Source organism: Bos indicus, chromosome 1 (assembly GCF_029378745.1).
Source record: "Bos indicus isolate NIAB-ARS_2022 breed Sahiwal x Tharparkar chromosome 1, NIAB-ARS_B.indTharparkar_mat_pri_1.0, whole genome shotgun sequence".
Taxonomy (NCBI): Eukaryota; Metazoa; Chordata; class Mammalia; order Artiodactyla; family Bovidae; genus Bos; species Bos indicus.
The window spans coordinates 128,625,321-128,697,409 of record NC_091760.1 but is presented as its reverse complement, the minus strand read 5'-3'; the positions used below and the strand labels follow the sequence as shown (position 1 = coordinate 128,697,409).

The following is a 72,089-nucleotide window of genomic DNA, read 5'->3' as shown; positions in this document are numbered from 1 at the left end:
TCAAGAAAGGCCGGGACCTGGGACTCTGTTGCAGTGCTTGCACCTGGACAAATGTCTCCTTGGGCAACAAAATACAAAGAAACTACAGGGGACTAAAAATAACTGCATACATGTGCAGTTGGAGTGAATTCTGGACAAGATACAAAAATCCCCCCCCCCCCCAAAAAAACCCAGCTACCACTTATGAAGAGCCAGGAGCAAAAATAGGGTACTGTGCATGTCCATTGCACTCAACACCACCAAAGGGGTGGGCAAACCAGCTATGCCACCCTCCAACCTGACCCCCTGGACACACCCCTACCCTAACCCTACATAAGGAACCAACTAACACCCTATTAAGGGAGCAACCAAAGGAATATGTTATTTGTTCTCACTCCTTCCTGTAGCTGCGGGAGTCCCAATAAAGCCCTGCCTGAATATCTTGTCTGGCATCTTATCAATTTCTGGAGACTGGGGAGGACCAAGAGTCCTGATAGGTATCACTCACACCTGGAGCAGGGAGCAGTCAGATACAGGACCTCAGAGTGCCTCCCACCTCAAAGGGGTGTGGGAATGCGGGGTGAAAGAGGGAGCATGAATTTATGGAAGAAACTCATTCAGAGCCACAGGTCCATGGCAGGAAGAAGCTGGCTTCCTCCTGACAAAGGTCAGGTAAGTATTCCTGGCAATTGAAAATACCTTGCAGAGCTGGAAGGCTTTGCACTCCAAGAGAAGGGAGTCCTCACAAGACCTGCAAATGAAGGAAGAACCTGTACATAAGCCGGAACAGCTTTAGAAAACTGTAAACTGAGCAAAGTTTGGCTCTCACTCACTGAAGCCTGTGTCCCCCTCTCAGCACCTTCCTCCCAGAGGTCCAAGATTCCAGTGTGGATTCAATCACAAGAGATGGGTTAGGACTCTGGCACAAAGGAGCTGGGGATTTATGTGAATGAAGAAACAACAGGAATAGAAAACCAAAGGAAAACAGAGATGATGAGACAGAGGCCAGCCTTCAGTTCAGCTCCAGAGGTGAAACATCTAAAGCGTTGCTAGACTCCCGTCTCTAAACAAGGAACAGAATTCCACCACTAGAGTTGCATTCTTCTAACCTCTGACTTTAATCTCATTAAAATCCACATCTCCTTGGAGAGAAAATAACTCAGACTTTAAACTGTTGTCAATCATTTGCTTTTCTTTGTGAAAGCTTTGTTACTAGAGAAGGAAGTGTGGTAACTAGGAACATAAATACATGAAGAGGATGAGGAAATGGAACATTGTTGAGAGGAAAATGGCATTTAGGCAAGGCACAATAAAGTGGGCAGAGCATAGACTTCTGAGTCAGAGGATCTGGATTCAAATCTTGATTCTATCACTAACTGTTCAGTTCAGTTCAGTTCAGTCACTCAGTTGTGTCTGACTCTTTGTGGCCCCATGAATCGCAGCACGCCAGGCCTCCCTGTCCATCACCAACTCCTGGAGTTCACTCAAACTCATGTCCATTGAGTCGGTGATGCCATCCAGCTATCTCATCCTCTGTTGTCCCCTTCTCCTCCTGCCCCCAATCCCTCCCAGTATCAGGGTCTTTTCCAATGAGTCAACACTTTGCATGAGGTAGCCAAAGTATTGGAGTTTCAGCTTTGGCATGAGTCCTTCCAATGAACACCCAGGACTGATCTCCTTTAGAATGGACTGGTTGGATCTCCTTGCAGTCCAAGGGACTCTCAAGAGTCTTCTCCAACACTATAGTTCAAAAGCATCAATTCTTTGGCTCTCAGCTTTCTTCTCAGTCCAACTCTCACATCCATACATGACCAGTGGAAAAACCATAGCCTTAACTAGATGGACCTTTGTTGGCAAAGTAATGTCTTTGCTTTTTAATATGCCATCTAGGTTGGTCATAACTTTCCTTCCAAAGAGTAAGCATCTTTTAATTTCATGGCTGCAATCACCATCTGCAGTGATTTTGGAGCCCAAAAAAATAAAGTACGAACAAAGCTAGTGGAGGTGATGAAATTCCGGTTGAGCTATTTCAAATCCTGAAAGATGATCCTGTGGGAGTGCTGCACTCAATATGCCAGCAAACTTGGAAAACTAAGCAGTGGCCACAGGACTGGAAAAGGTCAGTTTTCATTCCAATCCCAAAGAAAGGCAATGCCAAAGAATGCTCAAACTACCGCATAATTGCACTCATCTCACATGCTAGCAAAGTAATGCTCAAAATTCTCCAAGCCAGGCTTCAGCAATATGTGAACTGTGAACTTCCAGATGTTCAAGCTGGTTTTAGAAAAGGCAGAGGAACCAGAGATCTAATTGCTAACATCCGCTGGATCATCGAAAAAGCAAGAGAGTTCCAGAAAAACATCTATTTCTGCTTTATTGACTATGCTAAAGCCTTTGACTGTGTGGATCACAATCAACTGTGGAAAATTCTGAAAGATATGGGAATACCAGACCACCTGACCTGCCTCTTGAGAAACCTATATGCAGGTCAGGAAGCAACAGTTAGAACTGGACATGGAAGAACAAACTGGTTCCAAATAGGAAAAGGAGTACATCAAGGCTGTATGTTGTCACCCTGCTTATTTAACTTCTATGCAGAGTACATCATGAGAAATGCTGGGCTGGAAGAAGCACAAGCTGGAATCAAGATTGCTGGGAGAAATATCAATCACCTCAGATATGCAGATGACACCACCCTTATGGCAGAAAGTGAAGAGGAACTAAAAAGTCTCTTGATGAAAGTGAAAGAGGAGAGTGAAAAAGTGGGCTTAAAGCTCAACATTCAGAAAACAAAGATCATGGCATCTGGTCCCATCACTTCATGGGAAATAGATGGGGAAAGAGTGGAAACAGTGTCACTAACTGTTACCTTGGGCTAATTATTTCATTCCTTTGAAATTCAACTACCTTCTTTGTGACACGAGTATATAAATACCTATCTCCTTGCCTTTGATCATTACACCCTCTCTGTCTTAAAAGCCCACTCATTCCTTGCCATTTGCCTGGCTATCTTCTATGGAGGCTGTATGTCACCTGTGTCACCTCCTCAGAAAGACTGGATTGGGGAGGAGCCCTGTGTCCTACAGCACCCACCCACACAGAACAGAGGCTGCATCAGAGGCAACTCTTGCTATTCGCTAGTGTGACTTCTCCCTCTGAATGTCTCCCAGGATCTGTGTCTTATTCACCAGTGCATGGTAAACTTGAGAAGATCAGGGAAGGGGACCTGAAGAGCCCTCACCTAGGAGAGATGGGGACATTGGGCTTTAATGGGCCAGGGGAAAAGCCGGGCCCTTTGTGGGATATTGTCCTTCCACCACACAGAGAAGCAATGTAGGCAAGACAGAGGGAGACAAATGGGCAGCTACACCACTTCTGTTCCCAAACCAGCTTCCTGCTGCTGCTGCTGCTAAGTCGCTTCAGTCGTATCCGACTCTGTGCGACCCCATAGACAGCAGCCCACCAGGCTCCCCGTCCCTGGGATTCTCCAGGCAAGAACACTGGAGTGGGTTGCCATTTCCTTCTCCAATGCATGAAAGTGAAAAGTGAAAGTGAAGTCACTCAGTCATATCCGACTCTGCGACCCCATGGACTGCAGCCTACCAGGCCCCTCTGTCCATGGGATTTTCCAGGCAAGAGTACTGGAGTGGGTTCCATTGCCTTCTCCAACCAGCTTCCTAACCTGGAGCAAAAGCCTAAATGGAGTCAAGGCAGGAACTGTGACTGTGCTGTTAAAGTTAAATTCAAGGTCAAAAGCATTGTGTGAGGGCAGAAGCAGTCACTTCATAATGATGAAGGCTGCAATCCACAGTACAGATAATACTGTCATGAACCAGTGGGAATCAAATAACAAAGCATCAACATTTGTAAAGTAAAACTACAGGAAATACAAAGAGAAACTGACAAAAATATAAAACTAATAGATTGTTATATACCTCTTTAGATCTGTGATAGATCAAGCAGATGCAAATGAGGATATAAACTACATGAGCTGTATGATTAAATTTATGTTTTTTTCAGGAAGCTATGGTACATTTATAAAAATTACCATCTTTTAGACATAAATTCCAAGAAGCTATTATAATGCAAACTACATTCTAAGAATGTAATACAATAAAACAATAATAAGTAGCAAACAGAAAGAAAGAAATGCCAAATACTTGGAAATTAAGGGGGAAACATCTCTCTTAATTAACCAAAGATAATAGATAAATTACAATTGTCAAGTATCTTTAAAATAAAATAATAGCATCACAAATTAGAACTGGGAGACATTCAAACTGTACCAAAAAGGAAATTCATAACTTTAAACACATCTTACAACAATAAACAAGAAAGAATATAAATTAAATTAGCATGAAACATAAAACGTTTGAAAAGAAAGGAAAAAGAAGTTCAAAGAAAAACAATTAATTAATGATCAACAAAGAATAGAACTAAAGATTTTTAAGATCAGGTCCTTTAGAGGAAAAAAATGAACACAGCTGTGGCTACCCACTCCAGTATTCTTACCTGGAGGATTCCATGGACAGAGGAGCTTGGCAGGCTACGGTCCATGGGGTCACAAAGAGTCAGACACAACTGAGTGACTTTCACTTTCACAATACATTATTGCTTAGCCTAATCAGGAATGAAAAAAGTGCAAAAATATAAAAATTAGAAATGAATAAAGAAGAAAACACAAATGCAGAGAAAAATTCAAAGGTATATTTTGCCCAGTACTGAATTAATAACTTTGAAAATGGGAATGGAAAATATGATTTTTCAAAGAAAATATAAATTACCAAAACTTCGGAATTAAGGAGAAAATCATGGTAGAAACTAAGAAATATATCAAAAAGTCACCCTGTCAAGATTTCACATCTGCCCAGAATACTATAGCCAGGTGATTTTACTAATGAATATTTGAGGGGTAAATAATTCTCATATTTTTTTCAAAATTGTTCTAAAGTAGGTCCAAAGTAAGGGAACAAATTCTCTACCACTAGGTGACAGAAGTCACAGGTTCACATTTTAAGAAGACCATATAAGATGAGAGATATTGTCGTGTCCATAACCGTAAAATATGTCTCACTTTCATACCATAGTTCTGGTATCCTTTGCAGAACCTGAGCTGTCCTTCAAAGCTCTAAAAGATAGACTTTTGACTGTGTGAGAACACCGTGAACAAAAGCATACCTGACACTGTCCTGCTGTATTTACTGACCTACATCCTTCTAGTCAAGGACTTTCCAGGTGGCTCGGTGGTAAGGAATCCATCTGCGAATGCAAGAGATGCAAGTTCAGTCCCTGAATGGGCAAGACCCTTTGGAGAAGGAAATGGCTACACACTCCAGTATTCTTGCTTGGAGAATTCCATGGACAGGGGAGCCGAGCGGGCTACAGTCCATGGGGTCTCAAAAAGTCGGACACAACTGAGCAACTAAGCAACAGCAACAATCCTTCTAGTTGAAGCTGAAGCCAGCTGTGCCTTTTGAAATCAGGTGAGTACAATTGTCAATTTGAGCCTAAGACCATGAAGAAAGGCTTTGTCCTTCACAAGGGTTTTTAAGTTCTTGTTTTACTCTTGAAGAAATCCAAATTGGAAGCTGTGGACATACATACTCAAAAAAGGAACATACTTGAAGAAAATGCAATGGCCTCACTGAAAAACTTGGTGAATTCGTGTGCAAGTACAGGGAGGCCTGGCGTGCTGCGATTCATGGGGTTGCAAAGAGTCGGACACGACTGAGCGACTGATCTGATCTGATATATTTTATAGTAAAATTTAAATTTAAAGTTACAGGAATTCTGCTTCTGTAACAAAAGTGGCTACTATCAGATAAACTGTCCCATGGATATCAATTATAAACTCTGAACAAACTTGAGGAAAATCTAATCTACATGAAAGCATTAAAAAGCAATCAAAACAGGCAGATGCTGGAGGAGGTTGTTAAAAGAGGACAGCACTGGATAACGGTTTGTGCATATTTTCACCTTCAGGCTTTCCCCAGTCCATACAAAGCCAGGCTGGAAATCTAGCAAACATCCACAGCCCTGCAGCCTTACCGACTCCAGAAGGTGGAGTTCAAGGCTTCCAGGGTGCCTGGAAAGTAAGAAGGCCACAGAGATAAAGCCTACAATCTACACGTAAAGCCTACTCAAATCCTCAGTTGACCCATGAATTACACACACGTGGGAGAAAATACCTGGAGCCTTGGCAGGACTTCCCTTATGGCTCAGCTGGTAAAGACCTGGGTTTGATCCCTGGGTTGGCAAGATCCCCTGAAGAAGGGAAAGGCTACCCACTCCAGTATTCTGGCCTGGAGAATTCCATGGACTGTATAGTCCATGGGATTGCAAAGAGTTGAACACAATTGAGCAACTTTTACTTCACTTAATGGTCAAAAGGCAGAAAGAACTGAATGCATATTTCAGCTGTTGCCAATCATAGAATAGATAGTTTGGAATTTGAGTTCAAATAAGAAAACTGCTTCCTTAAATTAAAAACCACCAATCTTTGGAGGAAAATAAGAAAATCTACAGTTTCAGTAATGTCTCATCCTAATGTTCGGTATACAGTCTTTTTAATATTTATTTATTTATTTGAATGTATCACTGCAGTTCATGGTCTTGAATCCAGGGATTGAATCCACGTCCCCTGCAATGGAAGGTGGATTCCTAACCACTAGACCATCAGGGAAGTTCCTACAATTATATCTTACTAGACAATATGAGAAAACAGAAAAATATGAGCCATAGCTAAGAAAAAATTATCAATCAATATCAACTGACGAGATGATATTGGAATTACCAGATAAGGATTTTAAAGTTGCTATTATATTTTCAAACTCTTAAAGGTAAATATAAAAATGGATGGGCAGGACAGGATCCTCTGCAGAGAAATGTAAAAGAACCAAATAGAAAATTAAAAACTTAAACAGTATAATCTCTGACATAAAAATTTTCTGGATAGGCTTAACAGAAAATTGAGAATAGCAGAAGAGTCACTGAACTTGAAAGAGATCAATATCAGTTTTCCAAAGTGAAGATCAGAGAGAACAAGAATTTTTTTTAACAAAAGGGTTACAGTGTCCTATTCCTATGGGACAATAACAAGCAACTACAGTCCCAGAAGGAGAAGAGATGGACAACAGGGGAAGAAAGGAACGTCTGAAAATACGATGGATGAAATTTTTTCAAATTTTTTTAATGTCAACTTATAAATTCATGAGGGCTTCCCAGGTGCCACTAGTGGTAAAGAACCCACCTGCCAACACAGGAGACATAAGAGACGAGGGTTCGGTCTCTGGGTTGGGAAGATCCCCTGGAAGAGGCATGGCAACCCACTCCAGTATTCTTGCCTGGGGAATCCCATGGAAAGAGGAGTCTGGCGAGCTACAGTCCATGGGGTTGTACAGAGTCAGACACGACTGAAGTGACTTAGCACGCATAGATTCATGAAGCTCAGAGAAACCAAAAAAAAAAAATACTAAGGAAAGCAGAGCTAGGCATGCTGTGGTCAAACTGCTTAATCTAAAGATAAGTGAAAAATCTCAAAAGCAGCCAAGAAAACAGCACACTAGATAAATGGGGAAAATATATGAATAATGGCCAGTTCTCTTTAAAAACAACCAAGATCAAAGTACAAAGAAGTAATATCTGTAGAGTGCTGAAAGAAAAATTCACAGTTCTATATCTTGTGGAAAATATTCCTCAAAAAATAAAAATGAATAAAGACTTTTTTAGATAAAGTAAGATTGAGAACATTTGTTGTCATGAGAATAATACTTCAAGAAATGCTAAATGAAGTCCTTCGGATGGAAAGGAACTGATATCAGATAGAAATTCAAATCCACACAAAAAGACTGAAGAGAACTGAAGTAAAGATATGTGTAAATACAAGATATTACACAAATCTTAATTCCTCTAAAAGACATATGACTATTTAAAACAAAATTATAACACTGTTTTGCAGGCTTTTAACATATGTAAATACAATATATGTTAAAAGAATAGGCACAGAGGACTTGGGTAAAAAAGAACCAAACTGTTAGAAGAATCTTATTAAGGAACTTAAGTATAATACTAAAAAATATTTGATCAACCCAAAAAAAGACAAGAAAGAGAGAAAGAAAAACAATAATTGGGGCAACTAAAAACAATAAGGTAGTATAGTTGAATCCAACATCAATAACTGCATTAAATATAAATTAAATATGATATTTATATTTAATAAAAAATTAAATAGAAATGGACTAGGAAAATAAGAAAATATATATTAAAGAGCAGAGACATCACTTTATTGACAAAGGTCTATATAGTCAAAACTGTGGTTTTTCCAGTAGTAACGTACAGATGTGAGAGTTGGACTGTAAACAAGGCTGAGTGCTGAAGAATTGATGCCTTCAAATTGTGGTGCTGGAGAAGACTCTTGAGAGTCTATATTGTATACCTGTAATTTATATGACTGTGTGGATCACAATAAACTGTGGAAAATTCTGAAAGAGATCGGAATACCAGACCACCTGACCTGCCTCTTGAGAAACCTATATGCAGGTCAGGGAGCAACAGTTAGAACTGGACATGGAACAACAGACTGGTTCCAAATAGGAAGAGGAGTGCGTCAAGGCTGTATATTGTCACCCTGCTTATTTAACTTCTATGCAGAGTACATCATGAGAAACGCTGGACTGGAAGAAACACAAGCTAGAATCAAGATTGCTGGGAGAAATATCAGTCACCTCAGATATGCAGATGACACCACCCTTATGGCAGAAAGTGAAGAGGAACTAAAAAGCCTCTTGATGAAAGTTAAAGTGGAGAGTGAAAAAGTTGGCCTAAAGCTCAACATTCAGAAAATAAAGATCATGGCATCTGGTCCCATCACTTCATGAGAAATAGATGGGGAAACAGTGGAAACAGTGTCAGACTTTATTTTTGGGGGATCCAAAATTCCTGCAGATGGTGACTGCAGCCATGAAATTAAAAGACGCTTACTCCTTGGAAGAAAAGTTATGACCAACCTAGATAACATGTTCAAAAGCAGAGACAGTACTTTGCCAACAAAGGTCCGTCTAGTCAAGGCTATGGTTTTTCCTGTCGTCATGTATGGATGTCAGAATTGGACTGTGAAGAAGGCTGAGCACCGAAGAATTGATGCTTTTGAACTGTGGTGTTGGAGAAGACTCTTGAGAGTTCCTTGGACTGCAAGGAGATCCAACCAGTCCATTCTGAAGGAGATCAGCCCTGGGATTTCTTTGGAAGGAATGATGCTGAAGCTGAAACTCCAGTACTTTGGCTACCTCATTCGAAGAGTTGACTCATTGGAAAAAGACTCTGGGAGGGATTGGGGGCAGGAGGAGAAGGGGACGACAGAGGATGGGATGGCTGGATTGCATCACTGACTCGATGGACGTGAGTCTGAGTGAACTCCAGGAGTTGGTGATGGACAGGGAGGCCTGGCGTGCTGCGATTCAAGAGTCGGACACAACTGAGTGACTGAACTGAACTGAACTGAACTTATATAACATTACACATCAACTATACTTGAATTTTTAAAAAGTCAGAGTTTGTCAAACTGAATAAAAAAGCAAGAACCAATAATATACTGTCAACATGAGATGTGCTTTAAATATAAAGGAAAAATAAGTTAACGGCAAAAATATTTTGTATTTGTCCGTCAAATATTGAACATTAAAAAATTGGTGATTAATTAATATAATGCATATAGCTGATTCAGTCTGTTGTACAGCAGAAATTAATACAACATTGTAAAGCAATTACACTCCAATAAAAAATTAAATTAATAGAAAAAAGATGGCCATTATTATGATAAAAAAATCAACTCATTTGAAACTAATAACCACCATATATGTTTATGTGCATAATATCTGAGCTTCCGAAATAAAGCAAAATCTGACAGAACTAAAGAAATAAATAGATAAAACCACCATCATTGTTGAAGACTTTCAATGTACTTCTCTGAATAATTTATAGAACAGTCAAAAAAATCACTAAAAGTATAGATGATAAGAATATTATCAAGAGCCTTGGACTAATTAATATTTATGACAACTGGAGAATGCATGAGTGGGATGTTCTTCAATCTAGACCATATGTTGGGTAATGTAAGGCTTAAGACATTTCAAAAAATTGTAATTGCAGAGTATATTCTTGACCATAATACAATTAAATTAAAATCTATGGCAATATATATCTAGAAAAATCTTAAATATTTGAAATTAAACAACATATTTTAATAACTTTTAAGTCAAAAATGAAATTAAGGAATTTTAAGAAAAATTAAAAATATTAAAAACTGAATAGTAATGAAAATAAAATATAACATTTATGGGATATAGCTAAAGAAGTGATTGGGAAGTTTATAGCTTCAAATGCTATTATTATAAATGGAAGTTTAAATGAATACTCTAAGTTTCCTTAAGAATCTAGAAAATGATGAGCAAATTAAGCCAAAGCAACTAGAAGGAAAGATACAATAAAAAACCAGAATAAAAATCAATAAAATGGAAAACAAATAGCATCAATAAAACAAAGTTTTTTAACTAATAAATTTAAAAATCGCTAGTAAGAATGACAAGAAAAAAAGAGACAAATACAAATTACCAATTTCAGAAATTGAAACATGAATATCATTATAGATCTTGTAAATACTAAAAAAGAAAAGATTATGTACATTATGCCAATGCATTCACGTCAGAAAAAATAGGTAAGTTTCTTTATAACCACAACCTACCAAAACTGACAAAATTTAATACATAATATGAATAGCCCTATAACTATTAGAGACATTGAATTTATAGTACAAACAAAAAAAGTTTCTGTAGTGAAGGACTGATGGTCTTATTCACGAATTAAAAACATTTTTAATACCATTTATGGTCTCAATAAACGTAGGAAATTATTTAATAAAATAACGTCCATTAACAACTTTAAAACTTGAAATAGAAGACACTTATAAAAGTGATATAATTTTAAAACTACAGTAGTGAATATCAACAGAACTACAGTCAATATCACTGTCAAGTGTAAAAGAATACTTTCCCCTAAGACTGGGAACAAGGGAAGCATGTCCACTATCACCACCTCTGTTCAGCATTGTACTGGAAGTTCCAGTCAGTACAATAAGAAAGAAAAGAATGAGACGGAAAAAGTAAAATATTTATGTACAGATGACATGATAGCATAGAAAATCTTAAGAAATCTACCATGAAATTTATTAGGGTTAGTAAGTGAGTTTAGTGAGTTCATAGGAAACAAATTCAACATACTAAAATCAGGCTCAGCAGAAAACAATTGGAAAATGAAATTAAAATTTTCGATTACAGTGCAGTCAACAAACTTATTCCTTTAGGAATATATTTAATAAAAAATGTGGAATACCACTGCCATTTTAATGATTCTATTATTTTAATGGAAATAATGGTATCTGGAAGAGGCAGAGGGGCCAGGTGGTAGAAATTAATCACCAGAAACAAAGTCGGTGTAATCACTTTGAGGGGAAACAGAGATAAAGGGACTACCAATGTCTTGACTCCATGGGACTTTTGGCAATGGATAATTGATCACAGCATTCCTTGGAATGAAGGAGTTTGACAACCTACTGAGGAATTAATGTTATCTACATAGCTGTAAACACTCTAGTTCAGGCAAAAACAAGCCTGATGAATCCCGTTACAGAAAGTTAAAGCCTACATTGATTCAGAAGCAGTGGCTATAAGTCTGGCTATAAGGTCAGTGTTGGGAAAGAAAAGAATTGGTGACCAGGAGGTCTGCAGGGAAAGTATATGAATCGTCCTCTCAAAATGGGTACAAAATCTGGATATTTATGTCTTATGTGATTGCTCATTGAAAGGTGGTTGTTATAATCAAGTGGACAAAATATTGGGTTGGCCAAAATATTCATTCAGGCTTTTCAGGAAGATGTTACAGAAAAACTCTAAATGAATTTTTAGCCAACCCAATAGAATCTGTTGATTGTCAACCTCTTTCCCCAGCCACTTCAGTGCTTGCTCAATGGGCTCTGAATACAGTGACAAGGAGGCAGGTTATATGTAAGCTCCAAATGGACCTTCTCTACCAATCCTAACCCACCTAAACTACTGCTGAGAGTGACCTGAACAACAGCAGAGATCAGTGCTGAAACCCCAACATGGCACCGTTCCCTGCAGAGTCATCCAGTCACCCGGTGGTACAGGGATTGCTGTGCTGCCCTTCCGTCCTAGAGGGGCAAAAATGTGACCTCCCTGAAACAGGTCCGTCTACTGAATCCAGATCAGCCCTGCTGAGCACACAGCCATCTGTGAACTTAAATGTTTATTCACTCTCTCATTAACCATCGCCACATTGTTTCTGACCAAATAACTCATTTTCATGGCCAGAGAAGTACAGTTGGCTCATGCTCACAGAATTTCCACACATCCTAGCACCTACCCCATTACCTAGAAGCAACTGGACTCACAGAATCATGGAACAGCTTCCTGAAGACTCACCACAGAGCCAGCTGGGAAACAATACCTTACAAGATTGGGGTACCCTCCTAAAGGATGTTTTAGGAGGGTAAACATCTGAGAGATGGTAGTTTTCCCCCATAGATAGTGTACCTGCATCTGAGAACCATAAGGTGAAATAGGAGTAGTCCTTCTCATTAGTATGCCTGATAATCCACTTAAGAGAATTTTTATTTGCTGTCCTTACACCTTTGGGCTCTACTAGCTTAAATAGTCTTAGATTCAAGGGGGAAATCTTGCTGCTAGGTGACACCACATTTCCTTTGACTTAGAAGTCAAGATGGAGATCTGATTGGGTTGGACTCTGCATGCCAGTGATCCAACAGGCAAAGAAGTGGATCACAGTTCTGTCTGGAATTAATCCTATCTATTGAGGAGAAATCTGGTTGCCACAAGGTGCATCAATGCCTGGAACCCAAGTACTAAACCTTTTCTACCCAGTAAAGACAGGGTTTGCAGTACTGGCAAGGATTCAGATTATTCCAGTAAATGACATTGACCAGTTACTGTTAAGCTAACTCAGGGCTGTCAAAAGTGAGGGCTCTGAATAATAAGGCTAATAATGTTCTCTTTCATATAATCAGTACAAGAGAAATTTGAGGTTTTGAGAGTAGCTTGGGGCTAATACAAAGTAAATAGTTTATTTACTTAATTCAATCAAGAAAGTACTTATTTTCCTGTGGAATTCAAAACCTTTCCTTGCAAATTAAACATATGAATATGTCATAAAAAATGTGGCTCACCTTTTGAGAGTATGCATGTCCCCCAAGATTGGTTAATGAATAAAAATCACACTAGAATGATTTCATAAGAAGGAAACATCACACTGGAAAACCTGGTTCCCAACCCTGAGACATGGTCCCTGTCTTAGTCCATTCACACTGCTATAACCAAAAATACCACAGACGGAGTGGCTTAAATAACAAACCTTTATTTCTCACGGTTCTGGAGGCTGGGAAGTCCAAGATCAAGGCCCAGATGTGGGATCTGGTGAGGACACATTCCTGCCATGTTTAGGACAGCAGTCTTTGCTGTGTCCTCAACATGGCAGGATGGGCAAAGAGTTGTTTGGTTTCTTTTTAAGGGCACTAATCCCACTTGTTAACTCTGCTCTCATGACCTAATCACCTCCCAAGATGTCATCTCCAAATACCATCCCACTGGAGATTAGGTTTTAATGTGTGAATTTTGTTGGGGACACAGTCTACAGCAGTTCCAAACTGACTCCATGTTTCTTTGAGCCCTACTACATCTTAACTTACTACATCTTAACTGGGAAAAATTGAAGGCAGGAGGAGAAGGGGATGATAAAGGATTAGATGGTTGGATGGCATCACTGACTTGATGGACATGAGTTTGAGCAAGCTCTGGGAGTTAGTGATGGACAGAAAAGCCTGGCATGCTGCAGTCCATGGGGCTGCAAAGAGTTGAACATGACTGAGCAACTGAACTGAACTGAACATCTTAACTTAAAAGAGCTTCCCAACCAGAGACCTCACAAATTGAACAAAAATGGACCTTTTTTGGCAGAAGGAAGAAGCTCCCCAGCACCAGAGGAGTACAAGGAGAAACTGAGGGTTCATGATTCGGGGATGCTGGGGGAGTGTTCCCATATCAACAGGGCCTGGGGCAGATGACCATTGAGGTCTATTCCAGTCCTGCTGGTACAAGCCTCTTGTTATCAGCTTGAGCCAACTGCCAGCCCTCTCACCCCCTTACCTGCTCTGCAACTGCTGCAGAAGCGCAGTAATCACTGTTAAGACTTAGTGCTAACACAAAGGTGGTAGACTGTGGTTAGGAAACCAAAGATCCATCTCATACTTTGATTTGAAACAGGAACACAGAAATAGCTTTCCTTTCCCCTAACTGTCACATTAGTTTTATTTACCACAGGCCAGTACCCTTGCCTAGAAAATCCCATAGACGGAGGAGCCTGGTGTCCATGGGGTCGCAAAGAGTCGGACACGACTGAGCGACTTCACTTTCACTTTCTTTCATCACAGGCTTACTGCTTCTGGACAGCAGGCTCTAGAAAATTCTAATAGTGATTCCTCAAATGCCAGCCAGGGTGAGAGACTGCAACATCTCACTGGTATGTCAAAATGACCCACAAAATAAGTACTCCTATGGTCATCCTTCCCATTTCATAGGTGAACAAACATCAACTTTAAGAAAGTGATTTCACCCAAAGCTACATAGCTAATTACTAACCACACTGAAGCTTGAATCCAACCAGACTGATGCCGAAGCCCCCAAACTGGAACTGCTGGTCCAGGGGCTATACTTGGCCTGTAAGTCACATCTCTATTCTGCCTCCCAACAGAGCAGTTCACTATTTATCAGCTACCATACCCAGCCATGGCTTTCCTTGTGGCTCAGTCAGTAAAGAATGTGTCTACAGTGCAGGAGACTGCCTGCAATGAAGGAGACTTGGGTTTGATCCCTGGGTTGGGAAGATCCCCTGCAGAAGAGAATGGCACCCCACTCCAGTATGCTTGCCCGGGAAATCCCATGGACAGAGGAGCCTAGCGGGCTATAGTCCATGGGATTGCAAGAGTCAGACACAACTTAGCAACTAAACCACCACCATAGCCAGCCATGGCATAAGATGGCCTACAGCCTTCATTCCCTTAATCCCCACAACCATCCTACGAGGCAGATATTACAATTCCCATTTTACCAAAGAGAAAATTAAGGCATCCAGAACTAAAGCATTCACCCCAAGAAGAGAGATCTAAGAGGCAGAGGTAGAATCCACAGCCACATCTGGCCAACCCCCCAATTGTCTTCTTTACCCTTTACCAGGTTGCTCTGATTGACGTGTCCCCATGGGAGCTGGCAGGTTTATTTACAGTGCAGTTGTTCATGGAGTAAGAAATGAAATATTTCCCCAAGAAAATTAGGAGGCCACAGCCAATAATGACTCCAAAAGAAATATGACTACAAATGGTGGTATAATCCTGTGCTTTTGATAATTCTCTCAAGGGAAGATGCATTATGCTAGTTTATCACTTTAAATAAATTCTCAGCAACCTATTTACCTGCCAGTTTGTATCTGTGGAGACTGTTTTTGCAACATCAGATAAATGAGCAATTAGAGACTTTAAAAGGCTCTTAAATGTGGTGGAGCTTATAAATGTGAACTCCCAGGGATGGTAAATGTCACATCAAATGTCTTGAGTATTCATTTCGTGTCTACCCTTTGTTTCAACAGCTGTGATATGGCACTCCTTATCCTAATCTGAGGACACCTGCCTTCTAGCAGGATATAATGAGAAAACTGGGGACCTGGGACATAGGTTGCTTGGATTCTAGACCCAGCCACCCTTAAATGAACTTGATCAAATCAACATTTCTCTCAGTTATTTGTTAATAAAATGAAAGGGTTGAAACTAGAGTATTGTTAAGAGCTCTCCAAGCTCTAACATAACGGCTTCACAAATCTATGCTTTGACTATAAATAGTTTCATTCTTTATAATTCCTTGGCAGGATCCTAAACAAGGGCAAGTTTAGCCCTGAATTAATATTTGTTATCATTGTCGTCATCATCATTATTGGGTGAAGTCAGAAAAAATCTGTTTGCTGCAAAACAAGTAGAACCATGATCTAAAATTCTACCATTAGAGATTTATTTCTTTTGAGTTAGAGGGTTTTAAAATATCTCAGACAAAAGAAATGCTCTGAGGCAATGAGTTACTTTTAAAAAGCAGAAATTTTATTGCTTTTAAATGAAATTCTTGAATGTGCCCCTCAATACAAATCATGGGGCTTCCTTGGTGGCTGTAAAGAATCTGGCTGCAATGCATAAGACCCAGTTTTGATCCCTGAGTCAGGAAGATACCCTGGAGAAAAGAATGACTACCCATTCCAGTATTCTTGCCTGGAGAATTCCATGGACAGAGGAGCCTGGTGAGCTAGAGTCCATGGGGATGCAAAGAATTGGATACAACTGAGCAACTAACACTTTCATACAAACCATAGCTATTGAATTTTCTGGATAAAGTGAGATATGGAGTAGGCACGGGAATGGGCAGGAATCCCTGGGAGTTCCTCCATTTAGGATTTCCTGAACTCTTACATGGCCCCAAGGTACTACTCCAAAACCTAGGATTCATTGAGCAACCATTCAAAACATTTCTATAAGCCACTACCAGCTCACATTCTTTAAGGATTAAAGAACTAACAGAGAGCAAGTTGAATGATGGGTGGGTGCTGAGGAGACCAGATTCTGAGATGGAAGGGAGAGGAAAGAAAAACTATACTGAGACTCTTCTGTCCACCACATACTTTGCTAGGTTCTTTAGATATGCAGTAAGGGGTAAGTATTTAAATTAAATATATTCACCAAGGCCCAGGACCCATGCCAATCCTTCTACTTATGCATTGGACCGATCCCCCTTCTCTACTCAGGAGGTTGCTCCAGCAATTCTCCCCTGTCTCCTAATTCAGTAATTTCCCACATGGACCACAGACATGGCTTCCTAACTGCTTCCCCACCAATCTACTGTGTCTATCAACATAGCCACTCTGCCCAGAACCACCGATCGTTACGCTCCAAGTAAAAGCCAAAGTCCATCACAAGTGTCCAAGGGCCGCACACTTAGGGCCTGATCCCATCTGACATCTCCTGTTCACTCCTTCTCTGCTGCAGCCACAGTGTCTTCCTGCTGCTCCTAGAAAATCTCAGCACATGCCTGCCAAGGTGTCTTTGCATTGGTTGTCCTCTCTACCTGGGATAGTCTTCAGTTCCCCAGATAGCCACAGGGCCCATTCCCTACGTTCTTCAAGCATTCTCTCCAATGTCCCCTTCTCACCAAGTTTCCCAATTTAATACTGCAGGCTGCCCACTATCTTGGGCACTTCCACATCCCTTCCTGTTCCGTAACTTTGTTTGTTGAAGTCTCAACCCCCAATAACTCCAAATGGGACCTTATATGGAAATAGGGTCATTGTCAGTGTAATTAGTTAAGATGAGGTCACACTGGAGTAGAGTGGCCCCTAATCTGACTGGTGTCCTTAGAAAAAGATAAAATTTGGACACTGAGACACATATGCATAGAGGAAGAATGCCAGGTGAGGATTGCAGTTAAGCTGCCACAAGCCGGGGAACTACCGGAAGCTGGGAGAGTTCCCTGGAACAGATTCCTCTCTAGATTTGGCAGAAGAAGCATGGTCTTGATCCCAGACCTTCAGGCTCCGGACTAGTGAGACAACGCGTTTCTGTTGTTTATGTCACCTGGTCTGTGACACTTTGTTACAGCAGCCCTAGCTAACTAATATACTTCCTCTGCTCTGCTTTTCCTCTTTGCCATGAAACTTCAACGAATCATCAGATTTACTCATTTATTCCTTTTAATGTCTAGTGTCTGGCTCCCCTTTTTGGACCATCACTTCTGAAGGGGCACAGGTCTTCTTCTACTCTGTTCACTCATGTATAAGGTATTAATATAAAGAATTAAGTGAATGGCCCTCCCTGGTGGCTCAGATGGTAAACAATCTGCCTACAGTGCAGGAGACCTGGGTTCAATCCCTGGGTCTGGAAAATCCCCTAAAGAAGCGAATGGCACCCCATTCCAGTATTCTTGCCTGGAGAACCCAATGAACGGAGGAGCCTGGTGAGCTACAATCCACAGAGTCACAAAGAGTCGGACATGACTGAGCAACTAACACACACACATTCAATTATTGAGTGTTGGACTACTTGCGACCCCATGGATTGTAGCCTGCCAGGCTCTCTGTCCATGGGATTCTCCAGGCAAGAATACTGGAGTGGGTTGGCATTTCCTTCTTGAGGGGATATTCCCAACCCAGGGATCGAAACTGGGTCTGTCATATTGCAGGCAGACTCTTTACCGTCCACACCGATGAGGAAGCCCACACACACAGATTAAGTGAATGCTTTCAAATGAAGGATAAATGCACACATTTGCCTCCTTTATTCTATGTTCTCAAGAAACCATAATACAGTTCTACCTCACTCTTCTGTCTTAGCTCTCAGACTGACTGCCCAGCACCCTCCCTCACCTTACGGGCTCTCAGGGTCCATCTTTCTGCCCCTGGGGACAATACCAGGAGGTTGCTAGAGCCTTACAATGAGAAGATTGTGGCCCAAGATGGTGCAATTAGATTCATGTTGCACATATTTAAACCTCAAAATTGCCCTATGAAGCATATGTCATAATCCCATTTCATAAATAAGAAAACTGAGGTTCATAAAAGTTAAGCAATATGCCCACAGATCAGATCAGATCAGTCGCTCAGTCGTGTCCGACTCTTTGCAACCCCGTGAATCTCAGCACGCCAGGCCTCCCTGTCCACAGCACCCTGCAATTTATGCATGTTGACCTTTCAACCTTCTCTCCTCAACATGGCAGCTTCCCAGAGATAGGAACAGCATTTTATCTTTTTTTTCCGGCTAAGCTGGATCTTCATGGAGGCATGCAGGCTTGGTTATTTCCAACATGGGCTTAGTTGCTCCAAGGCATGTTGGATCTTAGTTCCCTGACCAGGGGCAGAATCTGCATGCCCTGCATTGGATGGTGGATTCTTAACCACTAGACCTCCAGGGAAGTCACAGGAACAGCATCTATACTGTATTATCAGCTGCTAGGCCAGCCGGGCACACAGGACGTGCTCCATGAACACTGCTGAACTCTCCGTAGTGACACCACTGGTGACAAAGTTGGACCAGAACACGGTCTGACCCCACAACCGGGGCTCATACTTCCTCACTCCCCAACCCCAAGGAAACCATGTTAACACCCCTCTGGACATCCTCTAATACACACTACACATCGTAGACGAATAGGCACGTGTCTTTTTTTTCTTTCAAAAAATGAGGTCTTATATACTCCTGTGTGCTTCTTGCTTTTCTCATTCAACATTATTCCCCAAAACTCCTGCAGGTGAACTGGGTTGGCTCTAAATTATTCCTCTTAATGATGGTACACTATCACAATTTATTCAACCATATTTCATTGTTGGGTATTCATTTTATTTCTAGGGTTTCTTTTCTTTTCGTTAGTGCTGCTACATTAAGAAACCTTAGACCTATGGAAGATTTCCAGGAGTGAGATGATTATATTAAAAAGTAAATGTGTATGTGATTCTATTTGTTATAGTTAAAATTTTCAAACATATAAAAGTCATGGAAATAGTATAAAGAACCCCCATAAACCTAATGGCCAGCTTCAGCAGTTATCAGGTCATGGCCAGTTTGTAATCTCTCACCCACTTTCATCTCTTTCATGTAATCTCTTACCCACTTCGCTACAATCTAGATTATTTGGGGGAAGGGGAACAGATATTTTATCACTTAATCTATAAATGTATCTGTCTTTACCTGTAAAAGTTAAGAACTCTCCTAAATAACATAACCACAATACCATTATCAAACCTGAAAAATTAATAATCACTTCTTCCTATCATTCAATCTTCCAGCGGTATTCAAATCCCTCAGTTGAATCATAAATAATAAATAGTTTTACAGCTTGTCCAAATCAGGATCATAGACTCAAAAATTACAATTGGTTTATATGTCTCTTGTATCTTAGGTCTCTTTTAAATCAGAAATTTTCACCTTTATATCTGTAATGTGTGTGTCTCCCTTGCAAAGTCTCTGTTGAAGAAACTAGGTCATTGTGTTTTCCACAATCTGCGTTTTGCAAACTGTTTCACCTTGATATCAACTGTCCTGAACAACTGGCAGTTAGATCTAGAAGTCTGGTCAAATTCAGATGAGAACTTTTTGCAATACATTATAGGTTGTGCTGTGTACTTACATCCAGGGGGTGCACAAAGTCTGATGGCCTTTGGAACTATTAGCTGTCCCTGGTGATATTGTCTAGATCAGTAGTCCCCAAATTTTTTGACACCAGGGACCGGTTTCATGGAAGACAATTTTTCCATAGACCAGGAGGGTGGGGGATGGTTTGGGGATGATTCAAGGGCATTACATTTATTGTGCACTTTATTTCTACTATCATTACATCAGCTCTCCCTCTGATCATCAGGCGTTAGATCCTGGAGGTTGGGGACCCCTGTCTAGAGTCACCTTTTCAGTAGGAGTTGCAATGGATGATATCACAATTCAATCCCTCTTCGATCCTCACAAAAGTCAGGATACTTCTGTGAAGAGAAAATTCCCCTTATACAGTTCATATAACAATATCTAGATAAATTATTCTCTCCCTTTATTTACCAGGTCTCAAAATAAGTTAGTTTCCTAGTATCATCCAAGTGAGGGTTGTTGGGATTTTTTTTCTTTTGTTTCAGTTATCTTTGTGATTGTCTTTAAATGTGAATGGTTTACAGACTCGCTCTCTTTCTCTCCAGAAAAATGACCTTGAGTTAACTCCTAGCTCTGTTCCCCTGGAAACATAATAAAGGTGAAAGCCGTCTATGTTACCAGGCAACATTGCTTATAAAATGACTTCTAATTAGTAAACTACACCTGGCCTTGGAGGATTGTGAATTAACTATAAATATCTAAACGGGATCCATAGTTTGAGCTTCTCTGAATGCAGTGCATTCTTGTAACTGCATGTCCCTTGCTAGGACCCCTGGAAACTATTCCCCCGGGAGGAAGTAAAACATATTGTTTCATAAGGGAAATGGCACTCATAAGCCGGGATGGCTCCCATACCCATCAGTTAAGCCCAGTTCCCCAATAAACAGACTATGAGATGGAAATTTATGCACTAGAGGTGTACTGGAGAGGGCTCATGGGGAGTGAGGGGAACAGGATTGTACAGCAGGACAAGTTAAACTGTAACATACTTGAAACTGGAAACCTCAGCCAATCCAATTGGACTTCCTCAGTAGCTGGTGACTGAAAGTCGCTCAGTCGTGTCCAACTCTTTGCAACCCCATGGACTATACAGTCCATCATATTCTCCAGGGCAGAATACTGGGGTGGGTAGCCTTTCCCTTCTCCAGGGGATCTTCCCAACCCAGGGATTGAGCCCAGGTCTCCCACATTTCAGGTGGATTCTTTATCAGCTGAGCCACAAGGGAAGCCCAAGAATGCTGGAGTGGGTAGCCTATCCCTTCTCCAGGGGATCTTCCTGACCCAGGAATCAGACCAGGGTCTCCTGCATTGCAGGCAGATTCTTTACCAACTGAGCTATCAGGGAAGCCTCAGTAACTGGGGTGGCTCCAATTTAGGCAGAACTGCTCCCTGAATTGGAGCTTAATCTAGGGCAAGGCACTGTTCCTCCACTGAAAGCAATTCCCAAAGAAAGATTCAGGTGTGGACTGCAAGCAGCCAACAAGAGGAGTGAGTATCTCAGTCTTAACAAAGATACATGGATAATGCATTACAGCATCATTGTACCCACTCATTGGTCTCATTCCTTTGTACATGAGCTGTCATACCGGCCCCTGCCCCTGATGTGCTATTCTTCTTTCCTTGTATCCTCTAGCAAGGCTAAATGAGCTAGTGCCAAAAGGGGACTTGTTGACTTTAGTAAAATGTATATCCACATCCACATTTGTTTTATACACTTCCTGCCCTAGACCTAGGACCATCCATTTGTCCAAAACGTCTTGGTTCATTTTGCTGAAATTCAGAGACCATAATATAGGAGACAAGAGGATTCATTAACCTGGAATGTTAGGTCCATGAATCAAGGTAAATTGGAAGTGGCCAAACAAGAGATGGCAAGAGTGAACGTCGACATTTTAGGAATCAGTGAACTGAAATGGACAGGAATGGGTGAATTTAACTCAGATGACCATTATATCTACTACTGTGGGCAAGAATCTCTTAGAAGAAATGGAGTAGTCCTCATAGTCAACAAAAGAGTCCGAAATGCAGTACTTGGATGCAATCTCAAAAACAACAGAATGATCTCTGTTTGTTTCCAAGACAAACCATTCAATATCACAGTAATCCAAGTCTATGCCCCAACCAGTAATGCTGAAGAAGCTGAAGTTGGACAGTTCTATGAAGACCTATAAGACCTTCTAGAACCAATACCCAAAAAAGATATCCTTTTCATTATAGGGGACTGGAATGCAGAAGTAGGAAGTCAAGAGATATCTGGAGTAACAGACAAGGTTTGGCCTTGGAGTACAGAATGAAGCAGGGCAAAGGCTAATAGAGTTTTGCTAACAGAATGCACAGGTTATAGCAAACACCCTCTTCCAAAAACACAAGGAAAGACTCTACACATGAACATCACCAGTGGTCAATACCAAAATTAGATTGATTCTATTCTTTACAGCCAAAGATGGAGAAGCTCTATACAGTCAGCAAAAACAAGACCGGGAGCTGACTGTGGCTCAGATCATGAACTCCTTATTGCAAAATTCAGACTTAAATTGAAGAAAATACGGAAAACCACTAGACCATTCAGATATGACCTAAATACAGTGGAAGTGACAAACAGATTCAAGGGATTAGATCTGACAGACAGAGTGCCTGAAGAACAATGGATAGAGGTTTGTGACATTGTACAGGAGGCAATCATCAAGACCATTTCCAAGAAAAAGAAGGGCAAAAAGGCAAATGATTGTCTGAGAAAGCCTTACAAATAGCTGAGAGAAGAAGAGAAGCTAAAGGCAAAGGAGAAAAGGAAATATATACCCATTTGAATGCAGAGCTCCAAAGAATAGCAAGGAGAGATAAGAAAGCCTTCCTCAGTAATCATTGCAAAGAAATAGAGGAAAACAATAGAATGGCAAAGACTAGAGATCTCAAGAAAATTGGAGATACAAAGGGAACACTTCATGCAAAAAATGGTCACAATAAAGGACAGAAATGGTATGGACCTAACAGAAGCAGAAGATATTAAGAAGAGGTGGCAAGAATACACAGAAGAACTGTACAAAAAAGATCTTCATAACCCAGATAATCACAATGGTGTGATCACTCACCTAGAACCAGACATCCTAGAATGCAAAGTCAAGTGGGCCTTAGGAAGTATCACTATGAACAAAGCTAGTGGAAGTGATGGAATTCCAGTTGAGCTATTTCAAATCCTAAAAGATGATGCTGTGAAAGTGCTGCACTCAATATGCCAACAAATTTGGAAAACTCAGCAGTGGCCACAGGACTGGAAAAGGTCAGTTTTCTTTCCAATACCAAAGAAAGGCAATGCCAAAGAATGTTCAAACTTATACACAATTGCACTCATCTCACACTCTAGCAAAGTAAAGCTCAAAATTCTCCAACCTAGGCTTCAACAGTACATGAACAGAGAACCTCCAGATGTTCAAGCTGGGATTTAGAAAAGGCAGAGGAACCAGAGATCAAATTGCCAACATCCATTGGATCATAGAAAAAGCAAGAGAATTTTAGAAAAACATTTATTTTCTTCATTTACTACACCAAAGCCTTTGACTGTGTGGATCACAACAAACTGTGGAAAATTCTTCAAGAGATGGGAATACCAGACCACCTTACCTGCTTCCTGAGAAATCTGTATGAAGGTAAAGCAGCATCAGTTAGCACTGGACATGGAATAACAGACTGGTCCCAAATCAGGAAAGGAGTACGTCAAGGCTGCATATTGTCACCCTGATTATTTAACTTATATGCCGAGTATATCATGAGAAATGCCAGGCTCGATGAAGCGCAAGCTGGAATCAAGATTTCCAGGAGAAGTATCAATACCCTCAGATATTCAGATGACATCACCCTAATGGCAGAAAGCGAAGAACTAAAGAGCCTCTTGATGAAAGTGAGAGAGGAGAGTGAAAAAGTTAAAACTCAACATTCAGAAAACTAAGATCATGACATCTGGTCCCATCACTCCATGGCAAATAGATGGGGAAACAATGGAAGAAGCAAATGAGAGACTTTATTTTCTTGGGCTCCAAAATCACTGCAGATGGTGACTGCAGCCATGAAATTAAAAGATGCTTGCTCCTTGGAAGAAAAGCTATGACCAACCTAGACAGCATATTAAAAAGCAGAGACATTACTTTGTCAACAAAGGCCCATTAAATCAAAGCTATGGCTTTTCCAGTAGTCATGTATGGATGTAAGAGTTGGATTGTGAAGAAAGCTGAGCACTGAAGAATTGATGCTTTTGAACTGTGGTGTTGGAGAAGACTCTTGAGAGTCCCTTGGACTGCAAGGAAATCCAACCAGTCAATCCTAAAGGAAATCAGTCCTGAATATTCATTGGAAGGACTGATGCTGAAGCTGAAACTCCAATACTTTGGCCACCTGATGCAAAGAACTGACTCGTTGGAAAAGACCCTGATGCTGGGAAAGATTGAAGGTGGAGAAGAAGGGGCTGACAGAGGATGAGATGGTTGGATGCTATCACCAACTCTATGGATGTGAGTTTGAGTAAGTTCCGGGAGTTGGTGATGGACAGGGAAGCCTGGCATGCTGCAGTCCACGGAGTCGCAAAGAGTCAGACACAACCGAGTGACTGAATTGACTGAACTGAGTCATGGTTTCAAGGCCTTTTCAGAGGCCAGAATTAAGAAATTTTCTTCAGGTAAAATACATCATGAGTTGACATTGATATTTTTAATTCATATCAGGACTACCCGATGTTCTTAACTTCAGGAGTCATCTCTGTATGTTCTTTCTCCCATGCCTTAGATTGTGATACTCATTGACATCAACAAAATTCCTCATTTATTGAAAAATATACACACAACCCTTTCAGATGAACAATACTAACACTACCATTAACAGCACGATTAGTGAAAGAACATAAGCTTTCTCCTTGCTTTATTTTGCCTCTACTTAGGAATCAATCTCACTAGGTAAAATCAAATTACTGTGTTTTAAACTAACTGAAAATAATTCCTCTTGGTATGATTGTACCACCAACTCAAGTCACAGGCTCATTTTTTTTTTTTTTTTCATTTTGCTTTAAGTTTTAGGATTGCTCTTTTAGCTTAACTTTGCATTATAATTATACAAAATATTTAAGTGGTTTCTAAAGATATAGTCCCCCTCCACCTTACTCTTGCATTCCCTTATAAATCTAAATTTTTGCTTTATCTTTTTATCTCATGTGTCAAGTTAAACCAACAACTTAACAACTTTTCTGAGATGAATGGCCACATATTTTATACACATTGCTACACCTTTTTGCACTCATTAACATATTTTAGAAATCATTTTAAAACAGTCACCGGAGGTCTTTCTCACTCTTTTATGTAATAGCATTAAGCACCATTGTGTGCTTTAGCTTATTTTATCAGTTCCCTGATGATGGATATTTGAATTGTTTCAAGTTTTGTGCTATTACAAATAGTGCTGTAATAAATAACACCATGAATGAATCTTGTTTGTAATTTTGTCAGCGTATCCTTGGGAGAAATTCTTAGAACTAAAACAGCTGAGTCAACAGGTAGATGAGGTTTTGAGAGTTATGTCAAACTCTCCTCCCCAGTGTAACATTCCCATCAGTAACCTAATACATGAGAACTTTTGTTCATCTAGAGCTTTGCCAAGAGAATATGTTCTCAATTTTCTGTGTTTTTAATTTTGGTAATATAATGGGTAGAAAATGTTGATTTTTCAGTGTTGATTTATTTTGCATTTAAAAGGTAAGAAACTTTATATATCATTAAAGGCTACTAAGGGCTTCTCTGGGTTTCCCTGATAGCTCAGTTGTTAAAGAATCCGCCTGCATTGCAGGAGACCCCAGTTCAATTCCTGGGTTGGGAAGATCCACTGGAGAAGGGATAGGCTACCCACTCTAGTATTCTTGGGCTTTGCTTGTGGCTCAGCTGATAAAGAACCAATGTGGGAGACCTAGGTTCAATCCCTGGGTTGGGAAGATCCCCTGGAGAAGGAAAAGACTACCCACTCCTGTATTCTTGCCCAGAGAATTCCATGGACTATAGGCCATGGAGTCTCAAAGAGTTGGACACAACTGAGCAACTTTCACTTTCACTTTCAAGGGCTTCTCTGGTGGTTCAGTCAGTGAAGAATCTGTCTGGAATGCAGGAGACTTGGTTCCAGTCCCTGGGTCAGGAAGATCCTTTGGAGAAGGGCATGGCAACCCACTCCAGTATTCTTGCCTGGAGAATCCTATGGATAGAGGAACCTGGTGGGCTACAGTTCATAGGTTCACAAAGAGCTGGGTGTGACTGAAACAACTGAACGCGAGCATGCCAAGGCTAATAACATTTTTTCTATCAACTTTATATTTTTAGCTCATTTTTCTGAAGGAAACTTGATATTTTTCATATAAAATTTTTAGAAGTTCCTTAGATGTTAAAGATATCAAATCTTTGCCCATAGGCTGAACACATTGTTTTCCATTTTTCATCATCTTTCTACTTTGTTAATGTGAGTGGGTTTGGTAGTTTTGTGGGAGGAGGGGTTGCTTCACTTTTTTATGTTTTGTTTCAATCCTTTAAAATATTCTTATTTATGTAATCAAATTTGTCAATCTTTTTTCTTTATTGTGTTTCCATTTTTGTCATAATGAGGAAGGTTTACCCCACTCCCAAGTTAAAAAGCAATTAGTCCATGTTTCCTTTTTTTGCATAATTTCATTTTTTACCAAGGTAAACTTCTGATCCATTCAGCATTTATCTTGGTGTGGAGAATGGATTCAATTTTATTTTTTTACAGAAGACTATCCAGTCCTCCTAACCATATACTTTAAATACCTTGTCTTTTCCTCCATTGACCTGTGATGATGCCTTTATACACATATTAAATTTCTGTGTCCAATTTTGTCTATTAGGATTTTTCTATTTCTCTTTCAGGGTCAGTCTATCTCTTCACCAACACCAGTACTGTTCAATTATAGAGGCATAAAAAATTTTAAATATTTAGTTCAAGTGAAATGTGAAAGTGTTAGTTGTTCGGTCGTATCTGACTGTTTGCAACCCCAATGACTGTAGCCCACCAGGCTCGTCTGCCCATGGGATTCTCTAGGCAAGTATACTGCTGTGGGTTGCCGGGCCCTTCCCCAGGGGATCCCAGGGATCAAACCCATGTCTACTGCATTGCAGGCAAATTCTTTACCGTCTGAGCCACCAGGGAAGTACAAGTACACCCCTTTATTTCTATCCTCCATCAGAATTTTCCTGGCTATTCTTGCTTATTTGTTCTTTAAGTAAATATTATAAGCAACATCTCTAGCTTCAGAAAAAAAAAATTCTATTCTTATTAGAATTACATTGGACGTGTTAATCTAAGGAGACCAACATCTTTAGGATGTTGAGTTTTGCTATCCATAAATATGGTACATCTTTCTATTCGTTCAAGCCCATATTTAAGTCTTTCAAGGGTCTTTTAGAACTTGCCCAATATAGATTTTGAACTTTCTGGTCACGTTTATACCTATTTACTTCTTGTTTTTTGCTTTTGTTTTGTTTCTGAATGTAAACGGATAGTCCTTCCTTTTATATCTTCTGGTTTTTGTTTGTGTATATGAAAGTCATTGATTTTTGAATGTTAATTTTGTTTTTCCCCTTGCTTTATTGAGGAATAATTAGGTGCCAAAATTCTATATATATATAAAGGATACAATATGATGACTTGATACACATACAAGCTGTAAAATGATTACAACAATCATGTTAATCAATATATCCATAGTCTTTAGTGTGATAAGAATACTTAAATCTACTGTCTTAGCATATTTCAAGTACATAATATTAACTATAGTCACCATGCTGTACATTAGATCTCTAGAGCTTATACATCTTTTAAATGGAGGTTGTACTCCCTAACCCACATCTGCCCATGTCCCTACCCCCAACTCCTGGAAACCATCATTCTACTCTCTGTTTCTCTGAGTCTGACTTTTTTTTTTTTCCAGATCATACGATAGCTGTCTTTCTCCATTTGACTTAGTTCACACAGCAGAACATCCTGCAGGCTCATCCGTGTTGTCACACAAATGGCAGGATTTCCTTTTTTATGACTGAATATTTCAGTGTGAGTATGTATGTGTGTGTATCCCATTTTCTTTCTCCATTCATCTACTGATGTTCACTTAATTTGTTTCCATATGTTGACTATTGTAAATAATGCTGCAATGAATACAGGAGTACAGACGTCTCTTCAAGATAGTGACTTCTTTTCCTTTAGTTATATAACCAAAAGTGGGATTTCTGGGATTTCTTACATTAGTTCTATTTTTAATTTTTCAAGAAACCTCCATACTGTTTCTACAGTAGTTATATCATTTTACATCCCCACCAACAGAGTACTAGAGTTCCCTTTTCCCCACATCCTCAACAACACTTTTTATTTCTTGTCTTTTCAACAATAGCCGCCCTAACTGATGTGAGGTGATATCTCACTGTGGATTTAACTTGCATTTTTCTAATGATTAGTGATGTTGAGCACTTTTTATGTACTTGTTAACCATTTGCATGTCTTCTTTGGAAAAAAATTTATTTAAGTCTTCTGCCCATTTTTAGGATTTTTAGGATTACCTGGGATTTCTTTTTTTTTTTTTTTGCTCTTGAGTTGTATGAGTCCTTCATATATTTTAGAAATTTACCCCTTCTCAAATATATGATTTGAAAATACTTTCTTCCATTTTTTTTTTTTACTTTCTCGCATCATTTCATTGATTGCCTCTTCACTCTACTGATTGTTTCCTTTGCTGTGCAGAACCTTTTTAATTTGGCATAGTCCCACCTGTTGATTTTTGCTTTTGTTGTCTATGCTTCTGTTATTATATACAAATAAGTCGTGTAAAAGTATATTTATTCACAGATGACATGAAGTTTAAAAAGCTTTTTTTAATATAAATGTATTTATTTTAATTGGAGGCTAATTACTTTACAATATTGTATTGGTTTTGCCATACATCAACATGAATCTGCCATGGGTGTACACATGTTCCCCATCCTCAACCCCCTCCCTAATAATGAATTCATCAAAGTTGTAGGACACAGGACCAGTATATAAAGATCTTCTACATTTCTATACCCTAACAATGAACAATCCAAAAGTAAAATTAAGAAAAAATTTTATTTATAGTAGTATCCAAAAAATATGCTTAGGAATAAACTTAGCTATATAAGTGTCAGATTTGTAAACTGAAAATTAAACAACAGTGTTAACAGAAATCTTTGAAGACCTAAATAAATGGAAAAGTCTCTTGTGTTCATCGATTGGAAAATTTAATTTTAATATGAAAATACTTCTGCAAATGATTTACAGATTAAATGCAATCCCTATCAAGATTCTAGTAGCCTTTTGTAAAAAAAATAAGAAAGCTGATCCTAAAATTTATATTGAAATATACCAGGCTTAGAATACCCTAAATAAGTTCTAACAGGAAAAAAAAATATGGAGAGCTCACATTTCCCCATTTTAAAACTTTCTACAAAGCTGCCATGCATGCCAAAACAGTGTGGTTGATATAAAGATAGACACATAGAACCAAGAAGCATAATAGAGTCCAGTAGTAAACCATCTATGGTTAATTGATTTTCTCAAATCAAATTTAAAAAATAATTCAAAATGAATCAAAGACCTAAGTGTGATAATTCAAATTATAAAGTATTAAGAGAAAATGTAGGTGTAAGTCTTCATGATCTTATATTAGGCAAAAGTTTCTTAAATGACACAAAAAGGGCAAGCAATAATAACAAAAATATAAATAAATTAGACTTCATCAAAATTAAAACTTTTGTGCCTCAAAGGACACTGTGAAAAAAAAATTTTAAACCTAAAAACAGAATGGAAAAAATATTTACAAATCTTGTAGGTGGTAATGGTGTAGTCTCTATATTATTCAAAGAACTCCTACAACCCAATAATAAAAAAGACAAATAGCTCAATTTTTAATTGGGCAAAGGATTTAAATAGACATTTCTCCAAAGTGTCATGTTAGCTGCTCAGTCCTGTCTTGATCTTTGCAATACGACAGAGTGTAGCCTGCCAGGTTCCTCTGTCCATGGAATTCTCCAGGCAAGAATACTGGAGTGAGTTGCCATTTCCTTGTCCAGGGGATCTTCCCAACCCTGCGATTGAATCCCAGTCTCCAGCACTGCAAGCAGATTCTTCACCATCTGAGCCACCAGAGAAGCCCAAAGAAGTATACAAATCAACATCATTAGTCATAAGGAAACTTCAAGTCTAACCACAAGAAGAGCCCCCTTCTTAACCCACCATGATGGCTATAATAACAATTTTTGAAAAAAAAAAATAACATGTTTTGATAAGGATGTAAAGGAATTGTAACCCTCATCACATTGTTGGTAAGAATGTAAAATGTTAAATGGTATAGCTATTTTGGAAACAGTTTGGCATTTCCTCAAAAAGTTAAACATAGAGAAATTCCATTCCCGGGTACAAACTCAAAAGAATTGAAAACACGTGTTCATATTTAGATGCTTAATCCCTTTTCTAATGCCCACATGCCTAAATTATCATAGCAGAGATGAATGATAGTCATGCAATAAGCATTATGTTACCAGTTTACCTATGTTATTTTTTAATATTTTAGAACAACAATCCTGCAATAGAATAGTACCTTTTCCCATTTGGGAGCTTAGGAAACTAAGGCTCAAAGATTACACTAAGTTCATGCAGTAGTGGGGCAACGGTTACCACCAAAACCTCAGTTCAGTTCAGTTCAGTCGCTCAGTCGTGTCCTACTCTTTGCAACCCCATGAATCGCAGCACGCCAGGCCTCCCTGTCCATCACCAACTCCCAGAGTTCACTCAAACTCATGTCCATCGACTCGGTGATGCCATCCAGCCATCTCATCCTCTGTCATCTCCTTCTCCTCCTGCCCTCAATCACTCCCAGCATCAGGGTCTTTTCCAATGAGTCAACTCTTCACATGAGGTGGCCAAAGTATTGGAGTTTCAGCTTCAGCATCAGTCCTTCCAATGAATACCCAGGACTGATCTCCTTTAGAATGGACTGATATAAAAGTCCATGGGATTTCCTTTGCAAGAATATGGAGTGGGTTGCCATTTCCTTCTCCAGGGGATCTTCCTGACCCAGGGATTGAACCCATGTCTCCTGCATTAGCAAATGGATTCTTTACCACTGAGGCACAAGGAAAGCCCCCCATACAATATTATTCAGTCATAAAAAGGGAAATACTGATACATGTATGAACCTTGAAAACATTATGCAAAGTGAAAGAATCAAATTCAAATGACCACATATTATATGATTACATTTATATGAAATGTCCAGAATAGGCACATCTATATACACAGAAACTAGATTAATAGCTGCCAGGAGCTATGGGGATGACAACTGATGAGTACAGGGTGTCTTTGGGGGTGGTGAAAATCTTCTGGAATTAGACAGTGGTGGTAGTTACACAATATTGTGAATATATTAAAAACCATTGAACTATTCACTCTAAAACAGTGAGTTTAGGGCTTCCCTGATGGCTCAGTGGTAAAGAATCTGCCTGCCAAAGCAGAAGACAAATGTTTGAACCCTGATCCAGGAAGGTACCCACATGCTGCGGAGCAACTAAAGCCCATACACCACAACCACTAAGCCTGTGCTCTAGAGCCTGGGAGCCACAAATATTGAGCCCACGTGCTGCAACTGCTATAGCCCATGTGCCTAGAGCCTGTGCTCTGCAACAAGAGAAGCCACGAAATTGAGATGCCCACGCACTGCAATGAAGAGAGGCCCCCACTCACCCCAACTAGAGAAAAGCCCACACAGCAATGAAGATCCAGCACAGCCAATAAATAAATAAATAAAACAGTGAGTTTAATGGTCAGTGAATTATATCTTAATAAAAATTTTAAAAACATTTTTTAAAATTTTATTTTATTTTTTAATTTTACAATATTGTGTTGGTTTTGCCATATATCAAAATGAATCCACCACAGGTATACATGTGTTCGCCATCCTGAACCCTCCTCCCTCCTCCCTCCCCATACCATCCCTCTGGGTCGTCCCAGTGCACCAGCCCCAAGCATCCAGTATCGTGCTTCAAACCTGGACTGGCGACTCATTTCATATATGATATTATACATGTTTCAATGCCATTCTCCCAAATCATACAAAAGAGGGAGTCTTGCTGAGAGCAATGATGAAAGTAAATTCAGGAATGAAATGCAAAAACCTCTGTGCTTGGAGAACAGATAAGAATACTGACAAAACTGAGTTCAGGAAACTATGTGGGGGAAAGTGTCTCATACACTGCTGCTATCAGTATTAACTGGCATATTCATTTAAGTAAACAATTTATTAATTACAAATAAATACATAGAGCACATAGCCTATGATCCAAAATTTTCATCTGTAGGAACATAAAATCAAAGTGTGGATGGAACAGCTAGCACTCAGTGAGTGTTCTTTCTTATTATAAAGGTGATAATCATAGGGAGAGATAATATATTATGCAATGAATTCCTGCAGCCAAATTGGCTCTCACTTCTGTTTCTTTTTGGACAAAAAATAAGACAGTGTTCATACCATATATATGGTATGATCATGAAATTTCTGCTCTTTTAATCTTTGCAAGCTGCATAAAGTGGAAAACAAAATTCTCCCCTAAAATAGAAGGTCATTTCTAGAGATACTGAGCATATATTAATGATAAAAGCAGAGATAAAGAGTCTTGTGTAGAATTCCCGCCTCCTGATAAAAGGGATACAGCAGGATGGGACTGGGGAGGAGGGCAGGGGCATAGAAAACAGAGCCTGAGTCTCAGCCAAACTCCATGAGCCTGCAAAAAAAATGCCAAGAAATATTCAGAGTGACTTATGCCTGAAGCAGTGAAAATCATCAGTGACTATGCAGTGACTAACAAACTCAGTGACTATGGAAAGAAGTGCCTTAAAGAACCTATATCTTTTTTTTTCCTTTAATTCTTTCTACAAATGGTAATTCCCTTCACATATGGCATTATTATTTGTAAGCACTGCACTTTGTTCATCAAATAAAGAGTTCTAGCAATGCAAAAACAGCCCATGAAGAGGAATATCATGTCTACTTTTCCAATGCACCATACCCAGGCCTTTCGGCCCATGAAGACATACCCCCTGCCTCAACTTGCCCAAGTTCCAAGGTAAGAGAAATAGCTTCTGAAATCCAGCTCATAACCCCAAAGGTGCCAAGAGACAGCTAAACCTCCAGGATGCTCTCTGTGTTGACACTCTTCTGGAGCTGGCCCTCTGGAAGCAGAGAGTGTCCATCAGCCTTCCTGCCACTACCCCCCAGATGCCACCCTCCCTCCTACCCTTTATGGTGAGACATGGTGGGGAGACAGGGATTATGACATAAGCAAATGGCCTGGAGCTGATCTATGTAAATGCCAGCCCATGGGCTTCCTGGCAGGTACACCACCTGTGAAGGCCTCGTAACAGCCAACCTCTTGCAACCTCCAAGCTGACGGGCCTCATCAGGGGGAGGAGGGACCCCCTCCACGGGAGAACTGACAGCAGGATTCTGGTAGAGGAGGCCGCAAAACGTCCAAGGGGCGGGTGGCCATCATGTAGGAGCCATGGATACCGCCATGTGTGTTTGCTCTCCATGTTGTACATGGCAGAGATGTTGTCCGCGGCTATGCTCCTGCCTGTGCTGCAAGTTCCTCTTCACCTCGGAGCGGAACTGCACCTGCTTCCCCTGCCCTTACAAAGATGAGCGCAACTGCCAGTTCTGCCACTGCACCTGCTCCGAGAACCCCAACTGCCACTGGTGCTGCTGCTCCTGGGCCAATGACCCCAACTGTAAGTGCTGCTGCACGGCCAGCAGCAACCTCAAGTGCTACTACTACGAGAGTCGCTGCTGCCGCAATGCCACCATCACCTTCCGCAAGGGCCGCCTCCGGAGCATCCGCACCTCGTAAGTGCTGCACACCCGACACGGGCCACAGTGACTCCGGACACCTGGGGAGTGCCCTACCAACTGCGGGGACAGGGCAGGCCAGCCACCCCGCCCCAAGTCCACCTCCTTATCTGAAAAGGAGAGGCCAAGAACTTGCTCGGAGAAGGCAATGGCACCCCACTCCAGTACTCTTGCCTGGAAAATCCCATGGAGGGAGGAGCCTGGTAGGCTGCAGTCCATGGGGTCACTAAGAGTCGGACACGACTGAGCGACTTCACTTTCACTTTTCACTTTCATACATTGGGGATGCAAATGGCAACCCACTCCAGTGTTCTTGCCTGGAGAATCCCAGGGACGGGGGAGCCTGATGGGCTGCCGTCTATGGGGTCGCACAGAGTCGCTCACGGCTGAAGCGACTTAGCAGCAGCAGCAGAACTTGCTAGCAATTAACTCTAGTTACATTTTTTTGTTTTCTTTAGCTGCTCAGTCATGTCCAACTCTTTGAAACCCCATGGACTGTAGTGCCGGGCTCCTCTGTCCATGGCATTTCCCAGACAAGAATACTGGAGTGGGTTGCCATTTCTAGGAGATCTTCTCCACCTAGGGATCCAACCCATGTCTCCTGCATTGGCAGGTGGATTCTTCACCATCTAGCTACAAGGGAAGTCCTAGTTACTCTTTGTCATGGTACAAATATATCACATGGTCTTTGTATGGTGACAGATGGTAGCTAGACGTTGGTGGTGATCATTTGGAAATGTACAGAAATACCAAATCACTATGTTGTGTAACAGGATCTAACATAGTGTTGTGGGTCAGTTACACTTCAAAAAGAAACAAACACAGGAAAAGAGTAGATGTGTGGTTATCAGAGGCAGAAGGTGGGGATGTGGCATTGGATGAAGGCAGTCGAAAGATACAAACTTCCAGTTATAAGATAGATAGGTACCATACGTAAAATAGATTGCCAGTGGGAGTTTGGCGTATGATGCAGGGAACCCAAAGCCAGTGCTCTGTGACAACCCGGATGGATGGGGTGGAGAGAGAAGTGGAAGGGGGTTCAGGAGGGAGGGGACACGTCTATACCTAGGGGCTGATTCATGTTGATGTATGGCAGAGACCATCACAATACTGTAAAGTGATTATCCTAATAAAATAAAATTTTTAAAAAGATAGGTACCAGGGATATCATATACAAGAGGATAAACATAATTAATGCTTCTGTCAGTTATATATGAAAGTTGTTAGGAGAATAACTCCTAAGAGTTCTTAGCACAAGAAAAAATTTTTAATTTTTTTCCATTTCTTTAATTTTTTATCTGTCGGAAAAGATGGATGGTCACTAAATTTACTGTGATAATCACTTCCTGATGTTTGTAAATCAAATCAATATGTTCTACACCTTAAACTTATACATTGTTAAATGTCAACTACATTTCAATAAAACTAGAAGGGGAAAGAAGAGCTAAAAAATACTCCAAATAATCTGTTTTGTACTTAATGTAACAATAAAAATATATATTGAATGATGTTATTATTTTAAATGCTTTTGTTTGCATTTCAAAATGTAACAATAAAAATTACTTCCACTTCAAAAAAGAATTTTGTAGCAATGAAGTGTAAGTGTCCCTAAACAGCCACTAACCAGTACAGACCTGAGTTCCAAACCAAGCCCCACCCTGTATGAGTGCTGAGCTCTCCTGAACTCCACCTCTCTCACCTTTACAAAATAGTAATAGCTGATGCTTAGTGCAAAAACAACTTGCCAGGACCCATGTGGATGACCCCAGGTAATCCCTGCCCCATGGCTACCACACCTATGAGAAAACTTAGTATTTAAGACATTGAATGACCCAAGATCACACCACTGGTAAGATGTAGTCAGAATTTGAACCCAGAGTTTGTGTGCTTAAATTAAAATTAAATTGAAATGCTGTCTTTCAAAATGCAGAGTATGGTACCTGCAGTGATTCAGGGGATATGAGGATTAATATCGTTTTGAAATTTTTTATGTGATATAAAAATATAAATTGCTCTTCCTCTTCCTCCTCTGAACCATTCATATCTGCAATACTTCTTGGAAAAGCAATAGCTTCCACAGGCTGCTTTTGACACTATGGCCTGCGTAAATACCCCAGATGGCCATGAACTCCTGCCAGCCTTCTCTTTGTTCCTAACCAGATGTCATAGCATTGAGAGTCTCAGTTACTCACTTAGGGCATTAACCTGCTATGACAGGCACTGAACATCCTTTTCCTGCTCTGACCACAGCAGTCTATGTCACTTTGTCTGGGGTGGCAGAGACACTTCTTACAGAGGAAAGACCAAAACTCAGCCCTCTAGGATGACAGCATTTGGAAAGACAGAAAGATGGGAGGCAGGCTGGAAGCCTTTCAAGACTGGAAGAACAATCCTGTGAGCAAAGGTTCAGTGAATTTAGGGAAGGATACGCTCTCTCTCACAGGTCAGCACTTAGTAGATGCTTAGTAAAGGTTACTCTCAACTCACCTCTTGTGATTTTTGCATGAATAGAGAACCCAGGGGTTCTCAATGCAAGTCCCAAAGGTCTACGGAGCAGAAAGTAGCTTCCACTCCCTCTCTCCTCTCAACTGCCCCATTTTCTGCAAATCAGCAATGGAGCATCTTAGAGCCATTCCAACAAGAGGGGGATGACATTGGTCTTTTGGGGGATGCTTAGACCAGGAACTCCCAAACTTTGTTTTGTATGAGAGTCACCTGGGGATCTTTACAAACTACTGATGCCTGGTCTCCAGCCCCAGACATTCTGATTTCATTGGCTTGGGGTAGGACCTGGACATCAGGATTTGAAAAGCCTCCCCCACTCCCAGGTGATGCTACAGTGCAGAATGGCCTGAAGGGAACAAGAAGGGAAGCCAGGAGACTTGCAGGTGACATAATGGGAACCCAAGTACAAAAGGAACAGGCCTAAATCTGGGAGCAGGCAGTCAATGCACAGAGGAGCAGAGGCCATTATCTCAACAAGAAGACAAGGCTGCTTGGCTTGGTAACTGTTTTGGCATGGAACGATGGTCACTGAATGCCCAAGTCCAGGCCTGAGGCTTTCTGATGATGGTCAGAGATGCTACCACAAGTGTCAGGCAGCTTGTGCTGGGTACACTGAGACATATTCCTTCCATCTGGCCTCCCTCCTGGTGTCTGATCCTGGCCTCCTCTGTTCTTCATCACTGCTTCCTGCTCAGCATCTTCCTCATCCCTCCTCACTCTGAGCTCATTCATCCCTCCTTGCCTTACTCATCTCCTTTTCCCACTTTCATTTTCACCTCCATGCCAGCTCCCTGGGCCATTAACAACTGTCTGCTCACGGTGTTCTCTTTTTCTCTTCCCGCAACACCCTTGTCTCTCCCTCTCTCTTTCTGAATTCTCTTGCTATCTCTCTTTATATCACACCCTGATTCTCAGAGTCCCACCTAATCAAACTGGAGTAGTCTATACAGCTGCCATATGTAAAACTAGCCTGCTTCTCCAGGTGACCCCTTCAGAACCTGGGTAGGAGAAAGCAGAGAGGCTGGGAAAGCAGAGAAGGAATGAGACTGAAAACATTGAGGCTAGCAGGCTTGGATACCAGCATCCAAATCTCCAAGAGAGAGCTTCCCAGGTGCCCAATTCTCCATAGGGACACTGTCACCAAAAAGCCACTCCATTCCAGTGTGTTTGGGCATCACACTTGACTGTCTGGGCTCTGAGACCTAGGTCCCTGGCTAAGGGAAGGGGGAAGAAGCCAGGGGCATATAGGGACTGCAAAAAGGCAAAAGTAAAAAAAAAAAAAAAAAAAAAACACAGGCACAATGTCAAACTCAACCCCCAGACATCACTAATACAGAGGATAAGAGAGATCGGAATAGTCACAAATTAAGTATCTTATCATACTTCCATCTAATTCACTTATTTTCACAAACTGCTTCTGCCCTGACTGTAGTTTCTTAGAATATGCACTTGAATTTTACACTTACTTCATCCACAGTTCTTATATGAAATCAGCCTCAGATATTAGATAAAGCTTCAACACACACACACAGTAGAAGCATACACTTCTCATAGACTTGACCATTGTTTTTCTCTGCTGTGGACATGGGCTGGCTAGGAGCAGAATGAAGTCATTACAGTGCACATTTATTGAATGCTTACTATGTCCAGGCAGTTAAGCACTTATCATGGATTATCCCATGGAGACTTTAAAATCCTCATGAAGGAAGTAGTATTGTGAGATTTGATTTATAGAGGAGGAAACTGAGGATGAGAGAGGTGACGACACATCTCAATGGTGCAACTCCAAAGCAGTGCATTCCATCATGTGCGACCTTAAGGGGGCCTCTACCTGCTTAAGTCACAGTTGTGGTCTGATCATTAGAACACTCAAGTTCTGGGCTTGGCTAGGAGACTGACCTCCTTGTGTCCTGGGAAGAACGCTTTGCCCATGTCTGTGTTCCCTCTCACACATAACAATAATAATGTCAGTGCCCTCTAGGTAAAACCCACGAAGAACACACCTGTAGCTGGAGGAGATTGGATTTACTGTCCCACTGAAACAAGAGAGAGATACACCATGAGCAAATGTGAGTTGTCTCAGTAGGAAGGCATCACTAAGTTATTACAGGATTTATGCTCGTGGTAGGTGAGGACACAGGGGTAAATCTTCTATTGGGTATCTTAATAAATCTTGCATAGAAGATGGAAATAACAGGGTTGAGCCTGTTATTGGTTAAAAAAAAAAAAAAAAGCAGCAGTCACTTCTTTTAATCAGGACAGGGGATGTTTGGTGATTTTTGTGGTTTGGACAATGTTCTTGCTTCTGAGTTCAAACATGAGGAAGTGATTTGTTTCTGCTTTGCTTCACCACAGTCCCAGAATGGCCTTGTCTGCTGTGGGTGTTCTGTGATATTATCTATGGCCAACAGAATTCCAATACCCAGCTGAAAGTGCCTGCCCCTCTGGGCTGTTTTTCTCTTGCTCAAAAATAACAAGCAGTTGCATATCAGGTACAGCATTCCAGGGACTGCTCAAAGGCCATCCAGGTTTTCAGTTCCATTTAAATTTTCTCAAGAAGCCCCATCAAGTGATTCTATAATGAGGAGACAGACAGACAGAGGTAAATTAACTTAAATGCGTGAGCCCAGCTAAAAGATGGTGGAGGCGGGTTTAGAACCAGGTTTGCGGACAACCCATGCTCTTCCCCCATCACACCGCGCTGCGACTCAGTGATGCACCTGTTCCTTCCGAGAGGGAGAAACGGAGGCCGCCTCCTGAGTTCGCACGCTTGCTTCTCCTTGCAGCTCCAAGACGGCCCTGCGCATCGGGAGCAGCGACACGCAGCTGGAGGAGGTGAAGATGATGCCGACGGCCAACAGCAATCTGGTCAGCCACCTGTCCTGCCCCATCTGCGGCCGCCTGCGCCTGCACTCCTTCATGCTGCCCTGCCACCACAGCCTGTGTGAGAAGTGCCTGCGGCGGCTGCAGAAGCATGCCGAGGTCACCGAGAACTTCTTCATCCTCATCTGCCCTGTGTGCAACCGCTCGCACTGCATGTCCTACAGCCACAAGATGCAGCTACCCGAGAACTATCTGCGCGGCCGCCTCACCAAGCGCTACATGCAGCAGCACGGCTACCTCAAGTGGCGCTTCGACCGCTCCAGCGGGCCCATTGTCTGCCAGGTCTGCCGCAGCCAACGCATTGCCTATAAGCGTTGCCTCACCTGCCGCCTCAATCTGTGCAACGAGTGCCTCAAGACTTTCCACTCGGACGTGGCCATGCAGGACCACGTGTTCGTGGATACCAGCACGGAGGACCAGGACGAGAAGATCTGCATCCACCACCCGTCCAGCCGCATCATAGAGTACTGCCGCAACGACAACGAGCTGCTCTGCGGCTTCTGTAAGACCTCCCTCCACAACGGCCACGACACCATCAGCCTCATCGACGCCTGCTCGGAGAGGGCTGCCGCGCTCTTCAGCGCCATCGCCAAGTTCAAAGCAGGTCCTGATCCCTTTTTCTCCCTCCACTACTCCTAGTTCAGGAACTGATGGGGAAGGTGATTTGGGAGGATCTGTTTAACAGAGAGGCTTAGTTCCACCTGGTGGAGGGATCCAATCCCTGGGAGACACTGAGCCAGTCTGCAAATCAGTGGCCTGGTATTTACATCTAGCAACTACTGCCAGCCATTTAACTCCCTGTGCCTTGGTGTTCCCAGCTGGAAAATAGGGATAATAGTGTTACCAATGCAAGTTCATGTGCCCAGCACACAGTGAGACCAAACAAACCAATGAAATGTTGGAGTTTGGAACAGAGAAAGGTTTATTGCAGGGTCATGCAAGGAGACAGGTGGCTCCTGCCCCACCCAACTCCCGAATTCTCCAAAGGCTTTCAGCAAAGTACTTTTCTAAAGGCAGAGTAAGGGAGGGGCAAGGCTGGGTGCTGCAAACTTCTTGGTGTCTATATCCTTTGTTCTTGCAACTGTCCACCTAGATCAGGTCACCATGTTCTTGCAAACCTGCAACAAAACAAATGTCATTCTCTGTTCTGCGACTTTTAATCTCTATATGAATGGACTCTTGAAGATCCCAGTCTTGAGAATAGGCTATCATTTATATTTCAGGCTACAGGCAATATTCTTTTACAAAATGTGCAGAGTCAGCAGGACTAAGCACAGGTTAACAAAACACAAAACGAAAGGAATAGATTAAAACATTAATGGAAAGGCTAAAACGAAAACAACAGATCTAATATGGAGTCAGATTTGTTCTTCCCTGTTGCAATAGTAATAACTCCTTGTGAGGATTAAATGAATTACTCTATCTTAAACACATAAAAACAGATCCCACACACAGTAAATGCATAAAGATTCTATCATCTTGGTTATAATTTTCATGACCTTGGGCCTCATATTTGCTCTTTGGAGAATGAAGGAGCTTGATCCTGTAGTATTCTGAAGTTCTGTGAGCCTGTCTAAGATATTTTGTCCTTAAGGATGGATTTCTTGCAGTATTTTCTCAATTTTAAGAATTGGGAAAGAATTAAGTGATATTGAGAGTTACCTCTATTTTCAATTTCCCCCAAAGCTGCAAGCAGTAAAGTAAATGAACTGGTAGCAAATACCCAGAGATAGCCAATAATGTTCTAGTCCACAGCTTGCTATTCCTCTGCATACCTACTCATGGTATATGTAAATACTACATATACCATAGTTGTAGTTTCTTTTTTTTTTTTTAATTTTCCAGGCAAGGATACTGGAGTGAGGTGCCATTTCCTCCTCCAGGGGATCTTTCTGACCCAGGGATGGAACCTGCTTCTCTCACATCTCCTGCATTGGCAGGCAGATTCTTTACCATGAGTGCCACCTAGGAAACCCAAGTGTATCAATAGTTCCTTCCTTTGAGTTGCTTCCTAAGAAGTTGTAGTTTCTATAAGGGAAACTGACTCAAGTTCTCATGATGGAACCCGGTACAATGATATTTTACAGATATCAGCAAAGAGCCCAATAATTTCTGTGTGTATATCCACCAGGGTAGATAAGAGGATCTCATTGACACTTTCAGGCCCTTTTTTTAAAATATAAATTTATTTATTTTAATTGGAAGCTACTGCTAAGTCGCTCCAGTCATGTCCGATTCTGCTCGACCCCATAGACAGAAGCCCACCAGGCTCCCCCGTCCCTGGGATTCTCCAGGCAAGAACACTAGAGTGGGTTGCCATTTCCTTCTCCAATGCATGAAAGTGAAAAGTGAAAGGGAAGTCGCTCAGTCCTGTCCGACTCTTAGCGACCCCATGGACTGCAGCCTACCAGGCTCCTCCATCCATGGATTTTCCAGGCAAGAGTACTGGAGTGGGGTGCCATTGCCTTCTCTGAATTGGAGGCTAATTACTTACAATATTGTATTGGTTTTGCCGTACATCAACATGAATCCACACAGGTGTACACGTGTTCCCCATCCTGAACCCCTCTCCCACCTCCCTCCCCTTACCATCCCTCTGGGTCATCCCAGTGCACCAGCCCCAAGCATCCTGTATCCTGCATCGAACCTGGACTAGCAATTTGTTCCATATATGATATTATACATGTTTCAATGCCATTCTCCCAAATCATCCCACCCTCTCCCCCTCCCACAGAGTCCAAAAGATTGTTCTATACATCTGTGTCTCTTTTGCTGTCTCGCATACAGGGTTATCATTACCATCTTTCTAAATTCTATACATATGTGTTAGTATACTGTATTGGTGTTTTTCTTTCTGGCTTACTTCACTCTGTATAGGCTCAGTTTTATCCACCTCATTAGAACTGATTCAAATGTATTCTTTTTAATGACTGAGTAATATTCCATTGTGTATATGTACCACTGCTTTCTTATCCATTCATCTGCTGATGGACATTTAGGTTGCTTCCATGTCCTGACTATTATAAACAGTGCTGCGATGAACACTGGGGTACATGTGTCTCTTTCAATTCTGGTTTCCTCAGTGTGTATGCCCAGTAGTGGGGTTGCTGGGTCATAAGGCAGTTCTATTTCCAGTTTTTTAAGGAATCTCCACACTGTTCTCCATAGTGGCTGTACTAGTTTGCATTCCCACCAACAGTGTAAGAGGGTTCCCTTTTCTCCACACCCTCTCCAGCATTTATTGCTTGTAGACTTCTGGATCGCACCCATTCTGACTGGCGTGAAATGGTACCTCATTGTGGTTTGATTTGCATTTCTATGATAATGAGTGATGTTGAGCATCTTTTCATGTGTTTGTTAGCCATCTGTATGTCTTCTTTGGAGAAACATCTGTTTAGTTTTTTGACCCATTTTTTGATTGGGTTGTTTATTTTTCTGGAATTGAGCTGCAGGAGTTGCTTGTATATTTTTGAGATAAGTTGTTTGTCCGTTGCTTCATTTGCTATTATTTTCTCCCATTCTGAAGGCTGTTTTTTCACCTTGCTTATAGTTTCCTTTGTTGTGCAGAAGCTTTTAATTTTAATTAGGTCCCATTTGTTTATTTTTGCTTTTATTTCCAATATTCTGGGAGGTGGGTCATAGAGGATCCTGCTGTGATGTATGTCAGAGAGTGTTTTGCCTATGTTCTCCTCTAGGAGTTTAATAGTTTCTGGTCTTACATTTAGATCTTTAATTCATTTGAGTTTATTTTTGTGTATGGTGTTAGAAAGTGTTCTAGTTTAATTCTTTTACAAGTTGTTGACCAGTTTTCCCAGCACCACTTATTAAAGAGATTGTCTTTTCTCCATTGTATAGTCTTGCCTCTTTTGTCAACGATAAGATGTCCATAAGTGTGTGGATTTATCTCTGGGCTTTCTTTTTCTTCACTGGTCTATATTTCTGTCTTTGTGCCAGTATCATACTGTCTTGATGACTGTGGCTTTGTAGTAGAGCCTGAAGTCAGGCAGGTTGCTTCCTCCAGTTCCATTCTTCTTTCTCAAGATTGCTTTGTCTATTTGAGGTTTTTCGTATCTCCATACAAATTGTGAAATTATTTGTTCTAGCTCTGTGAAAAATACCATTGGTAGCTTGATAGGGATTGCATTGAATCTATAGATTGCTTTGGGTAGTATACTCATTTTCACTATATTGAGTCTTCTGATCCATGAACATGATATATTTCTCCATCTATTAGTGTTCTCTTTGATTTCTTTCACCAGTGTTTTATAGTTTTCTATATATAGGTCTTTAGTTTCTTTAGGTAGATATATTCCTAAGTATTTTATTCTTTTTGTTGCAATGGTGAATGGAATTGTTTTGTTAATTTCTCTTTCTGTTTTCTCATTATTAGTGTATAGGAATGCAAAGGATTTTTGTGTGTTGATTTTATATCCTGCAATTTTACTATATTCATTAATTAGCTCTAGTAATTTTCTGGTGGAGTCTTTAGGGTTTTCTATGTAGAGGATCATGTCATCTGCAAACAGTGGGAATTTTACTTCTTCTTTTCCAATTTGGATTCCTTTTATTTCTTTTCTGCTCTGATTGCTGTGGCTAAAACTTCCAAAACTATGTTGAATAGTAGTGGTAAAAGTGGGCACCCCTGTTTTGTTCCTGACTTTAGGGGAAATGCTTTCACTTTTTCACCATTGAGAATAATGTTTGCTGTGGGTTTGTCATACATAGCTTTCACTATGTTGAGGTATGTTCCTTCTATTCCTGCTTTCTGGAGAGTTTTTTATCATAAATGGATGCTGAATTTTGTCAAAGGCTTTCTCTGCATCTATTGAGATGATCATATGGCTTTTATTTTTCAATTTGTTAATGTGGTATATTACATTGATTGATTTGTGGATATTGAAGAATCCTTGCATCCCTGGGATAAAGCCCACTTGGTCATGATGTATGATCTTTTAATGTGTTGTTGGATTCTGATTGCTAGAATTTTGTTAAGGATTTTTGCATCTATGTTCATCAGTGATATTGGCCTGTAGTTTTCTTTTTTTGTGGCATCTTTGTCAGGTTTTGGTATTAGGGTGATGGTGGCCTCACAGAATGAGTTTGGAAGTTTACCTTCCTCTGCAATTTTCTGGAAGAAAATTTGAGTAGGACAGGTGTTAGCTTTTCTCTAAATTTTTGGTAGAATTCAGCTGTGAAGCTGTCTGGACCTGGGCTTTTGTTTGCTGGAAGATTTCTGATTACAGTTTCAATTTCCATGCTTGTTATGGGTCTGTTAAATTTTCTATTTATTTTTTAGGCCCTTTTATCAGTGGGAATAGCTTCCTTGAACAGAGGCCTACTTTACCCAAGCCATTCAGAAGAATTGCCTAATCTTTTCAATAATCTTATAGTACAGGCATTAAAATTCCCTCCATGGATAAGACAACTGGTGACCTAGTCTCTCTGAGTCCAAAATTTGTGTTAATTCCACAGCACTCATTTGAAAACCTACTCTGCTAAACAGTGGCCAGAATCTAAAGACAGAGAGACTGAAAAACAACAGCGACCACCGCCACCACCTGCGGCCTGCTCCTCTAAGTGGTGGCCTAGAGTCAAGTGACCAGGATGCCCCAGATCAGCCTAGCTCCTCCCTTGTCAGATATTTCAGTGTCCATAGAAGCATGTCTGAACAGATGACAAGGGGGCAGCTTTCCTCTGAACTGCACAGAAAGGTTCCATTGGACAGAGAGGTGGGTCAGAGACAGACCTTGCTAATTATGCCTCTCAGGACATCTCACCATCTTGTTTCAGGAACACCTTGATTTCTCAATTGCTCCATGCCTAGAAACATGGTTTGTCAATGGACATTTATTAAGTTTGGGAGCAGCACCAGGGAAGCCCTTATATTAAAGAAATCCTACAGGAGCCATGTTGCCAGGCCAGTGGAAGCCCCACTTGTTCCTACTGGATTTTTTTAAGGTGGGACCCATGGCCGGAGCTTGACTGGATTCTCCAGAGCCTCAGCTTAGGGAAAGGGATGCTGCATGTAGCCTGCTATGGGCCTCATGCAATCATAGAAAGCCTGGGTCTTTAACAAAGTCACGCTGGGATCATTTTCTCAAAGTCCGGGACACCTGAAAAACAAGACAGTGAAGAGACATCGCTACAAATTCCAATGAGCCCAGCCACTGGGAAAGGGCTACCTTTATGGCATATCCATTCAGACATAGGGGAAAAATTGAGCCTGTCCATCCTTGTTAAAAAAAAAAAATTTTTTTTTTAAACCAGGGCTCAAACTTATTCTTAAGGACTCAATTCATTTTCAGGGAGGTGCTGTAAATCTTCATTGTTAACAGATCTCCACATAATTTAAAATCAGGTGATCTGAGACCACGCTTTGAGAAGCTCTGGGCTCTGAAGAGAAGGTTCAGTTTGGGTTGATGCTGTGCAGTGTCTGGCTGCTCAATGGGACCAGTGGGAAGCTTTACTAACATCTGATATATGCATCCTGTCCCCATAGAGGTAAAGGCTAAACAATGAGGATTTTTCAAAACTCCCATGTAATTCTAACGTGATACCAGTGTTGAGAACCACTGGCTTAAAGGGAGCTCAGAAGTCTAGTGCCTTGTTTCTCAAAGTGTTGTCCAAGTCCAGCAGCATAGGGATCACTTGGGATCCTATTAGAAATGCAGAGCCTCAGGTCCCACCCCATCAGAATCTGCATTTTTAATAAGACCCCCTGAAGGTTCCCTGGATTAGATTCTAAATCTAGCTGCAGACAGTCTCACCTGGATTCCTAAGCCTCTGCTCAGCCTGATTCACTGAGCAGGTAAAGTTAAGAGATTTCTCTTTTTCTTTAAGTTTCCCAGGTGATTCTGGTGCTCACAGTGAGCTGAGAAGGGCAACTGGGGCAATTAAAAACATAAGGCTCTGGGGTTAGGCAAATAGAATTAGGGACAGGCCCTGGTTTCCACTTGCCGTGTGACACTGGACAGTCGTTTAACCTCTCTGAGCCTTAGTGGCCTCTATAAATGGAAATGATGTCTTCCTCATAGGAAGTTATATGCAATGTATAATAATATATGGATATGATTCAAGGTGTAATACATGATAATGTATGGATTGGATCTATAATAAATGTTTAATAAATAGTAGTTAATTTTAAATACAGTGCCTGAAAGAGACCTTGCTCTGAATTTGTTCTAAGAAGAGCTCTTGCAAAACCACATTTGGTTGTGGGGGGGGGAGGGGGTGGGTCGGGGGAGCAGGTAGTGCTTCTGGTCTCTCCTCTCTTCTCCTCTCCTGATAACCCCCCTTTCCCCTCGTCAAGATATTTTTATCTTGTCTCTCTGGACTCTGCTCTACAGATACCTAACTAATCCCTAATAAAGCAAGGAATTTCCTATTCAAATATCTTTAACAATGAGTAACTGCTGAAGAGTCAAAGGAACCAGTGCATCATTAAGTGGAATTTCTGGGAGCCTAAGTCACAAGCAGGGCTTGCATGTGGGAAGGGCAGGGAGCATTTCTCAGCACCACTGCAATCACATCCTGATACTCCCCTGTTCAGCCCCCATCTGTATTGCCTCTCCATCCACCCTTCTGAGCCAGTATGAGGAAGGAGGTGGGCAGAGGAAATGAGGGCCTCAGAAAGTAGACCAGAAAGCAACACTATTGACATTCACCCTGAAGATGTGAGAAAACACAACAGAATGGCTTACACTCAACAAACACCTTTCTAGCACCTCTACATATCCTAGTCACAGTGGTAACCAAGACAGTTGTTGTCCTGTTCTCACAGTCTGCCAGAACCCTAGGGTTTAATGCACATCATTGTCACAAAGGCCACCACCCACAGAAATCCAACTTACTGTGGATCCAGGACCATGTTACCAACCAAGATTTGGTCATCCCCACGGCCGAGTAAAATCTGGAAAGGATTATAGCCCATCAATTTACTGCAGAGTCACCCTTTCCTGGAGAGGACCTTACCTCTAGAATAGGCCACAGAAGGTTAACCTGTATTCAAATTGCTGTCAAATGCCTAAAACCCTGTAAAGCCAATGAAGTTGCCATTTCACAGACAGAGGTGGGCCACATGCTCACCCTGCCCTGGCATCCTCTGCACTGCAGCATCATTGGGTTTGTGCATTCCTGGGGCATCAGTGGTCTCTCATACTCATATCTATATCCTTAGAGCTTAGAAAAGTATATGATGTGGAATAGATGTCCCATAAATAGTTGTTGAACAGTTGAGTGGACTTAAAATCCAAATGCCATGTCAAGGCTGCAGGATGAACTTGGTTTTCCTTGACTTGTAACAGCAGACCCTTTCTGGAAAGGAACTGGGAGGTGGGGTAGGCAAGACAGGGAGTCCAGTTGAACCCAAGAGAGTCAAAGCCCCCAGCAGAGGAAAAGGACATGTCAAAGAGAAGCCACAGTGAAGGGGAACTTTGCTAATTTGCCACTATTGTCTAGGGCTGGGTTTTGGTGAATGAGACAAAGCAATATTTAGAAGTAGTCATCAGAAGTTTTTTTTCTTCTCCCACCCCTGCAAAAGCTTAGGCTTTCACATAGGGAAAATCCACCACTTTGTGACATCACCTCTTCTCAAGTCCAACTTGCTAACAGGTAAAGTTGAGTGAAAACTAATATCAAGGGTGGCCTTGAACTTCCACCTTTAGACCCAAGGCTATAAGAATTATTAGATAGAAGTATTCCAGGGAAGGCTGGCTGTCATACCCAAGGGAAATGTTAGACAAAGAGGAAGAGAAGGGTGTGTGGAGAGGGGCCAGAGTCACTTTATAAACCTATACTAGCATCTTTCAGCCCAGCAACAAGTGGTTTTCCTCCCTTTTCACCTACTTCCTTGGAGCCCAAGTTAGTTTGCCACTGGCTTTGATATCTGGGGAACTGAAAAATTTAACTGAAGTAACTAACTTGATTGTTTTGCAGTCCGCTATGAAATTGATAATGACCTCATGGAATTCAATATTTTAAAAAACAGCTTTAAAGCTGACAAGGAGGTAAAGCGAAAAGAGATCAGAAATGGATTTCTCAAGCTGCGCAGCATTCTCCAGGAGAAAGAGAAAACCATCATGGAGCAGATAGAGAATCTGGAGGTATCCAGGCAGAAGGAAATTGAAAAGTATGTGTACGTCACTACCATGAAGGTGAACGAAATGGATGGCCTGATTGCCTACTCCAAGGAGGCGCTGAAGGAGACAGGCCAAGTGGCATTCCTGCAGTCAGCCAAGATCCTGGTGGACCAGATCGAGGATGGCATCCAGAGCACTTACAGGCCCGACCCACAGCTCCGGCTACACTCCTTGAACTGCATGCCCTTGGACTTCGCTGAGCTCTCCAGTGCCATTCACGAGCTCTTCCCCACAGGACCCAAGAAGGTGTGTTCCTCTGGGGACTCCCTGCCGTCCCCCTATCCCCTGCAGTCAGAAATGATGATCGCCAGGAAGGTCACTTTCAGCACCCACAGCTTCAACAACCAGCAGATATACCAGCGAAGCTCTTCCTTATTGTCCTTCAATGCCCCTGCCTGTGAGAAGACCAAGATAGGTCTGGAAGCCTATGGGCGAGCCCAGTCAGCTGCACCTGCCAAGCCCACAGATGGCCTCTATACCTACTGGAGCGCAGGGGTAGAAAATCAGCCTGTGCAGAATAGCAATAGCTTCCACAACTGGTACTCATTCAACGATAGCTCTGTGCAGACTCCAGGCCCAATTATTATCTACCAGACTCTGGTGTATCCAAGAGCTGCCAAGGTAAGAAAGGCTCTGGGCCCCGTAGGAAAGATGGGAGGGTGTGAGCTATGGCATGGAGGTGGGTAGTCAGGAAAGTTTGCACTTAGTTCATTGACCACTCAGATATGGTCACTCAGATCTGTTCCTCTGGACTCTGTGTGGTCAGTCCGTTAAGAGCCCGAGATTGGCTTAAACCAAACAATGTATTTAACTCATAGCCAGATATGCATCTGAAAGCCCCAATTCCACTTCAAAGACAGCTTCTCTATTGAAAGAGACTGCAATTTGGGAACCAAAGTAACTTGAAGAGACTGCTTGAAGAGGGTAATATTTCCCAAAGGAAAGCCTGTAACAGTAGAAAGAGAACAGAAATTGGAATTAGAAAAGCAGGCTCCATGATTTACCAGCTGTGATTCCTATAAATTGCTACTTTTTCTATAGAAAATATCTAGACTCTTCATGATTTGGAAAGATTAGAAGGATAATCCCCAATGGAATTCCAGTTCTTATCTCCTGAGATTCAGCTTTTTTTTTAGTGAGGGAGGGTATGTATCTCTCACAGACCTCTACAACTGCCATCACTCAGCGTCAAGGGATGTGACTCTTCCTTGACCTTCTTGGCCTAATATGAACAAATAGCCCATCTCTTAACATTCCTTTCAAATCTAGCTGATTGAATCTAAACTGAATAGTTTATATAATGTTCTATTGGAGAAGGCAATGGCACCCCACTCCAGTAGTCTTGCCTGGAAAATCCCATGGAGGGAGGAGCCTGGTAGGCTGCAGTCCATGGGGTCGCTAAGAGTCGGACACGACTGAGCGACTTCACTTTCACTTTTCACTTTCATGCATTGGAGAAGGAAATGGCAACCCACTCCAGTGTTCTTGCCTGGAGAATCCCAGGGATGGGGGAGCTTGGTGGGCTGCTGTCTATGAGGTCCCACAGTGTCGGACACGACTGAAGCAACTTAGCAGCAGCAGCAGCATTAGCATCCAGGGAGGAAAAAATGTATTCTATGAGAGCATATCTTGCCTCCTCTTGGGGCCACTAGAGGGACAATTCCCAAGCCAACCCATGGCCTGCTCCCATGGAGCAGAATCCACCTTCAGTCCTCATGATCTGAGAGCACTCACAAAGACACTTAACGTCCTTGAAGCCTAAACTAGTGGTTCTCAAACATTAACATGTGCCTGGGAATCTTGTTAAATGCAGAGTCTGCTTCAGTGGGTCTCAGTGGGGCCTGAGATTCTGCACTTCTAACAGACTTCCAGATGTTGACATTGCTGCCAATTAGCAGACCACACTTCAGTATCAAAGGATGTAGAAACAAGAAAATTAAAGGGAGACACTGACCAAGCCTTACTTTTTTACTCTCCTGAAACATCATAATCTATGTTTTGGCATTTATAATTGGCTCCAGGAATGACCTTATGTTGCAAGGTAGAACATACAGAACATATCCTCCCATGGGCTGTCAGACACAGCAAATGTATCTCTGCCCTTCACGTAACAGGTCCCCACAACAAAGCAGCTGAACCTACACTTCCAAATGATACTAGATCAGCAACACCTGCATGTATGTGACATTGCGTCAGGGATTGCGTTAGGTCTCATCTCCACGAAACTCAGACCACTTGAGAGGTTGGCAAGATCCAGCTCTGGATGGGAACGACTGGTGATGTTTGCCCTATACTTGAGCTTGGAGAACAGTCTCCCTATGCCACCTGTAAACGGTCCCTTGATGAATTCAAGAAAGGAACGTACATAGGAAAGCTCAGTGAAGTCACTGACTCTCAAAATAGGACACCTAAACCTACTGCCAGACAGTGGTATTTGGTGTAAAAATATCATTTTTTTAATATTTTCACCTGAATAGGTGAAATGCACCTATTTCAGGATCGTGGGGAATAGTTCACACAGGAATCACAGTGCTCAGGGATACAGAAGTTGAAATCAGTATTGGCATGTCTCTTGAGTGATGATTGACTAACAGTTCTCTTTTGTTTGGGGATATTTGGTTTTGTTTGTTTGAATTTACTTGGAGTATAGTTGATTTACAATGATTTTTTAGTTTCAGGTGTACAGCAGAGTGATTCAGTTACAAACACACATATATTCATTCTTTGTCAGATTCTTTTTCATATAGGTTGTTATGGAATATTGAATACAGTTCCCCGTGCTATATAGTAGGTCCTTATTGGTTATCTATTTTATATACAGTAGTGTGTGTGTGTTCATCCCAAGCTCCTAATTTATACCTCTACCCCTACACATTTCTCCTTTGGTAAATCTTAAATTTATTGTCTCCTTTTGGCACAGGAAATACTCTGTAAGTTAGTCTTATGAGTTGTCACTATGTATCTTAAAAATCTTAAAGAGTTTTTTATAAAAACTCCATTTTATTTCTAGAAATCCCTCTTGAAGAAATTACTAAAAACTTGATGAAGATCCATGCCCCAAAGCGTTCAATGCATCATTATTAGAGTGTAAAATTAGAGACAACCTAACTGTTCAACTATAGAAGGACTAAATCATTTATGGGGCAATTATTAAAATGGTGCTTTAATGAATTTTTAATGATATAGGGACATATATAAAATGCAATAAGTGAAAAAAGCAGGAATCAAAGCAATATAATCCAAATTACATACATTTTTGTATTTGTGTGTATTCTAAAATTGGAAAGAAATAATAATTATTAACTGAACTCTGAGATTATAAGAGATGTTTATTTTATTTCTTATACTTTTTATGTGTTTTCCAAGTTTGTATTTAAAATGAGTACACTTTGGTAATCAAAAAATGTTTAAAAACTTTATACATTTATATGACTTATTAATAAGTTGGGCTTTTTACACTTTTAAAAGTGTAAATATATAAAAATAATTATAAAGTAATCATACAAATTCATAGCAACTTTAAAATATGTATACTTATAAGAGTAGTTATAAATTAACTTTATTTTATACACAAAATTTTTATATTTTTAATTGGTGGATATTTGCTTTACAATGTTGGTTGATTTCTGCCATACAGCAGCGTGAATAAGCCCTAAGTATACATACATCTCCTCCCTCTTGAACCTCCCTCCCACCCCAACCTCCATCCTACCTGTCTAGGTCATCACAGAGCAACTGGGCTGAGCTCCCTGTACACACAATAACACTTAATTTTATGAAAATTTAAATAAAGTATGCAATGTATGTTTAAAAATAGTTATTATAAAATACTTATACATCAGGCACAATCTACTAATTAACACTTGTTAATATTTCTCTTCCCAAGAGTTGATATTTTATGCTTTGAGTGTGAAAATATATTCTCCATTACTTGGATGAGTAATTTCACCTCTTTGCAACTCTTTTGTATATAAATGAAGGGTTGAAATATATACACTTTTCAACTTCTAGTTGAAATTGCTAAATGTAACCTTTCTGAGCTCCACAGTAAAATGCCTACATACATAGTCAGCGACTCAGTTGTGTCCGACTCTGCAACCCCATGGGCTACAGCCCTCCAGGCTCCTCTGTCCATGGAATTTTCCAGGCAAGAATACTGGAGTGGGTTGCCGTTTCCTACTCCAGGCATTCTTCCTGACCCAGGGATTGAACACACATCTCTTGTGTCTCCTGCATTGGCCGGCAGGCTTTTTACTGTGGCGCCACCTGGGAAGCCCCCCACTGTAAAATGGGATAATAAAATTTCCCTCTGAGGGAGTTGTGAGGACCACATGAGTCAGGCCATGTCTGACACAATCTGATGCATAACAGATGTTCAGTAAATGGTAGACACTTTGGTTAGTGGTGTTCAGAGGGTAAGATCACCTCCACATTGACTGACAGGAACAGAAGCCAGAGGAGCATCCATCTGTTCTTAAAATGCATAGTAAACATCATGTCAGGACTCATCACCCAGCCTTTCAAGACTGTTGCACAAGGTCTTCAGCAGCTAGAGGGACTGAATCAGTTTAAACTTACCCCATGGGGTCAACAACACCGAGCTTCAAGGAAAAAGAAAACTGCATGGTGTCTGCTAATACCCGACTAATACATCCACTTCTTCCTAGGTTTACTGGACATGCCCAACAGAAGACGTGGACTCTTTTGAGATGGAATTCTACGAACTCATTACTTCCCCTCCTAACAATGTGCGGACAGAGCTCTGTGGACAAATTCGGGACATAATGCAGCAGAATCTGGAGCTACACAACCTGACCCCCAACACCGAGTATCTGTTTAAAGTGCGAGCCATCAATGATAATGGTCCCGGGCAGTGGAGTGACATTTGCAAGGTACTGTACACATTATTTCTCAGACAGATGTTCTTGATCCACTTTGGATGCACCTGTCAGGATGATCGCGAGATCATGGAACTCACCCTGTGACAGGCCCCTCTACTCCCAGAAAACTTACTACTCAAGGACACAGAGAGGGGCCCTGGCCTCAACCAACTTTGCCAATGAGGCCTGAGAATCATCACCTCAGTCTGATTCAGAAAACATTCGTGCCAGGTATCAGGTTAGGATGTAGAGGTGCCAAGGAAAATAAGACATAATTCTTGCCTTCAAGGAGCTCAAAGTCTAGAAAACAAATAATCTTGGTGTAAGAAGGACAAAAAAAGTGACACATTAGCCCCCGTGGTGACTCAAGCAAAGATAGTGTATCAGATTTAACCAATATAAATACAGGATGCATGCAATGAATAAAATTTTTAGTGTTAGTGTATCCCATGCCATATTTAGGAAATACTTATACTAAAAAATGTATTTGTTGTATATCTGAAAGTCAAGGAGTTGCCAGTGAGCAAGCCAGGAAGAATTCCAAAAAAGGAAGGGATAAGATTATTCCTATCTTTTTTTGTGATGCAAGGCTGGTTCTTCCTTTTATCTCCAGGGGAAATACATTCAGGGGCATAATTTTATTGATATTCAAAGGAGAAAGGGAAGAAAAATGCCAAGACTGCCTAGAACTATCTTACTGTACAATCATGATAGTGCTCTTAGGAATCAGTAAATTATATCTTAATCAGAGATTCTTTAGAAGTAAAGAGAATAAATCCATTCCTTTTGACTTTTGAAAAGAGAAATTTATAGTGCAGAGAGAGAGGACTCTCATGAGACCACTTCCAGGTGGGACACACACCTGATACACAAGAAAACTGGCAAGTCATCAGTTTCTCTCAGTCTCTCCATCAGCATCTCTCGTTCTACTCCCTCCCACACACACCCTCCTTCCATCTCTGCTTCTGTCCACATCTGCACCACTGTTAGCTAGCCCATCACTTCTCCTCCCCTAAATTCAGCTTGCATGTGGTTTTGGAGGTTTGTGGTGCAATCCGTGTGTGACCAACACAGTCTGACTAGCTCCATGCCCCTGGACTCAAGAATCTGACTGGTTGCTACCTCTAGTGATGAAAGGAAGTGGGAGGATTGTGCTGTTGCTCATTACACTTGAAACAAGTCTCCTGGGGGATGGGGGCCGTCTACTCCACCCCGATGCGATGCGCTGTTTCTGGAGCACAGCACCCCTGTGCATCCCCTCCCCCTCCACGGAGGTCAGATACTCACACGGGAAGGCAGAGTGACTGATGAGAAAGTCGCCTGGTTGCTCCCCCTGTTAGACCCCAGCCAGGTACCCTGTCGGTCAGTTGCCCCACAGCCCAGTTCTTGCTGGTACCCTTCTCTCCAGAGCAAAGAACACCCTCTGCTGCTGCCACATTTGACAGCAGGTCCTTTTGACTATGGATTTTTCCTTCAATCTAATTCCTCTGCCTTCTCATTTTTTAGAAATTCCTCTGAAATGTCTTGCCCATGAAGGGCACTCAGTGCTGTTATTGGTTTTTTTTTTAACATGTATCTTAAGTCATTTTTAGATGCAAGGGACAAAGATGTGGGTGGAGAGACCAAAGAGTGTCAGCCTTCCTTAGGTAGATATTTTGTCATCCCTCTTACACTCTGAACTGCTTGAAAACAAAATTCACATTTAATTCATCTTTCTTTCTCCCACAATGCCTACCAAAGCACTGTGCATAGAGCAGGGTCTTAATGGTTATTGAATGAATACACGAGTGAAAATGTGACCAAACAAATAAATATATTAAAAAATGTCTACATAAAAGAGAGAGGAAAGAAACTGATATGTAAAATTAATAATTGCAAACTACTGGAAGAGGCCTGAAAGTTGTTATGTGCTATTTTACAATCAATTGAGAAGCAACATCCCCCTGAAACTGTTTAGGTCAAGCGTTTGCTCTCCCTATAAAGGAAGAAAACTCATTCCAGTTTCTTTTCTTTTTAATACAATTTCTAAATAAGCAGAGCACTAATTAATGAGCTTTACTGGAAGCTTCATTTTTATCTGACTCACAGAGCTGCAATATAGATTTTTCCTTCAGAAGTAATTCTTCCTCCTTTTTTGTGATTATATTAGCATTCCAGGGGAAACTCAGCTTTCCTTAACATTTGTCATGATTTGCATAAGTAAAGGCTTCAGTAGCAAATGAAAATAAGATGGTGTGTTTGAATGACATTTATAAAGCTTCATAAAAGTAATGACTTCAGCTCTTTCCTATAAAATCGAAATATTTTTCCTTCGGCATCAGTACTATGCAGGTATTCCTGAAAGGTTTCATTTAAAATGCCGTAATGAGGCAGCAGAATCATTTCTTATCCAAAATGCAATATTCCCATCCTTTTGTTAAGGAAGTGAAATAACACCTTTTATATTTGATTTTCATAGTATGTGGCTTGTTGATTTTATTTTTTAGGGATTTTATTTGCAGTCTAATACATGAAGCATGAAAATTAACTTTAACACTTTTTAAAGGTCTCATTCATTGCAGGCTGACTCTGTGTCCAACACTGTATATTCATTATCAGTGATCATCCCAGCCGCTCGAAGGCAGGCAGTTACTGCCTCCAGCTTACAGAAGAGGAAACTGAGGCTCAGACAGGGAAATTGACTGGCCTCATGTAACCCGAAGGAGTTGAGTGGGAACCTAGGTCTCATCCAAGGCAGGAGTTCTTCGTCCCATGCACCATAATCAGATAATCAGATGCAGTGAAGTCTGGGCAGGGTGGGCTCAGCCTCGGGGACCTGGCCTCACACTCTGGAAGGATGCTGTCCAAACAACAGCAGTGAGTGGGACTTTTCTTTACGAAGCAAAATCATACATCAGAAAGAGTACTGGGCTTGAGCAGCGTACCCGGGTCCAAGCCCCAAGTCCACTAGGCAGCGACTCAGTGAGGACAGGCATCATGCTGTCTTGCTCACCCCTCCTGGCCCCTAGTTCCCAGGTGAGAGCTTCTAACATCCAAGAGCTTCACTGATGTTTGAGAAGAAATCGAGACGTGGTTTTGGACCAATCATGTACTCTGTGGGCTCCGTCCCTCCTCCTGCTCTTCCTCTAGACCACTGCCCCCATTCTCACCCCATTGTCTCCCTCTGACTTCAAATCTCCAGGGAAGTCTTCAAACTTCTGGGAAGTCCTTCCATGACAAATCTAACTTTTCCCCTGTGCCTTGGTTTCCTATTGCTCCTGTAACAAATTGGTAGCTTAAACAATACAAATTTCCCTCTTAACTCACAATTCTGGGGATCAGAGATCTAAGGTGTGAGCAGGGCTATGTGATTTCTAGAGGCTCCAGGGGAAAATTCATTTCCTTGCCTTTTCAGGCTTCAAGCAGCTGCCACATTCCTCGGCTCATGGCTTCTTCCTCTATTTTCAACACTAGCAACTGTAGACTGAGTTCTCACATCATCATCTCTGTGGTTCCCTTCTGCATCTCCCTCTTCTACTTTGAAGGACTCTTGTGGTCACATAGATCCACTTGATGATTCAATAAATCCCTCTATCTTTTTTTTTAATAGTTATTTATTTGGCTGCACTAGGTCTTAGTTGCTGCACATGAGCTCTTCAGTCTTTGTTGCAGTACACAGGATCTTTAGTTGCAACATGTGGGATCTTGTTCACTGGCCAGGGATTGAACCCAGGCCCCTGCATGGACAGCGTGGAGTCTTAGCCACTGGACCACCAGGAAGTCCTTAATCTCCCTTTCTTAAAACCAGCTGACTAGCAACCTTAGTCCCCCTTTGCGAAGTAACAGGGCTTCCCTGGTGGCTCAGACAGTAAAGTACCTGCATGGATTGTGGGAGACCTGGGTTCAATCCCTGGGTTGGGAAGATCCCCTGGAGAAGGGCATGGCAACCCACTCCAGTGTTCTTGCCTGGAGAATCCCATGGATAGAGGAGCCTGGCAGGCTATAGTCCATGGAGTCACAAACAGTCAGACATAACTGAGTGACTAAGCACACACAACACAGCCATGTAACGTGACATTCACAGGCTCCTGGGATTTGGATGTGGGCATCTTTGCGGGGAGCATTATTCTGCCTACCACAATCTGACATAAACCAGATTTCCCAGCTTACATCAGGTCTGAGGACAGATATTCAGGCCCCAGAATAATCACAAACTGGTACTGTTCTGTGTCATTCCCTATAGTTCTTAAGGAAATGCACCAATCCCTGTCCCCACCCATACTCTCAAATTCCTTCTCAGTCTGTACTGGGTCCCGCCCCTCAACTATGCCTCAGGTGTGCTCAGGAAGTGGTCCTGCCAGCTACCCTGAGTACCCACAGGGCTGCTTCCTTCCTGCTCAGGCTGCACTTAGGCTGGAAGTCCAGCCACAGAGCAGGGCTACCTGGCCTTCCTGGACATGTTCAGTTTCACAAAAGCCTCCTTCTGGTTTTCCTTCTGTCCCTACTGCAGACACCCTGCCTTAGGGTAACACATACATATTCAGGGGCTGGGGTTAGAGGATAATTTGAGTGACCAACACTAGTATGCATTTGAAATAACTACCCTGAAGCTACCCTCTCACTCACCCACATACTCACAGTGACTCCATGCCCTGAAATGAAGTTGAAGTGGTTTACATGCTCTGTCTCCTTAGAATTCATTATTTTCCAAAGGGCCCCTTGATGGTTCATGTAAATAGAACCCTATTAGTCCCTTCCTATTTTCCATTTTCCCTGCCAATAAGTTAGAACCCTGGAATGAGTATAATTTAGGCTCAAACCTGATATATCATTTTTTTTTTCCAGCATGTTTTTAAATTTTTATTCCTTTATTTCTCATGTGTTCCCCATCCTGAACCCTCCTCCCTCCTCCCTCCCCATACCATCCCTCTGGGTCTATCATTTTTTAACCTCACACACAGAAGGTGGAATTAGTCAGACACCTCAACCCATGGTCCATTACCAACATGGGTCTATTTAAGGCCCTTTTCTTTTTGTTTATTTGATTTTTTTTGGTATTAGGGGGTGCTTTTGTTCTTGAGAGTTATGTTTTATTGGGCAAAAAATCTTAGGACTTCAAGCCCTTTCTTATTTATGTATTTAATTCCTTTTGTGACTATGCTATGCTATGCTAAGTCACTTCAGTTGTGTCCAACTCTGTGCGACCCCATAGACGGCAGCCCACCAGGCTCCCCCGTCCCTGGGATTCTCCAGGCAAGAACACTGGAGTGGGTTGCCATTTCCTTCTCCAATGCATGAAAGTGAAAAGTGAAAGTGAAGCCGCTCAGTCGTGTCCGACTCTTAATGACCCCATGGATTGCAGCCTAACAGGCTCCTCCGTCCATGAGATTTTCCAAGCAAGAGTACTGGAGTGGTGTGCCATTGCCTTCCCTCCCTAAATATCCATTCCAGTATGTTTTCTGTGCATCTTGTTGCTTTTATGTGTTCTTACATGGTGTGTATTTTTTTGAATGTTATTAATTTACGCAAACATCATGGTGTTACATAACTTACTGTGTCTTACCTTTTTACTCTGAACACTGTTTTTATGAACCACCCATGTTGTTGGGCGCATTTAGCCCCTAACTCCTAACACTGCCCCATCCTTTACAATAAGCTGGTGTTCACCACGTTTTACCTGTTGACTCAGCAGAATAGATACTCAGGTGACTTCCAATAATGCTCGGTGAACAGCCTTATTCATATTTTGTGGGTGGGATGAGGATGTGAGACTTTCTCTGGGACATTTTATTAGTTTACTAGAGTTTGTCACATTAGATGTTACTAATTGGCTTAAACAACAGAAATGTATTGTCTCACTGTTCTGGAAGCCAGGAGCCCAAGATTAAGGTATTGGAGGGTCTGGTTTCTTCTGAGACCCTTCCCCATGATTTGCAAATGTCTACTTTCTCCCCACCTTCTCCCTGTGAGAAAAGACTCACAGAGTTTTTTCTCATGCAAGTGCACCTCAGGTGTGCCTCTGTGTGTCCAGACTTCCTCTTCTTATAAGGACAGTCACATTGGATTTGTTGTTGTTTTTCAGTTGCTAAGCCATGTCTGACTCTCTGTGACCCCAAGGACTGTAGCACACCAGGCTTCCCTGTCCTTCACTGTCTCCTGGAATTTGCTCAAACTCATGTCCATTAAGTCAGTGATGCTATGTAACCATCTCATCCTCTGCCGTCTCCTCTCCACCCTCTTCTCCTCCTGCCTTCAGTCTTTCCCAGCATCAGGGTCTTTTCCAGTGAGTCACCTCTTCGCATCAGGCACCCAAAGTATTGGAGCTTCAGCTTCAGCATCAGTACTTCCAATGAGTATTCAGAGTTGATTTCCCTCAGGATTGACTGGTTTGATCTCCTTGCAGTCCAAGGGACTCTCAAGAGTCTTCTCCAGCACCACAATTCAAAAGCATCAATTATTTGGCGTTCAACCTTCTTCATGGTCCAACTCTCACATCTGTACATGACTACTGGAAAAACAATAGCTTTGACTATATGGACCTTTGTCAGCAGAGTGATGTCTTTGCTTTTTAATACACTGTCTAGGTTTGTTAAGACCCTCCATCATGACCTCATTTTAACTTAATCAACTCTTTGAAAGCCCTGTCTCTAAATACATCACATTCTGAAATACTGAGAATAGGACTTCAACATAAAAATTTTTGAAACAATTCAGCCCTTATCAGACATATACCATGAGTGAAATTGCTGGGGATAGAGTGTGTGTGTACTTGATCTGACTGGATGCATGTACATTGCATAAGGAGTGAATGAGGGTCCCTATATCCTAGACCCCACCTAGCCCATTACCATTTTGCTAGCCCAATAGGTAGAAAGTGCTGTCTCCTTATTATTTAAAATTTCATTTCATAGGCTTGTTTTCAGGATTCCTTCTTCTGCAGATAGCCTGCTAAATATCATGTACTCATTCTTCCACTGCATTTTTCTTTTTCTAGATGATTTGCAGTATGACCTTGTATATTCTAGATCATGGTTTTAGATACTGCTAATATCTCCTCAGTTCTGACATTTGTCTACTAATGTCTACTTTGTCACTTTGTTCATTGTGTATTTCATGAAACAGCAGAAATCTTCCATTTTGATGTGATCAGTGTCACCAGTTATTTTTTTCATGGTTTGACCTTTTGAAGTTTTGTTTAAAAAGTCCTTAAGAAGGCTTATATCACAAAGGTAATCTTCCACATATTCTTTTATTAACTTTAGTTTGACCTTTGAAATTTAGGACTTTAATCCATCCAGAGTTCACCTTTGTGTGTAGTTCTAGGTATGGACGTTCTACTTTTTTGGACATTGAATGGGTCAGTTTTCCCAATATCATCTACCTAGCAATATCCTCTCCATTAGAATACAAAAAGGATGCCAGTTTGATCTTGTATTAAACTGCCATATATTCAGAGGCATTTCTCTGAGCTCTCTATTGTATTCCATTGGTCTGTTTGCTCGTATGTCAATACCACACTACTTTATTGTTGATTTCAGCTTTGTGTTATGTCTTAATGAACTGCTAAGGTAAGTCTCCCTATTGTCCTTCTTTCTTTTTTAAGGTCTACTTAGTTAATAATAGAAATGCATTCCTTTACATGAAGCATGAAAATTAACGCTTTTTAAAGGCCTCATTTATTGAAGGCCAACTCCATTTTGGAGTAAGTAAATTGAATTCCTAAAGAAAAAAAAGAAAGAAAGAAAAGATAAAATGAGTAGAATTCAGTTGGGGAAGCATTGAGTCTCTACTTTGGAGACAATATTTTTGTAATAGTTCTGATTTTTGTTCAAATCACCTCCTGTGTGCTTTATTAAGGTTTTAAAATTCTTCTTGTAGAGGTACTACATGTTTCTGGTTAAACTATATATTTTACAGACTTAGTTTATATTATTAATGTTATTTTTATTTAATTATATTTTCTAATGTATTGCTGGCTTGGAAAAAAAAAAAAAAACTACTGTGTTGATAGGTTAATCATGATTCCAGCAATCTCAATAGTGTCTCATTATTCTGAGAGCCTATCTGTTGATTCTGCTTTTTTTCCCAAGCATAAGATCATATCAGCTATAAATAATGATAGTTTTATCTCTTTTCTTGCAATTCTTGAACATTGATTTCTTTTTCTTTCCTTATACCTTTGGCCAGGGCTAGGGGTCCTGTAGAAATGGCAGTTGCAAGAGTTGATGTCCTTGTCTTATTCTTAATTTTAATGTTTTTGCATTGAACCCTGATGGTTTTTTTATTTAGTTTTTGGGATGTATAATCTTTATTAAGTTAGGGAAAGTTCTGTCTACTTTTAAATTTTTGAGAGCTTATGCAACTTTATAATTTTTTAAATCATTGAAGATAATCATGTGATTTTTCTCCTTTAAGCATTAATGAAATAAATCACATTAATTTTTCTGATGTTAAACTCCACTTTAATTCATGGAATAAACCCTCTATGATCATGATGCATTATTTTTATAATATACTTGGTTTTAGTTAGCTCATATTTTGCTTTGGAGTATTGCATCTATGATCATATATGAACCGGACCTATACTGTTTTGCTTGTGTGGTTTTATCTGCTTCTAGAACCAATATTTTACTAGCTTGATAAAATGAGCTAGGAAACTATTGCTCTTTTTCTATTTTCTAAAAGTACTCTTTTTCAAAAGTTTGATAGAATTGATTTGGAAAGCCATCTGAGGTTTGGGGGCAGGGGAAGGCCTATCAGCTATAATTTCAGTGTCTTTAGTACCTCAAGTCCTCTTCTCTGTTTCTTCTGTCCTGTTTCATCTGATCCTCTTGTTCAGAGACACACCTCAGTCCCCACTGCCCCATTTACATGTCGTACTCAGGCTTTATCTCTGAAGATCCTGTCCTTTATGACAGAGCTTTTGTAGGATTTACCCCTATTTTTATGAGTCAATTCTCAACCTGTCACAACACTGTTATTTCTTCCTCATTGCCCCCAGTAGCTCTGTGTGTGTATCTTACACATTTATATAACCCTTATCAGGGTTATCTCCAAGTATTATTTCCATTTGTATCTAGGGATGGGTAATCTAACACCATACATATAATCTTTGTCTTGCATGAAGCCTTGTTTTCTCTAAAACTAAAAATAAATTTTGCAAAACTAGAGAGCATAATGGTAATAGTGTCCTTTCCCCTTGAATACAAACATAAAAATCTTTATATAGACAGACTCTGTGCTTTGTACAAACATTGCTCTTCACAATCCAAACTGCACCCCCACTCTACCTCCCCCATGAGTCCTGATCCATCAAGACTGAGCTCATTTGTCCTGTGTGCTGTCTATCACACCCGGATTTTGACCTCACTCCCTAAATGCCTTCTTAGTAAATGTGTATTGGGAAGGAATAGAAATGCCATCAGGGCAAGATCTGGGTAAGTCTATCATGCTCAAGGTAAGGCATGGAGCTCCACATCTAAGCTGAGTTGGTGAGACTTCTAGGAAAGTCCTGCTACCCAATGCAAGCTGCCTTTTCTAGGGAGCACTGACTATGCACTGTGGTCAGGGATGGTATGAAGCATCAAAGAGAAGCGGTTGGCAGATGTACAAATTATGACTCTATTCACCTTTCATTCAATTTTCAAGACACTTCTCTGTACCATATCTGATGTTGGCAATACAGAGATGAAAGATTGTCACTGCCTCCACATCCCAATCAAGGTGCTCACACTCTGGTAAGAAAATGAAACACACTCGCTGAAATGAACAAATGATAAGAGCTGTGACAGAAACAATTTCCATGGGTTGGGTGGGGAGCACCCTGGGGCTACTTTCTGGTGAAGCCTACCTGGGTCACAACCTCAACACAATAATCAGCACTCACTTCTTGCCTTAAAGAAGTGGGACCTTCTCTGTGAAATCCCAAACCCACCACATACTAGCACTGAGACTTTAGGAAATCTACCTGGTTCTTCTGAGCCTCAGTTTTTTCATCTTTGAAATGGGATCAACGGCACCTGCCTCATGTGATTGTTGGCATGAGGAGCTAATCAGATAATGTGTGTAATGTCTGGCCCGCTGCAGAGGCCAGGCTTCTGGGAGCTGCTATGTCCCTTGTGGTTGGTGCCAGGGCTCTCTGCTTCTGATTGCAGGTGGTAACACCAGATGGGCGTGGAAAGAACCGAGCTAAGTGGGGCCTGCTGAAGAATATCCAGACTGCCCTCCAGAAACGCTTCTGAGCAGCCCCGCAGAGCAGGCAGCAACCTCAGAGATGCCACACAAAATAGACATATAGGACACACACATATGTAAAAGTATTTTTCTCACCACATTCTTCATTGAGGTTGTAGACAATATTCCCTGGACCTCTGAGCCATTTAAGCAGGAGTCTACTAAGAGCTAATAAAAGGAAATGTCTTGGCTTACTGTTTGCTCATTAAATTGAAACTAAGATACAAAACAGTCAGCAAGTCAGTATGTTTTATTATCTCAGGTCTAACCCTAGGCTCAGAATTCTGCAGTGTTTTGTGGGAGGCAGCATTGGTTAAAAAAAAAAAAAAAAGTCACTCTCTTTGAAGTCAGGTCCCTGGGTGTGCATTCTGATCCTGGCCTAAGTAGTTCTAGTTACTAGAACTAATGTTTGGGCAAATCACTGATGGATGGGGAGGCAGAAGACGTAGGAGACACAGGTTTGATCTCTGGGTAGGGAAGATTCCCTGGAATAGGAAATGGTATCCCACTCCAGTATTCTTGCCTGGAAAATTTCGTGGACAGAGGAGCATGGCAGGCTGCAATCTATGGGGTCACAAAGAGTCAGACATGACTAAGCACACAGCACATATGAACATATGCCTATCACTCCCTTCCTATTCAGTCTGTTTTAATATGAAAAAGTCAATATTGTTAGAATGCACTTCCTAATTATTGAGCCTGGACTTGCCTTCCCATAACTTTAACCCTATGGTCTGAGGCATGCCTCGGAACCAAAAGAATGAGAGTGCTCCCTCTTGTCTTCACTCCTTCTGGTCCCCAGAGCAAAGGAGGAGCAGTAGAATGCCTGGCAGAGGGGTCCCCTACAGTTCTTTGAAGTAAGGCAGTAAAGGATGGCAGAGTTGTGTGTCAGCTCCAACCTCACTGAACTTGGCCAGGCCCTTCAGACAACGTGAAGCCTCCAGAGCTTCTTGCCTGACAAGGACCCATGCCTGGAACGACCCTCTCCTGAACTCCACCCCATTGCTGGTTAGAAGACACCACCAGTCTTACAGGCCCCAGCTCAACCACTTCCTTCAGGAAGTCTTTGCTGATTCTCCAGGTGATCTAATTTAGGATGATACCTCCTTTTTTTCCCTGGGTTCTCCCTAAACACAGAGCACTTCCTCCCCACCCCCTCCCCCACAGAGTCATCTATTCCAGTCCATGATGCTCAGAAGCACTCATTGGTCCCTAGTCTCTAGGGCAGGGACAGCATCTCATTTATTCTGTTCCAATGGCTGATTCAGTGAAGCTCACATTAGTACCAGGGACAGAGGAACTAGTGTTAGAAGACAGGTGCACAGAATGACCCTCCTGTGAACCCCACCCCCAACACATTAAACTGCACTATGAGGGTCTATACACAGAAGTGGGAGGGGGCATGGAAAAGGACAAGTGGTCAGTGGATTCCCCTTTCTCTAATCCCATCCTTCTCATGAGCTGTCCCATGGGCATGTGTGGCCAGCCAACCTAGCTTCACCCATAGGACCATGGCATTTGCAACCCATAATTTTGCCCAGAGGCTCAGCATCAGAGCCAGAAAAGGGCCTTTCCCTGTGAGAAATCCCTGGTGACAATCTTCTAATAATGTGAGATGAAGCTCAGCTGATTCTTGCCCTGCCCCCCAAAAGTATTAGAAGAAGCAATACCTCAGGAAGCTTCATCATGATCCTATTACTATAAATGATGGCTTGAATCTACCATCAGATTTGGTATTATCATATAATCATTTCTGTAAAAGGCTTCAGAATCATCATTAGCACAGGGAGCAAATTAAATGACATGCCAGCAGGGATTTTACTACTGATAAACTGAAATGAAATTAGATGGAAAAAAAAAAAAAAATAGGACGATACCCATTTTGCATTACAAAGAACACACCTACTCAGAGCCGAGAAGAATGACCAGAATCAGATAAGCCCCAGCACCCCATCTTGCCTCTCTAGAGAACATGCAAACTTGCATTCAGCAACCAAGACGGTCTGGGATTCTCTGAGAAGCCCACTTCACTGGTAGCTGAACTAGTCTCCCAAATGAAAGATGGAGCTTCTTAATGGTGCAGAAATCCTTGCACATCATTGGGTCCCTGGGTTATGGTTTACACAGAGTGCACCCTCCCGGGACTCCTCCTGTGGTATAAAAAGGAAGACAAGGATCTGGTGTAAAGCCAGCACTTCCCTAACCTACCGTGTGGCCTTGAGTGAGCCCCTCTCTCACCTTGCCTGAGTCCCTCTCATCTTACAAAGCTGGATGTCAGCTTTATTGTCTATATGATGATGTGGTTTGTTTAGACATTTTACAGCTAATCTTTAATAAAATAAGAATAATGTTCCTTTTCCCGCTTCTTAGGACTGTTGTCAAACGCAAATGAGTAATAAACATGAAAGCATGTAACAAAGTAGAAAATACTATTAAAGAGGAAGTTTTTGTTTGTTTCTTTTTAAAATTGGAGAATGATTGCTTTACAATGTTGTGCTGGTTTCTGCCTTACAACAACGTAAATCAACCACAAGTATGCATATGTCCCGTCCCTTTTGAACTCCCCTCCCACCCTCAAACCCAACCCACTCCTGTAGGTTGTCACAGAGCACTGGGGTGAGCTCCCTGTGCTCTACAGCAACTTCCCACTAGCTATCTATTTCACATACAGCAATGCATATGTTTCAGTGCTACTCTCTCAAGTCCCACCCTGTGTCTACAAGTCTGTTCCAAAGAGGAAGTTTTTTTTTTAATTGAAGTATATTTGATGCACAGTATTTCATAAGTTACAGCCATAAAATACAGTGATTTATAATTCTGCATGTGCATAGTAGTACATATATGTGTGTGCTACTAATATAACCAAGAGATTCATAAATATACACCACTACATTGAGCAATAATCTCACTGTATATCTGCATATTTCAACATCCTTATCAGTCTTTCTTTAGAGCACAGCGTTTGAGTACAGGAACAGATAATTAGTGGCTGTGTCTACTTGAAAAGACTTTGTAGTATATTACTATAGTTGCTAGCTAAGAAAATGGTAGTTTTCTAGCACCTCTCCTCTTCTTACTTTTTTCTTTTTTTCTTTTCACTCTAAATTCATTCACTCATTTAACACATCTGTAATGAGACCTAGGGACAAGGAACACAGTGGGGAATTAAACAGGCATGGTCCTGCCACACATATTTTACAGTCTAATGAGGAAGACAAAGATATAAGTATGCTGATGACTAGAAATGATGAAAAGTGCTAGGGAGGAAAGGAGCATGGAGCTGGGAGGTATCAATTCAAAAGTGGGTGAAATGGCCTGAATGTTGCATTCTCCAAAATTCATCTGTTGAAACCCTAATCCCAATGTGATGGTGTTTGAAGGTGGAGCCTTGGGAGGTAATCAGGTCATGAGGGTGGGACCCTCAAGAATGGAGTTAGCGCCTTTATAAGATGAAGCCAGAGAACTAACTCACTGTCTTTCTATCACTTGAGGGAACAAGAAGACAACCATCTACACCCACAGAAGAAGGGTCCTCACCAGAACCTGATTATGCTGGTGCCCCGATCTCGGACTTCCAGCCTCTAGAACTGTGAGAAGTAAATTTCTGTTATTTAAGACACTCAGTCTATGATGCTTTGTTAGTAAAGGGCTCCCCAAGAAGTGAATTTAAAGCTGTCTCCTTAAGGGAAGAAACCAGCCATGTGACAAGCAGAAGAGAAAAACTTCTCTGTTTTTAGATCGAGTGGCAGCAGTGCAAAGGCCCTGAGGCAGGAAAAAAAAAAAAACAGGAACTCAGCAATCCTAGAGGCTTGATGGCAGGAAATTAGGAGAAAAGAAGGGTGGTACATGGCCTTGGCAGAACTTAAAGGCCATCACAGAGGGTGTACATGTAGGGAAGCTGTAACCCAGGCAATGTCACAACCCTATTTATATATTAGTAGTGTTACTTTCGGTTCTGTGTGGACAGTGAGTTGCAAGGAACCAAGAGAAAAGGCAGGAGGACTGTTAGCACCAGTGTGGTTACCTGGGCTGAAGGGACAGACTCAAGGTGAAATCAAGAGCCTTTTCTGACCAGTGGTGTATATGGATGAGCAGGCAAAAGTAACCAAGGATGGTGTCAAAGATTCCAGATTAAGCATTGGGTGGATGACGGATCCTGAAAGGGAAGAAGAGACAAGTTTCAGTTTTAGGGAAACATTACAGTTCTGCCTTGGGTGAAAGAGGATGCTTGAAGGATTGGTGGAATCAGCGGCATCTGGGTGTTGTGTCAGTCTGATTCAGTCTGGAAAACAGAATCCACACCAGCCCTTTTAACAGAGTGAACTGAGTACAGGAATTGGTCAGCAGATGTTGGAACACTCAGGACAGAAAAGAGCCACTGGGATAACACAGAGGTGGCAACTATCATCCCTAGGTGCCACTGTCACCCCCATGGCCAGGAAAATGGGGGGAAGAAGGTGTGGTTACCAGAACCAGAGGCTGGAGGAGGAGCCCTGCTAAGCTGGGACTCAGATCTCTGAGCAAAGGTCACAGCCAGGCTGGTGCTGGTATCTCTGGGGGAGTTCTGGCAGGCCCGTTCTTGGGTGTGGGTAGAAAAGCTGGAAACTGTCAGTGACAGCTGAACTGCAACAGCCTGGAAGGTGACGCTGCCCTGAAGAGGGGGCAAGACAGGAAGAAACTTTTTCCTACACCCCCTCCCAGGACCCCAATCTTCCTCTGGTGTCCCCTAGTAGCAGAGCATCATGGAGTCAGCTGGCAAAAAAAAAAAAAAAATGCTATCTGCAGAGTCACAACCTCAGCATCAGAGACCAAGTCCAGAAAGGTGGAGTAGAGGCTGAGAGACATCAGCTTAATAATTGGAACAATTATGTGAGCTGCTGCTGCTGCATCACTTCAGTTGTGTCCGACTCTGTGCGACCCCATAGACGGCAGCCCACCAGGCTCCCCCGTCCCTGGGATTCTCCAGGCAAGAACACTGGAGTGGGTTGCCATTTCCTTCTCCAATGCATGAAAGTGAAAAGTGAAAGTGAAGTCGCTCAGTCATGTCTGACTCATCGCGACCCCATGGACTGCAGCCTACCAGGCTCCTCTGTCCTTGGGATTTTCCAGGCAAGAGTACTGGAGCGGGGTGCCATTGCCTTCTCCGCAATTATGTGAGACTGGGACCCAGAGAACAGGCCTGGACTGGGGACACAAACTCAAGTCATCAGTGAATGTGATTCAGTGATTTGCTAGAATACTAATGGCATCAACCGTCTCCAACTCAAATAGGCTCTGGAGGAGAGACCAGAGAGACAAGAAGCTAGTTCCTGTCTTCAGGTTGCCTACTAACCACCAGGCCACCTGGAAAGCACGTGGGTGTTGAATCTGTTGTGAGGCCTCAGGAGCTATGGGGCCCCGTCCCAAGTAAGCATTGGAATCACCTACGAAGCTTTTTAAAAATAAAGATGCCCAGGGTCCACCCCAGAGCCACTGATCAGATTATAGGGCCCAGAGACCTTGGTTTTAGTGTTTTTGAAAAGCCTCTGAGTGATTGTGAGGAATGGCCCTTTCCCAGACCAGCAAGCACGTGGGACGCACTAGATTTGCTGAGTTGCTGAAAGAGGGTTCCAGGCCTAAGTTGCTGGAAGACGCTTCCAGGCTGCAGGAGGACCAGAGTTAGCCTTTGAGGGATGAACAGGAATGATAATGCACAGGCCAGAGGAGAGGCCACCATGAAGATGGCTTGCAGAAGGGCATGGCAGCAGGAGTGAATGGAAGCTGGGCACAAAAAATTCTCAGAAAATGTTCATTGATTTGAGTTGTTAAAGTCTGAATTTACCCTGTGCTGTTTATCTTTAATCTCTCGTTTTTCTCTGAGAGATAATGAGAAACAGGGTATGTGGGGAAATGTTGATATCATTTCAACAGTTGCTTTGCTCCAAAATAAATAAAGGGGTATATTCAGGGGGAAAAAAGAGATAATATGAACCAAAAATGGCAGGAGCAATGTTATACACAAGTGCTCTTATTTCTGCCGGCTGACATGTCTTCCTGGTGAAAGCCATCAGCAGCACCCAGCCACACACTCATCTGTGCACCCCCCCACACACACACACATATACACGTATATACACATACACTTGTATGAATGAATATGTGCACACACACATATATACACACATGCACTCCAGATTCACTGCCTTTGAACCATATCATCTCTCCAAAAAAAACTTGAACCAATAGGAACTTGTCTCAGTCACTCAGATGGTAAAGAATCCGCCGGCAATACAGGAGACCTGGGTTCAACCCCTGGGTATGGGAGATGCTCTAGAGAAGAGAATGACTACCCACTCCAGTATTCTTGCCTGGAGAATGCCATGGACAGAGGAGCCTGGTGGGCGCCAGTCCGTGGGGTTGCAGAGTCAGACATGACTGAGCAACTGCCACATTCACTTTTCACTTTCACTTAGATTTGAAGAATTAGAAGATCAAAGAGGCATGGTTCTTAAAATGTCCATCAACAGATGAATGGATACAGAAAATGTGGTACATACATACAATGGAATGTATGCCACAAAAAAAGCAAAACATTGCCATTTGCAGACACATGGATAGACCTAGAGATTAACATACTAAGTGAAGTAAGGCAGAGAAAGACAAAGGTATGATAACCCTGATATGTGGAACCTAAAATATGATGCAAATGAACTTATATATGAAACAGAAGTCGACTTACAGACACAGAGAAGAGATGCGTGGTTGCCAAAGGAGATGGGGGATAATTAGGAGTTGGGGATTAATAGATACACGCTGTATAAAATAGATAAACAACAAGGATCCACTGTATGGCACAGGGAAGTATCTGCAATATCTCGTAGTAACTTACAAGGAAAAGAATCAGAAAATATATATATGACTGAATCACTTTGCTGTACACCTGAAACTAACACAGCATTGTAAATCAACTATTTGTTGTTGCTGCTCAGTCACTAAGTTGTATTCAACACTTTTGCGATCCCATGGGTTGCAGCCTTCCAGGCTCCTTTGCCTTGGGGTCTTCCAGGCAAAAATACAGGAGTGAGTTGCCATTTTCTTCTCCAGGGGATTGTCCTGACCTAGGGGTCGAACCCTGGGTTCAGGGTTCAATCAATGCATCTCCTGCATGAGCAGGTAGATTCTTTACCACTGAGACACCAGGTAAGCCCAAATCAATTATACTCCAATGTAACTCCAATTCTGCAACGGGAAGGGGACAGGGAGGAAGGGAAGGTCTGACATGATGGAGGGATGATGGTAGACCTCTCCCTGTCACCCTGTTTTCCAAAGGATTCACAAGGACATTTTGGTTTTAAATCAAATGATTTCTTTGCCAGAAAAACAACCAGAAGTCGGGTTGTGTAGAAGCTCTCAGAAAAGCCAATATGCTGTAAGGCAAATAATTGACTGAATCTAGGGGAAAAATGCAATTTAGGGAGAAGCCCAGGGGACACGGGCTACTGCAAAACTGAACCGGGCCCAGAAGCTTGAATTTTTTACAGCAAATTGTAGAAGTTAGCAAAATAGAGTCCTGAACAGAGTTCTTCAGCTGCTGTGAATCTATGCATGACTTCATTTTCATTCCTTTAATTCCACTAGGAGCTACAATTTCTAAATTTTCCTTCAGGAAAAAAAAAATCATTTAGCTCAAAAATAATGCTTTCTATATAAAACTGTAGATGTTTCGGGGTTTATTTCTTTGATTTTTTTTTTTTTTTTGGCCTTCCAAGAAAATCAAGGTAAAGAGAGTCTTTAATCTTAATAAAGCCAGGTGTAGCAAGTTTCTTTTCGAGCCCCAAAGTAGACTACAAAGTCACTCCATAAAAACTGATCAAGGGCTTTCCTGGTTGTTAGGAGTCTGCCAACCAATGCAAGGGACATGGGTTCAATCCCTGCTCCAGGAGGATTCCACATGCTGCAGAGCAACTAAGCCTCTGCCCTCCAACTACTGAGCAGGTGCTCTAGAGCCTGAGAGCCACAACTATTGAGCCTGCACGCTGACACTACCGAAGCCTGAGTGCCTAGAGCCCATGTTCCGCAACAAGGGAAGTCATCACGATGAGAAGCCTGTGCACCGCAACAACAGAGTAGCCCCACTTGTCACAGCTAGAGAAAGCTCCTGCACAGCAACCAAGACCCAGAGCAGCCAAAACTGAAATTAAATAACTACTTAAAAAATTAAAACTGTACCAGCCAAATAGAGGAGCTTATAGAGGAAGCTCTACCCTACA

The 72,089-nt window shown here is 41.6% G+C and overlaps 1 protein-coding gene across 1 annotated transcript; it reads left to right on the top strand.

Moving 5' to 3' along the window:
* The first annotated feature begins 33,727 nt into the window (after positions 1–33,727).
* TRIM42 (tripartite motif containing 42) lies at positions 33,728–64,236 on the top strand. Its single transcript, XM_019968017.2, has 5 exons — positions 33,728–34,220; positions 39,515–40,215; positions 48,546–49,369; positions 53,416–53,640; positions 63,762–64,236. The coding sequence occupies exons 1-5, from the start codon at positions 33,880–33,882 to the stop codon at positions 63,846–63,848; spliced, it is 2,178 nt and encodes a 725-aa protein (XP_019823576.1). The 5' UTR covers positions 33,728–33,879; the 3' UTR covers positions 63,849–64,236.
* The last annotated feature ends 7,853 nt before the right edge of the window (positions 64,237–72,089 follow it).

Bases quoted from the DNA above. Each gene is read 5' to 3' on its own strand.
- TRIM42 (XM_019968017.2), top strand. From the start codon at position 33,880: ATGGATACCGCCATGTGTGTTTGCTCTCCATGTTGTACATGGCAGAGA. The intron at 34,221-39,514 runs GTAAGTGCTGCA...TTCTCCTTGCAG, and splicing joins CTCCGGAGCATCCGCACCTC to CTCCAAGACGGCCCTGCGCA. The intron at 53,641-63,761 runs GTACTGTACACA...TTCTGATTGCAG, and splicing joins AGTGGAGTGACATTTGCAAG to GTGGTAACACCAGATGGGCG.